Here is a 72089-nt window from a genome sequence, read left to right as displayed (position 1 = left end):
TTGACTGTAGCACTCAAATTCGAGGATCTCACACCCCGACAGCAAAAGCTTGTAAGAGGATCCCTACTGTTCTAAGAATCTCATAGGCGGAGAGGGTCTTTCGACTAAAAATCGCTACATCTTCTTCCAGCAGCGACGTCTTGGAAAGCATGTCTAGTAAGTATTTTTCCAGGGATCCTGAATTGTCGTTTTCATATTCATACTGATTTTGATTTCTTTTTTTCTAGCCAAGCAAGGTTTCATGTTAGAGGATCTCGAAAATGTCAATAAGAAAAGAGAACCGACCACCATTGAAGTTTTGAAGCCACCCGTCCCATCTTCCAAGAGTGAGCCTTCATCACAAAGAATAGAAAAAGTCTTCATTGAAGTTTTGGCATACCTTTGAAACTCTGAACTCCGACAATCTCAGCCTATCATCCACCAGGTAAGGATTTCAACAATATTTTGTCTTATCTTGCATCATATTTTGAAACTAACCCACTCGTATCCCTGCAGGGTCTTAAGCAGATTATTAGGATCCACAACAGCACAATCCAAGAGCTTGAGGAGCATAAAGAGAAAGTGGCCGATCTCAAACTGAAGAATATGACCAGCTGAAGAAGGATCTTGAGGTGATCAAGGCTACTTATGCTAAGGAGCTGATGGATTTCAAGACAAATCTTCAGTTGACTGCTGCTCACTCTATCTGACGTGCCAGGATCATGCTGATGGAAGAGGCGAAGAATCCCAATTTTCATATGGCATCCTGGAATCTCGAGGGCTAGAAGGTCAGGGAGGCGGAGCTAAGGGCCGATTTAGGCTTAGATCCTGAGCAGGATCCTGCTGAGGCAAGCAAGGCTGTTGAAGATAAGGCTGGGAATGCTGAGGTCGAAGTTGCTGACGGTGGAGAGAAGGTGGTGCAGGTTGGGATGGCTGCAGGATTTGCGGAGGGGCAATGAATGATATTAAAGATAAGGCCCCAGCCCTTCCTTGTCTAATGGTTTTCTGGTTATTCGATACGGTTGTAAAACGATTTACTTTCCCGTTATGTGGTAATGTTTTAAACAATTTACCGTCATGCCTTTTAGGAGAATAGGTAATTGAGTGGAGGGATCCTGAGTTTTAGGACAAAGCCTTAGCCATTCCTAGTTTATTAGGAAAAACTTTTGGTATCTCTGTTGGAGGGATCATGGGTTCTAGGAAGAAATCAGGGATATAACTTTTGGTTAATATGACAATAACCTTTTGCTTTACTTATGTCTACATTATTTTATGCCAAAGATATATTGATGAAAACCTTTGTCAAAGTATACTTAGTTAAATAAGTTAAAAAATAACCTTTAATCACGTACTTAGAAAAGCAAATGAATGATCAAACCTGTTCAGAGGAAAGGGCTTAGTGTTAATCAATCGGTATAGACTTCGAACTTTAAAGACGATAATTGCTACTAGTTATCTTTTAGTCGAATCTTGAAATCCTGCAATACATGTTAATATAATATCCTTTGAGGATTTTTGAGATAAATAGGTGCACCTAAGGATCCTAGGGAAAATCCCAATAATATTTTTAAGTGATCATAAAGATCATTATCCTGGGAAAATCCCAAAAATATGTTTGAGTGATCATAAAGTTCCTAGGGAAATTCCCAAAAGTATGTTTGAGTGATCATAAAGATCCTATGGAAAATCCCAAAAATATGTTTTTGTGTTAACACCTAAGTGTTAAATACTTGGAACAAGCCAATCGTGAGTGACATGAAAATGCCAAAACCCTAGATAAATACTTCGGACAAGCCAATCATGAGTGACATGAAAATGCCAAAACCTTAGATAAATACTTGAGGATTCAACATGTAGCCAATAACAATGAAATTGTCGACCACATTTAAATGAAATGGTTCCACCATCTTGAACTACATGTGGATAATGTGCGCCCAGGCAGAGTGTTTAAAATCAATTCTTAGAAAGATAAAAACCTTTAAACCTTAGAAGGGATTAGAACATTAAACGTAGAGAGGTGGCCAAACCCCTAGAAATGCATTCACTTTTTAGTCGGGATCCCATGTCAGGACCGTGAGTCAGGTGAAACCTCAGAAAGGTTGACAAGAACACACAGACTCAATAACTCAAAGGCCTATTGAATATCCCGGCGGAATCAGGATATCTAACGGATGGGAACGAAGGTGTGAAATGATAACCAACGAAACAGCAATAAAAATTCAGTACATGCAAATACAAAGACAAAGATTTACTGTAATAAATGCATCATTCAATGAAACAGTAAATGGAATGTCAAGGGTTTTGTGAATGACGGTGGTGGCTGTACGAGGAAACAAATAAAATATTCGGTAAGAATGTTTCTCGTATTCCGTGTCACGTCTGCCCTAAAATGGAAACCTAGGAACCTATTTGTAGACCCTGACATTCCTTCTAGAATCCCTAATCATTACATAATGAAAGACAAAATAAATACAAGTGTAAGAGTCTTCGAGCAAGGTTTGTCTCTTGCTCGAGCAGACTCAGTATGCAGGGTATGCTCGATGAGTGTTTTAGAGCATACTTTACTTAGAATATCTTCAGTGAAGATATTCTCCTCCAGCAAGCTTCATTCCTCTTGACTAATCCATGCTTTGCTCGAACCAGTCCATCGAGCAAGCTTATTCTTCTTGATGTCTTCAATCTTGTCATAAGACTTATTCAGCAATCTTTAGCATGCTCGGATGTAAATCTTGCTCGAGAGATTGAATCATGCTCGTAGTCTATGCTTGGAGCACATGACATCTTCTTATTGCATCCATGCTCGTCACCCTGTGCTCGGACATCCTGTGCTTGTAACACTTGGTTAAAACTTGAATGATCAAGCCGCTTGCTCGATTGGCAATCCATGCTCGATAAAAGAATACTCTTGCTTGTTGAACTGTAGCTTGCTCGAAGCCTTAACACTTAGAGAAATAAACCATAAATGGTTCTGAAGACCTTGCTCGAAGTAGTAAAACCATGCTCGATAGTCTAGGCTTGCTCAAAGTACATACTTATCCATTTCCTGAGGAGGTTGAGAAGATTCCAATCTTCCTTATAAAAAATCCGACCCAACATCCCGGTTCTGCAAAACACTTAAACCTTTGTGAGGGTGGGTGTTAGCTTGGCTAAAACCCCTCCGATGCTTATGTTTATAATGACATTCAACAAATAATGTAAAAAACAAATAAACAATTGAAATAGTAAGGTTAGGATACATACCATACCAAGTTAGAAATAAAATTCTAACTTACAGGAAGTAGAGTTTAAGATGAACAGCATTCCAGGATCTTAGAAGGATCCTGCCATCCAAAGTGGATAATTGATATGCTCCTATACCTTCTTCCGTGTCTACCAAGTATGGTCCTTCCCACTTAGGTGCTAACTTACCATCTTTAGGCTCCGTGGTATTCTTGAAGGCTTTCCTCCATACCAGATCACCAACGTGAAATCTTTAAACTCTAGCTTTTTTGTTGTATGACTTTGTTATCCTTTGTTGACATGCTGCAATACGAAACTTAGTGGAATCCCTGAGCTCATCAATAGTGTCAAGATCATCGACAAGATCCTGATTATTTATTTTAGGATTTTGTAGGTGTCACACCCTCAATTTTCGACTAACAGAGTTTTACCACGAGGTTGGTGACATACTAGGATCTAGCAACGTGTCATACTGAACAACCATTTATTAAAGTAAATCCCTCGTTAAGTCAAGAAAACATTTTTATAATATGTTGTTGCGTTTGCGGTAGCGTAAAAACTAGTAATAGTTCAAAACTGCGAGATTACAATTTAGACTCCCAAACACTACAATTCATGTAACCAATCAAAGCTTGGTTACAAAATAAAAGCTATACAACCACGATGTAGTCCTAACTCCTGATTGCACCTTAGTGACCTAAGAAAGACATGTTAAAAAGTATCAACACAATGGTTGGTGAGTTCACAGGTATGTATTCAAACAAGTTCGTTAAACAAGTAGATAATGTAAGCTTTGTCTTATCACTCGTTAATTACGCTAGTATTCATGATACAATAGTGTAGTGTCTATTGCGACCGAAGCTGACATGTTCGTTTTTGCCTCAATTGTGTTTAGGTCAATTTTACACCCGTCCGACCTCCAGTCGAGTTTTAGCGCAGGTGGGGTTTGTCAAACCCAATAGTACTAGTTACATTACCCGCCAGGTAACCTTAGTTAACGGTCCAATGTGTGTGAGGACTTTCAGTTTATAAACCACTATCTATACATGCGTTAATGACAATCCAAAAGATCCAAAAATAGTTTGAGCATGCTTTCTCCCCCCAAAGGAGTAGGTAAAAGAGTGGGGCCGTGAAACTCACCTCGAAAGTGTTTAAAAGAAAGTCAACCGGTAAGCGAAAAGTCCTATAAATGTACCCTAAAGTATACAAGTATGTAAGCAATGTGTAGTAGTTCCTAGAATCCCTAGTATCTAAACAATCCCATTGCTTAATGATGTTTAACCAAAGTTTGACCTTTGTTGACTTTGACCAAGGTTTGACGTTTTGTTGACCTTTGATCAAAAGGTATAACTTTGTTGACCTTTGAACACAAGGACTAACTTGGTTGACCTTTGACCATAAGGTCCAACTTTGTTGACCGTTGACCAAAATGTTTGATCGAGTTGACCCGATAAACCATTGGTGACTTATGATCAATTATGTTAACTTATAATTGCTCTGCACATTTCTAGTTACATGTTTAATAATTAAGCACGACATGAACAAATATTCATTTTTCATGTAGCCATTATGATCTAGCCAAGCGTTTACCATAACCTAGTTCAACAAGTAAGACTAAACATTTAGTCAAAGTAGTTTCTAATTGACAAATCAAGTTACAATCATTCTTCATAACAAATAATACATCATTGGTCATTAGAAAAACATAAGGTAGAAGTCTTAGGTACACCACATATTTTTTTTGAAATTTTCCAATGAACCAAAAACGTCACAAAAATTCATACAAGACAGTAACCTATGCTCAGCTATTTTCATGCACAACAAAAAGTAATAATCCATAAAATATTCCATATTAGTCCAATTCATGCGAGAACAATTGGGTTTGATTCTTAACCCAACCCAAGACTTTCCAGAAGTGGAATCGAACAAATTCATTTAGCAAAACCCAAGATATATCATTAACACTTAGTCCAGAATATTAATCATCTAGGCAGCCTGGACACACGAATTTGTAAAATCATAAAAAGTACTAAATCCAAGTCCAAAAATTATGATTCTTGATTTTCTGGGAACTAGATTCAAAGTAGTAATTCATAGAATCAATAATTACTCAAAATCACAAATGAATCATTAATCACAATAAAGAAACATATCTTATCCATTCATTACTGAAATATCTTTAGATCATTTAGGGTTTTTATGTAAATCCACACTCAACACAACAACAATGATCAACATAATCCAATCTTACGTCTTTTAACTTTTAATTGTAGTTTTATAGTTTAGACATCATCTGGATACTAAATCCCATAATCCCAACTTGTAAATATGAGATAACAATAACATAATCACATTCAATTACTTGGATGATCACAAACAAATCACAAGAATATCTACTTCCTTGGTCCAATCAATACCAAAGTTCATTCAAATTGTGAATGTATGCGCTATGCTTGAGAGAACAAAACACAAAAAGTGTGTATGTGTGTGTGAACGGCCAAAGGAGAGAAAGAAGGAAGAAAATGAAATCCAAAAGTCTTAAAACTCATGCTTATCATAATTTGATCATAAACTTCCATCATTACTTTGCATAAATTCTACACTTAATGTTTTCTAATCCTTAATTCAACTTATACTAATTATAGATAATATAAGTGTGACATGTAGCATTTTTTTTCATAATATGAATTCACTAGACATAAGTACATAACATTGTCACACAACCTATTACAACATGCACCACATATAGCAAGTAAGGTTCACCCATTAACATACACTACCTTATACATTTAAATGTATTACGATATTATTAGTTGTAACTTGTTACTCTTATTAGACCACCAACGTTCCGGACAGACTCGTGTGTGTGACCATGTGACACGTGACTTGCATGTGCGTTTTTTAACGGAGTTAACGAAGATATATCAGAGTTTAATTAACACTTAACATAGTTAACTTAGAAATGCCGGGTGTCACATCATCCCCTTGTTGAAAGAATTTTCATCCCGAAAATTGATACATGCTAGTAAGTAAACCAGTAGACTTCCAAATCAAAGTGAATTCAGTAGACTTCCCGTCTATATGTTTGATCCAAGTGAATTCAGTAGACTTACCGTCTATATGTTGGTGCCATAAATGTTTGGGCAGTGTTGCCAGTATTTGAGCAAAATTTTTCGTTTGTCACATCATCCCCTTGTGGAAAGAAATTTCGTCCCCGAAATTTAGATTATGATATAGTGCAACTATAAGCATAGTTTATTAACGAAGAAAGCGTCAGAACGCATGGCTGTACAAAGAAGCTGAAAGTACTTTGCCTCAACGAGTATGAGACTGATGGAAACCAAATGCGGTTTAAGTATCCACTTGATCATAGAGTTCTAAAAGTTAATAAGCCGAGAGGTTTGTTATAAGATTATCTAGTCGAGGTTTGTAAAAGTTGACATATTCAACTATCACTTTTTAGGACTTAGGGAATCCATTACGATATAAGCATGCATGGATGTAAAGAAATGACAAAATTCCAAAAGGCATGAAGGTGTTGAGTCTCGATAGTTTGATCTTTTTCATAGGTTAATTATACTTCATATTATGCCTGGTAGCAGGTACAACCATCATTATTGAACTGATAAATGTTAAGGATTAAGTGAATGGAGCTACTATAGCTCGAGGAAACAATGGTACATCGAAATGAACTCGTATATAAGAGTTTCAATTACTGATCAAGTCAGGCTATCGAGCAGAGAATATTAATATGTTTAATTTTGTATTTGGTCTGAAGCACAATTCACGTTCATGGAAGCTCAATAATGAGGAATCTTGAAACGGGTTGTGATAGCCGTATGTGCTGTTCACAAGAGTTGGAACACCATTATTCCGGTTAGGAGTGGTCGAGTTTCATTTATGGTTCAACATGAGGAAATAATACAATATATATATATATATATATATATATATATATATATATATATATATATGTATGTATGTATGTATGTATATACTAATGTCCAGTTGAACTATGAGCTAGAATTCTTTTGACTTCTGCTTAGACCATGGCAGTCAGTGCTCCCATAATCATGGAGGCATAACTGATGTATATAATATGTCGGAGAGGGTAGTTACACAACAAACAGTTAAGGTAGTAACACTTCTTGAAACAATTGCATTCAACGTGTATTTTGAGGTTACCGGTGTGGCTAAGAAAGACGTATGTCCATAAACGAATGGTTGATGAGATAGATCATACCAAAATTTGTATCAAGATAATTTATTATAGTTGAAACTCTCTAGGATTACGCAAGTTGAAGACATCCAAGGAAATACTTAAAGTTATTGAAGTGGAAAGATCCAAAGCGAGTGTCTAAGACATTCGTTGATAATTGACGTCGTCCAAGAATAGTGATGATATCATTCCCGAAGGGATGAAATTTATTTGAAACAAACAAGTTGGGTAATATAATCCATTAATTGAGGGAAAACCCAAGTAAGGTATTGTGTTGTTTATTCTGGAAATATTAGTGGCTTGTCGTACCCAAAATAGTGGGGCAAGATTAAAGGCTCGGTTCATTTTCTCTTTCTTGTTTGTCCTTGTTATCACAAGAAAGTGCGCGAATTCGGTAAATAAAACTACGATTACCTGGATGGTCTTGCATTCGCTAGGAGTTCGGGATCGCTTGATGATGAAATCAATGTAAGTCTGTTCCCATTTTCGATGGGGTTTTTGTCGGTGAAACAAGCCTAACAGCTTTTAATATTCAAATTATCCTTGTTATGATGTACAACGCACGGTTTTAGTCTAGGAGTTAGTCAATATTACTTAGAGAGTAAGAGGCACGGTTCCATGTTGGGAACTTTCATGAAAAAGGGGATACATATCAAAAAGGATATTTAAAAATAATATTGACCTATCAAGGTCCAAGTACCAAATGAAGGGGAGAGTGTACCTCGTTCCAATAGTTTAATAATTAAGTCAGATAGGTGTCCGGTGTAAGATACAAACAAAAGATTATTCTAGCCCACCGCCCTAGCGAGCATTAAGGTTCTCGCCTAACATGGGACAAGGTCGTCAAAGAGATTTCTTGTATAATCAAGCGGGTCGATTCTGTGTCGCAGGGTAGTTCTCATCGCCATGTCTTTCGTGTGAGTACCACTTATGCAAGTTCAAGGAAAGGGTAAGATAGCTTAAGGTGCTAAGATCGGTTAATGATATAGCTCTAGTCCCCAATGTCAACATACTATTAGTGTTTATATATAGGGTGTACCGCAGCTAACCCACCACACTAATAGTACATCTCAAGTGGTTCTCTCACCAATCATAACCAATCTGTATTTTACCAAAAGTCGATGCGACGGGTAGAGAATAGAAAATTTTCTTTCCTCTGCTTTAGTCCAAAACGGATGAGTTTAAGTATTCTGCCTAGAATATATCGTAATGTATCCATAGAAATAACCGGCTCGTTGGCTAACTCTTCGTTCCTCGCAAGTTACGGATTTAGCAGTTTCGGTTAGTTTGGAAAGGAGTTTTGAAAATGAAAAAAAAAACCTTACTCCAACTGGTAAAGGTTGATCGCGTTAACTATCTAGTCCTCAGATGTGCGGCATATAATACTTCGAGTGTTGAAATGCATTCTTATTTAAAATATGTTTAAGTCATGAGTTCCTACTAGGGAGAAACAGAAAACATAATGAAAACGTGATTATTCGGGTTTCATTCAAATTAAGGTTCGTCACGTACAATGTTAGTACAAGAGTTTGATCGGTTATCCAGAAGTGCGTCCACCACTTTGCCTGTTGTTCACTAGTAATAAAAGTTCAATCATCTGTCTCGTTACGGTCACGTTCTCAACTCCATCGAAGTTTAGGTTTGAGATATACCACTTCATTATACACGTGCAAGTGATTGGTTAGCAATGGCGAGTTTGAGGTTGCCCGGCGACAAGTTGCTTTTGACGGTTATGGATCATTAATCAGAGACCAACAATTTTCCTAGAACAAAAGTATAAGGGATCCTCAATCATTGGGGATGTACCTTTAGCGATAACGATCAAGAGAATTGTTCAATGCGTGTTAAAAGGTTCCATAACTAAATTATCAATTTCCATGAGGGTTGGAGTACAATCATGCTAGTAGCAAATATACGATAGAACTTTTAAGTGAAAACTGCGGGTATAATGTAACTGTCAGGCAACGCAAGGTCAGAGATTTTCCTAGAGAAAATATATATATTATATATATATTTGACAAGAATTAATGATTCTAGCCATGTATGGAGTAAAATAATTTTTTTTAAATCATCGCGTTCGGCTATGGGTTCGCTGGTTTGAATTTCCATTTTTTTAGTGTCCTTGAGACAACGATATTATCTTGTGGGAAGGTACGGTTATAGATGTAATGCCCGTCAATTTTCGATTCTAAGATTTAAAGCTTGTAAAGTATGTATACTTCTCGGGAGTTATCCGGCATGCCTCATTGACCTTATCATTTTCCCAGTATGTTAAATCGCCTAACTTTTCTTTCAAGTTGCCATATCATTCAACTTGGAGGGGCTAAGATGAAAAATTTTATATTATAACACAAATCATAAAACCCTAACCCCCCCCCCCTTTTCTTCTTGGACCGATCGGCAGCAAGGAGCAGCCCCCCACCCCTAATTTTTCTTTTTTGCATCCAAGGTTTGAGCATAAAACTTCAATTGAAGGTTAGTACCATGTCCCTACAAGTCTTTTACACCTTAATTGATCGTATTATCACGCTTATTGATCGTTAAATCGCGTGTTGTAGGCTTACCGAGTGGCTGTCCAATTGAGCGGTTGCGGGACTGTTTTGGTTGAGGTTTTTGCACCAAAACCTTTCTAGGTATGTCTAGTATAACATACTTTAAAATCATGTCCTTTGGTGTTCGTTTGATTGGTCAACTAGTTGTAGCTTGAAAGATTGTTTTCGGTTGGCTAGAATGATAGATTGTTGCGTTTAACGCGAGATATGAAGTAGGTGATGACCAATTCAGTTCGGATAGCCTTGGTTTAGTGTACGGACTATTGGAAAATGATTTTTATAAGTATTGGGGCTGAATTGGTTGTCGGTTACTCAAATGCGTCGGTACAACACGTATTCGCGTTTATTGAATAGTTAGCGTGTTATACTTGTGAATTACCGACCCATTCGACTTGTGTAGTGTCGTGTGGATTCGTTGGCTGTGAATTTATCATAATGGGTCCACACGGAGCTGAGTTGGATGTTAATTTCCTAAACGACTCTTAAACGCGCGTGTTAGTATCACCTAGTGCTTCCGGGGGTAATTTGGGATTTCTTTGTTACCGGGAGTATCTAAGGGTCGTATTAGTGAATGTCAGGCCCCTGGGGCTGTTATGATTGAGTTTGATGAGGTCGAGGCTTTAGGTAACTCGAACCATGGTAGAACGCCTCGTAGGATAAACGAGTCCTCTCAATGTCATTAGTAATGATTGTATATAAACCGACAGGAGTTTGAGTTGTGGGGCTACTTAGGGATTCTCTAGCTCATTGTGAATACGTGTCTTGTGTCAAGTGAGTTCATGATGCCCCTTTTCACTCTTTTTATGTTTTTGGGCTAGCATGCACACCTAAGCGATTTTGCTTGACGAACCGTTTAAATTATTTTTATGGGCTTACTTGTATTGGGTAGGCCTTGGGATGATATTATTGTATGATGTAAGTATGTTTGTATATATATTATTGTATGGCCAATAATTGGCGATGTTTAGTAGTCGTTATCGACTACGGATGTTTACGTATGCCTACTTCGTGTTTGCATATGTTGGATGAGATGTTACGTGTTTGGGTTGTACGTGTGCTCGACCCTGATGTTATTACTTGGATGATATATATGTAGGGATATAATTATAAGGATGTTTATATATATAATGATGGTTTCTTATTGTTGATGATGGCCTAACTGTTATATACCGGTTATTTTAAAACTCTTGGAATGACTATTATGATTATTATTATTATAGATGTTAATTAATAAAACTTGAACTCACTCAGCTCAAGCTGACTTTGTGTGCATGCTAGTGTGAGTTTCAGGTTAGGAGGAGGATGCATTACCGCTTGGACGTGCACGAAGCTACTTGGACGGTGGAGGGCATACTTAGTCGGAAGTTTTAATAATACTAAACACTTTTCTTTTAACGTTTTATTAAATATATTTCAATTTTGGTTTCAGAACATGTTTTATTAATTATGATTTTCTGCTAAATTATACTCTGATTTGTTATTTTAATGGAATGAACTGTCTTTGAGTTTAAGTATTTTGTAAGTATTTTGTATGAATACCAACTGTAGGATTCCCGGGACTCGGGGTCTTACAATAGAGTTGTTATGATTGAAAGAACTTAAGTTCAACTAGGAGTTGACAACCGGTCATGGTAATGGGGTCAAAATAACTTATAGTCGGATCGTACAGGACACAGTTCCGATTTACAGCGAATTCATAAAGTTTCGCATATAGACTATGGTCAGAGGTCTTGCCACAAGACTATAGAGAAGTTTTTAATCCAGATGGTTTTCTTAACAAATTTCGGATGATAGTCTTTAGTCCCTGAAACACTTGTCTGAGTGAAACTAAAATGCTAAATTTTATCAATGATAGCCCAACATGTCTGTTGTAATCTTCAATCGTATAGTAGCTTCTATCAGTTGCCAAACACGTTTAACGATGCTAACTAGTTGTTGAATGGGTTATGAGAGCTTGTATCGAAAGTGGAAACTCGGTCTTGATATTCAAGAACTAATATGTTTTACCCACACACTAGGATTTACCAGGACGCACATGCACCACAAATTATTATTACGTGTGCACCCTTAATGATAATTTGGTTTGAATACTCACCCTAATTCCTCCTATCGTATGTTAAATTGTCCCACATATTGGATTACCAAGAATAAAATGCTACTAACAGTGGAAAGGTCAGCAAAAGATTAATTTTTGATCATTCGTTGATCAGTTGAGAGTTTCACCTGAAACGGTGGTTGGAAAGCAGTTGATCCAAGTATTCACCCAAGTCAAAACACACTAAAAGAGTTCTAACTTACTGATTATAGATGAATACATGTTCGTAAAACAAACATGCACAAGAAGTATGACTTCAAGGGATGAATCATGTTTATTAATATAAGCTACTAGGAATAATGTAAAGTAATCATTCCACCATCTGAGTCAGAATAGAGTTCGAGTATGCAATCAGAAAAGCATTTTCAATGGCGAGGTCAATCTATCCACCCAAAAGTATCGACCATTGATGTAAGCTTGCAGCTCAGGAAAGTGATGACATCTCTATGCCAATGGATTTCTGTAAGAGTGCATTCAAGGATCTGCCACAATGCGGTGTGTCTCACATGAGACCCACAGGATCAATCTGAAATTAGAGTAAGGCTAGAGATTTCAATGTATGTAGAGAAGGGACTCACTTCCGACGAACCCAATCCTCGATGAGATTATGCCCGATTGGTGTTGCCCCCAACAAGGGCCTAAGACGACTCGTCATTCTCAACGATGACGTTGTTATGTGCAAGTCGATATCTTCCTCGGCTCCAATGGTGTTAGAGGGGGTGTAGATACTGATGTGACAACATGATTGATGTGCTCCTCGACCGAGGAAAATGTGATGGGTGATGTCAACATACCCGCAATGTGTTGAAATGTTTTGTTGTTATGTACGTGTGTACCAAAAGTACAAGAAATGTGTATATATATGCTGGATTATCTATGTTAGCCATGTACGAGTGTATGTTTAAGTGCGAAACTAATGCGGTGCAAATACTACGTCTATACATAAGTAGTGCATGCATGAGTGAAATGTACGTCTAGGTTTGCAAGTTGCAAAAACTGACACGAAGCTTTGAAAACAGTTATAGAATGATTTTTGAAAACAAAGCAAGTTCACTATAACCAGTGGTTCTGATACCAATCTGTCACACCCTCAATTTTCGACTAACGGAGTTTTACCGCAAGGTGTGTGACATACTAGGATCTAGCCACATGTCATACTAAACAACCATTTATTAAAGTAAAACCCTCGTTAATTGTTACTCGTTAAGTCAAGAAAACATTTTTATAACATGTTGTTGAGTTTGTGGAAACGTAAAAACTAGTAATAGTTCAAAACCGCAAGATTACAATTTAGACTCCCAAGCACTAGAATTCATGTAACCAATCAAGTTTGGCTGCAAAATAAAAGCCATACAACCACGACGCAGTCCTAACTACTGATGTGCACCTTAGTGACATGAGAAAGCAATGCTAAAAAGTGTCAACACAATGATTGGTGAGTTCATAGGTTTGTATTCAAAACAAGTTCGTTAAGCAAGTAGATAATGTAAGCGTTGTCTTATCACTCGTTAATTACGCTAGTATTCATGATACAATAGTGTAGTGTCCATTGCGACAGAACCTGACATGTTCATTTGTGCCTCAAGTGTGTTTAGGTCAACGTTACACCCGTCCAGCCTCTAGTCGAGTTTTAGCGCATGTGGGGTTTGTCAAACCTAGTAGTACTACTTACATTACCCCACCAGGTAACCTTACTTAACGGTCCAATGTGTGAGAGGACTTACAGTTTACAAACCACTATCTATACATGTGATAATGACAATCCACAAGATCCAAAAATAGTTTGAGCATGCTTTCTCCCCCAAAAGGTGTAAGTAAAAGAGTGGGGCCGTGAAACTCACCTTGAAAGCATTTAAAAGAAAGTCAGCCGGTAAGCAAAAAGTTCCGTACAAGTGCCCTAAAGTGTACAAGTACGTAAGTAATGTGTAGTGGTTCCTAACACCCCTAGTATCCAAACAACCCCATTGTTTAATGATGTTAAACCAACGTTTGACTTTTGTTGACTTTGACCAAGGATTGACTTTTTGTTGACCTTTGACCCAAAGGTCCAACTTTGTTGACCTTTGACCACAAGGTCCAACTTGGTAGACCTTTGACCACAAGGTCCAACTTGGTTGACCTTAAACCACAAGGTCCAACTTTGTTGACCGTTGACCAAAATGTTTGACCGAATTTGGCCGAGTGACCCGATGAACCGTTGGTGACTTATGATCAATTATGTTAACTTATAATTTCTTTGCACATTTCTAAACGTGTTTAATAATTAAGCACAACATGAACACATATTCGTTTTTCAAGTAGCCATTATGATCTATCCAAGCGTTTACCATAACCTAGCTCAACAAGTAAGACTAAACATTTAGTCGAAGTAGTTTATAATTGACAAATCAAGTTACAGTCATTCATCATAACAAATAATACATCATTGGTCATTTGACACAACAAATCTCACATAACACAAAGCTGAACTTTTCAAGGGAGATTCTAAGCTACAAAAACCTATTTTTCTACCTTATAAAAGCATGAAACTAAATTATCAAAATTTTCCAACATAAGGTTACAAGTCTTAGGTACACCACATATTTTTCTTGAAATTTTCCGATGAACCAAAAACGTCACAAAAATTCATACAAGACAGTAACCTATGTTCAGCTAATTTCATGTGCAACAAAAAGTAATAATCCATAAAAAATTCCATATTAGTCCAATTCATGCGACCAATTGGGTTTGATTCTTAACCCAACCCAAGACCTTCCAGAAGTGGAATCGAACAAATTCACTTAGCCAAACTCAAGTTATATTATTAACAACTTAGACCAGAATATTAATCATCTAGGCAGCCTGGACATACGAATTTGTAAAATCATAAAAAGTAGTAAATCCAAGTCCAAAATTATGATTCTTGATTTTCTAGGAACTAGATTCAAAGTAGTAATTCATAGAATCAATAATTACTCAAAATCACCAATGAATCATTAATCATAATAAAGATACATATTTTATCCATTCATTACTGAAATATCTTGAGATCATTTTGGGGTTTTATGTAAATCCATACTCAACACAACAACAATGATCAACATAATCCAATCTTTCATCTTTTAACTTTTAATTGTAGTTTCATAGTTTACATCATCTGGATACTAAATCCCATAATCCCAACATGTAAATACGAGAGAACAATAACATAATCACATTCACTTGGATGATCGCAAACAAATAACAAGAATATCTACTTCCTTGATCCAATCAATACCAAAGTTCATGCAAATTGTGAATGTATGTGTTGTGCGCATAAATGCTACACTTAATGTTTTCTAATTCTTAATTCAACTTATACTAATTATAGATAAGATAAGTGTGACATGTAGCATTTTTTCATAATATGAACTCACTAGACATAAGCACATAACATGGGCACACAACATAGTACAACGTGTACCACATATAGAAAGTAAGGTTCACCCAGTAACGTACACTATCTTATACATTTAAATATATTATGATATTATTAATTGTAACTTGTTATTCTTATTAGACCACTAACGTTCATGGACAGACTCGTGTGTGTGACCACGTGGTACGTGACCTGCATGTGCATTTTCTAACGGAGTTAATGAAGATATATCAGAGTTTAGTTAACACTTAACATAGTAAACTTAGAAATGCCGGGTGTCACAGCAGGCATGGTCTTACTGTGAGGATCACCACTTCCGTTCCAAACACCAGAGAGAAGGAGTTTAACCGGTTTCATTTTTGGAGTGGTTCTATCTGCCCATAACAAAAATGGAAGTTCTTTAGCCCATTTTCTTTTCTTTGTCCCTAGTTTCCTTTTAGATTGTTGATGATGATCTTGTTTGAGGATTTTGCTTGTTTGCTGGCTTAGGGGGTGCACTGGTGTGGAAGTAATCATTTTTGTTCCCTAGGCCGCACAGAAGTCAACTGTTCTCTGGCCTATGAATTGTGAGCCATTATCACAAGTGATCTTCTCCGGGATCCGAAATCTGGTTAGTATATTGCTCTTGATGAAGGATATTACTTCATTTTATTTAACTTGAGCAAACGCTTCTGCTTCAATCCATTTGGAAAACTAATCAGTCATGGCAAACAAGAATACTTTTCCTCCTGGAGCCTTTTGTAGTTTACCTACCTATATCTATTCTCCATTTTATAAATGACCAAGAGGAATTTATCTGGTACATAAGTTCTGCTAGTTGGTGAAGGACGTTGCTATGTCTTTGGTAGGCATCACACTTTTGGGCATATGTCATTGCATTCTTCCTCATGGTTGGCCATAACAACCAATCCTGAGGATTTTGGAAAACAAAGATCGACCTCCAATGTGATTGCCACAATCACCTTCATGGATATCTTTCAAGACTTCTTGGATTTTGGGATCCTCCACAGATATTTAATATGGGCATGCAATAGATTTCCTATAGAAGATATCATGTAAGATAACAAATCGAGATACCTTCATATGAAAAGCTTTGGGACTATCGTCCTTAGGGATCTCATTATGTTGCAAAAACTTTTTGATAGTCTAGATTAAAGATTTCCGAATGGTTTTAGGATCCTGATCAGCATCATCTTCTGTGTTCACCACTTCTTTTCATTATACTTACGCATATCTATGACCGGATTCAGTATACGCATGATCGGAGTTTTTATCTTTGTTGGGATATTGAATGCTGGGCCAAGGTTTGCCAAAGCATCTGCTTCAGCGTTTTCCTCTCTTGGTACCTATTTAATGACAAAAGAATCAAATTTCTATGCCAGATTTTTAACTATATGGAGATATTAAGTTAGTTTCACACTTTTGACGGCATAGGAACTGCTGAAGTGATTAGCAAGCAACAAGGAATCCACAAATACATGAATACTTCTAATTTACAAATCTTTAGATAGTTGAAGGCCAATAATTAAAGCTTCATACTCAGCTTCATTGTTGGTGGCTTGGAAATTACATTTGATTGCCTGGGTTATTAAGTTCCCGTGTGGTAATTTTAGGATGATTCCCAGGCCTATCATTCTAGCATTTGAGGCCCCATCAATATATAATATCAATTTATCCTTATCTTGATCTAGTTTTTGAACCTCATGGTCAACCTCTAGTTGGATATAACTACTGAAATCAACCACAAAGTAAGCTAGAGCTTGGGGTTTAATTGCAGTTCTAGGCTCATAGACAAGATCATAAGCACTCAACTTAATAGACCACTTGGCCATCCTACCAGACATCTCGGGTTTTGTTAAAACATTTTTAATAGGATAATTAGTTTTAACATGAATAGTACGTGTATCAAAATAATGTCAACTTTGGTAGAGGCCATTATTAAAGCTAAAATTATTTTTTCTAAATGTGAATACCTAGTTTCAGCATCAAGTAGTCTTTTAATTACATAGTAGATAGAATGTTGTTGCCCTTCGTGATCCTTAATTAGCACGACGATCATGATTTCTCAGGATACTGAAAGATATAGGAGTAGTGGTTCACCATCTTTAGGCTTCATGAGTAGAGGTGTTGATGACATATATTTCTTCAAGTCTTTAAGCACTTTTTCATGCTTCTGTCCCCACTCAAACTTCTTGTTATTTTTCAGGATATCTAGCACTCTTTACATCTCTCTTAAGATCTTGAGATGAACCTATTGAGTGCTATTGTCCTTCCAGTTAATCTCTGGACATCCTTGACATTAACTGGTGCCTTTAGGTTAAGTGTGGTTTTAATATGTTCTGCACTTGCTTCTATTCCTCCTTTTGTGACTATGTATCCTAAGAACTTCCATGCCCCCACTCCAAAATGGCACTTGGATAGGTTCAACTTCATGTTATACTTGTCAAGGATATCGAAGGCTTATTGACGATCCCGGAGATGATCCCCAGTTTTCTTTGTTTTCACCACTATGTCATTAATGTAGACTTCCATGGTGTCCCCCAGCTTTTCTTTGAACATCATATTGACTAGCCTTTGATATGTTGCACCTGCATTTTTTAAACCAAAAGACATAGCAGTATAACAATCGATGCCTGTCAGGGTCATGAATGATGCATTTTCTTGATTCGATGGCTCCATTTGAATTTGTTGGAATCCTAAAGAAGCATCCACGAATGTCAGCATTTCATGCCCTGCAGTTGCATCCACTATTAAATCTATATACGGTAGAGGGAAAGGATCATTAGGACAAGCCTTGTTGAGGTATATGTAGTCAACACAAACTCTCCTCTTGCTTTTCGTCTTTTGTACCACCACCACATGAGCTATCCATCTTGGTAATTTTACTTCCCAGATCATCCCTGCCTTCAATAGTCTTTCAAATTCTTCTTGGATGATAGTGTTCCTCTCTGGTGCAAACTGATGTTCGGTTTATTTGTATATAGTTTGGTTTGTTAATTTCGTTGTTTCCTTAAAACCCATGTTTTTCTCTTCTCCTCTCTTCATTTCTCTCCATGAAAAAATCTCGGGCACACAAATTTTTTTCTTTTCATTCCAAATCATTTCTCTTCTCTCCTTAACTACAACTCTGGAACAAAGTGTTAGTGATGTTGGACAAGTTTTCTTTTCTTTTTATATCCATATGGGATGATTCCAGTTTCTTCTCCCACCAATGTGAGACAAACCCATCTTCTTATTTCTTCAAGGTGGAATACAACTACTTTCTTATTTTCCTTTCTTTGTCACATATTTTGGAATTATTTTCGGGTCCCTCATCTTTTCTAAGTTGTCAAATTTGGACCAAAATTTTGGGGATGTTACCATGTATCGGCCGATATTACCGTGTCCGAGTTAATGTCCAAGCCCAAATGACACAAGCACCCATTTAACACCCCGGCTAAAGTGGAAACGCCTGAGTGTGAAGTACAGATTGCTTAAACACATGTGACACTATTAGGTGACCATAATAACATTATTTCATTTAAATCTTCATGTAACACAAGTTTATCAAATAATACAAGTTTTAGCAAATAAATAAACAAAGGATAAGTTGTTTCTTTGAATATCCTATAGGCATGTTATGTGTTTTCTAACTTTCATCATTGTATCTTTACACCTGTAACATATGTATAAAATAAAGTCAGCTACGAGCATAGCTGGTGAGATTCTCACAGTTTGATATAATACGTAAAAATCATACAATTCATGGACAAGTGATAAACGAGCAAGTAAAGTCCTTTCCAGTTCGTATCAACCAACGTACTCGGGTAATCACGCAAGTAAGGTCCTTTCCAGTTAGCAACAACCAATGTACTCGGATAATGAGGCCCTTTTCCACTCGATACAAATGGACCTAAGTGCAAAGGGGGGCGTATGATCATACTTATTAAGGCTACCACGTGGAAGTAAATTCGAGCAAGTAATCAAGTAACACACAAGTCCATATAGTGAATTGCAGTTTGTAAGCAAAATCGTAATACTTTGAATTTGTAATAAGATACATATGTTACCCCAAAATATGAAAACGTTTAAAAAGGGGTTGCGAGAAACTCACCTTGAAATTGAAGATCAACTTGAAATGAAAAGCGAAAGCGCGCTAACGAAACCAAAGCAAATGAACTTCAAGAATTATAATTAAAACAAAAACAAAATCCAACTAACGGGATTATAAAAGTTAAACAATTTGGTTTTAGGAATTTTGCATTATTTTAATATATATTTTATTATGTTATTAATATTAGTTTTTAACACTAATATACGAGTTACAATATTACGAAGTACGGATCTTAAATGGAAGATTTTATCTCGAACAACTATTTATATTAACGAATTAAAGCTAGCAAATTATAATTCTAACGGATTAAAGTTTAACGAATTATAAAACTAACTTAACGGATTACGGTTTACGAAAATAAGTTAATGAATGAAGTTATATTAACGGGTTAACAATTTATCAATATTTTAATATTATCTTAATTACAAGATTAATACTAAGTTTGAATATTACAACGTTTAAGGAATTTTGGTGTTAACGGTATATTTTATTTTTAACAAAAAGAAGTGTTAATGAATTATAAAGTTTACGAATGATAACTAAATATATAAATGCTAAACGAGTTTAAAACAAACTTGATGGGTTTTGAAAGTATGGTTCTTAAGTAAAATTGATAAGTATAAATGTATGATTGATTTCAAGTGATTAAAATAATTTTATTTGATTTTAAATGATTTATAAAAATATATATAGTTTATAATAATTACTAAAATGGTTTAGAAAAAATATATAAACTGTTGCAATGACCCGGGTTCTAACCCGGGTCCTCATGGTCACACCCATATAAATTAACCCACTGGACTAGCATGATTGTTGTTTAAAAGAATGAAAAATAATTTATTTAAACTATCCTTAATGTTCATCTTCCTCCTATAAACCCAAGAATTTATTCTCACAACTGGTTCCATGTTTGATCAATTAAGGTTAGGGCTTTTGTTTATCGGCTCAAAACTAAACCAAAGCATATAAAAATTACCTTCAAGTGTTACGGATTGGTGACGAACCGAGGTTTGGCCGGAGACGGGTTTTAACGAGAGCTTTCAAGATCAGTGTGTGCATTTCAGATGGATTTGATGTTTGGGACGAGTTTAGATAATGATTTAGGGTCTATTTATACTTGTAATTGGAGCGTGTATCAATTAATGCTCGTTATTTTGTTTTATAATTTTTCCGGCCATTACGACGGTGACTACGGCGTGAATATCGGACATTTTGACACAATTAAACTGTTAATTAAGATTTGATATCGAAGTCTAAACAAGTTATAGTTAACTAATTGGTCAAAAAGCGAGTTTAGATGGTATTTTATGTCCTCGCCCGGCACCGGAATTCCGGTCGCCGGTTTTCTCATCGGAAAAACGTGGCTATAGGATCCTTTCTTTATTAATATGTTATATTTAATCCAATTTACACTATTAGTCTTTCAAGTTTCAGAATTCTTTCAAGTTATATTATAATAAACTAAATTAATATATAATTACAAATTAAACCTTTAACTTTGAGAAAAGTTGGAAATGTAATAAACGTTAGAAAAGTTATAAAGTCTTGATATTATCATATTATACCTGAATAGCTCGCAAGTCCATTAGATTTAATAAAACTCTAAACTCGAGGTTTCGATAATCGATCAAATGAAAATAAAGCGAACGAACAATAACTTAAATCCTTGTAAATATTATCTTAACAATGAACGTCAACACAAATAAAATGAAACGATGAAACGTGTCGGTTTAACAAATACAAATCCAAATACAAATGAAATTGATGAATGACACATAAAATACATGCAATGAAACTTGATATATATATATATATATATATATATATATATATATTAATAAATAAAACCGAAAATTTAAAACGGGTTGGGCTTTCGGATTTGAAAATTAACGGATGTTACAGGATTCACAACTTTTAGAAATTTCGTCCCGAAATTAATTTAAAAAAATAAAATTTTAAAAGAAAGCAACTCGTACAAAGAATTGTTAAAATGTTTTAAAAAAAAATTTTACAAATACATAATTAAATAAAAACAATAACGTCGATCTTTGAATGGCCCGAAAGACGCCACAAATGGTAATATGGTAATGACACTTATATATAGGATGTACAAGCGGCGTATCTCATGCCCTTATCATACTGCATTTGTCCCGTCTTTCAAAATCATTCCAAGTTTCTAGTTGTTACACACAACGTACTTATTATGTCTTTCATGCGAGGACTTGGATAATTACGTGTCGACCCATAATTACCTTTATCGTCGGATGGTCCACATGATCCATCCCATTGTATGGGTTTTGAGATATAAATAAATTTTTATATAAAAACTTGGAATTCAAGAACGATGAACTAATCAAAATTAGCAAAATGCATAAACAAATTCTCGAGATCAAGGATAAAGAAAAACATTAGGTCCAACTAAATGAAATTGTTAAAGTTTTAAACGATACAAATGATGTTATCAAACTTATAACGAAATGAGTGAAACCCTCGAGTAGTACGAAATAAATAGAATAACGAATGGAACAATGGGAGTCATGAACATCTCAATAAATGAAATAATGGTGTTGAGAATAACAGGGTAATTAAACGTGGCATTAAGACAACAACATACAAACACGAAAGTCGGTAAAGCATTGGGTTTATGAATAGATAACGAAATTTTAATAATAGAATCGAGTAAGTTCTTGGAGTCAATAATGACTTGTTAAAAAAGTCAAAATTTTTAATAAAGAAAGTGTCAACGTGAATAAGGGCAACATTGGAATTAAGAATAAATAAATAAGTGTATCTTCGAGATCAAAGTACAACTTTGGTCTCAAATTGATAAAACATCGATAATAAAATAACTAAAACTTCAAAATCACAGTAGAACCTTGGTCAAAGTTGATGAAACATTGAAATCAAGAATGTAAAGTGATTCGAATAAAACATTGAGCAGATCTGCTAATCAAGCAATCAAAACAATTTGTGTAATAATAACAAACTCAAAATGTACAATAACATGCTCATAGTCGCAACTTTCACTAAACGATTATGTTTATGGGAAATCAATTATAGACCACGAGATTGAAATAACAAAGTAAACCGATTCGAAATGCAACTGTGAATGGAATTAGTTCACTAATTAACGTATAACCAAACTCTATATTAACTTAGTAAACAATCTTTGAAAGAAATCAACACATAAAATTATTTCGATAATGTCTAAACAGACTAATAACAATATATATACATATACATATGAATATGTAATAAAGAAAAACAAAATGTATTTTGCGATGCTTGTCTTCCTGAAGACTGGTCGTGGTATGAAAGTTGTTATGGGCACGGTGGTATGGTTTATTAACCCGAAGCTTATTGGCGTTGACAAAGGAGGGAAAAGAAATGATTCATGATATTGTTTGTGAAAATCGTTTGTAATAAAACTGAAAAGAAATTTATGATAATAATTTTGCATATATACTTAGCTAATTAGAAAACTTTGGAAAACTTTCGATGTAAAGGATTTCCCGGTTGAGTGACGTTTTAGGAAAATAGAGGTCGCTAGATAAAGTAACTCGTTGATGGTAATATATTAGCCTCACGGCTTAATAATTGTTTAAAGCGAAATAATTTATTTTATTTTAATGGTTTTATTGGACTAGTAGCAGTAGCAGTAGCAGTAGCAGTAGTAGTAATGGCATTAATAATATTAGGGTAATAATAATAATAAGGTATTGATAGTAATAATAATAATAGTGATAAAAATGAATCATTGAATTTTTGTAAAGTTCTTTTGATGCAAAAGCTACTTGAATATATTTTGTATAACATAATATATACTTATTAATGATAATAAAGATTTGAAATTTCACGAAAAAGAATGTTTGTAAAAGGACTAAATGTGGAAAAGAGTGCAAGATTAATAACAGGTTTGAAAATGCGAAGTATTGAAGTCAAAATCAACTAAACCCTTGAGAGGTCAAGGAACGCGGGGTAAGGTTTTGTGTGACGGAAAAAAGTTAAGCCTTATAACGGGTGTGCTCGGGTTATTATCATGGTAGCAGGCTTGAAGCATTAGTCTAAGGCAGAGCAAAAGGTTGGGTAATAGGTCGTGAGAATAAATGTGTAGTGTTGAGCTTGTATAGTTATGAGGCAGAAGTTGATGAGTTGTCCGAAATTATCACAGCTTAGAGTATTTCGACATTGCGGTAGCGGAGTGGGGGAATCGTCTGTGCTATACAAAGAGTGGGTTCTCGAGTAAATATCTTGGTTGGGTTGGGTTTGAGTATCCAAGGATTAGGTTGGAATTTACTTAGGTATAGCCTTGAGGAGGTTTGAATGTATTTTTTGTGGTTGGTAAGGGTATCTTTGTTTGTCATGGTCGGGATTGCGATGGTCAAATGCTTAATAATTTGGGTTGTCATTTTGTGTGTTGAGTTTCGAGAGAAGTGTCGAGGAGAACGAGAAGGCATGAAGTGTAAACAATTCACATGACATTGGACGTAAATATGAAATTCATAGCAAAATCAAAAGAAACGTTATATAAAAGATTCCTAAAATAGGAATCCATCTATAAATATGTAAATAAATAAATAAGTACAATCGAATGAAACGAGATTTGAAATCAAAATCGAAGTGCTAATGAGTCAGTAGTGATCTCGTAAGTAAAAATATATCAAATTTTGAAATAAAAACACGGAATTAATACAAACCTAATATGAGCAATGAAATCGAATTGAAAATCGAGTGTTTATATACCACCATAACTTTTCGAATTTTCAATTAAAACTATAATAAAAATTATATAAAGAAAACGAATTGAAAATCAACAATTCATGTATCACCATGACTTTTCGAAATCACAATTTAAAACACACGAGAAAACGAGTATTGAAAAATCGACTATTCATGTATCAACATGACTTTTTGAATTCTCAATTTAAAACACACGAGAAAATGAGTATTGAAAAATCTACTATTCATGTATCACCATGATCTTTCGAATTTTTCAAATTATAATAATAACTAGATTTATAAATTAAGAAAACGGGTTGAAATTCAACAATTTATTTACTAGCATGACTTTTAGAAATTTCAATGAATATAAACACAGAAAACGAATTGAAACTCGAGTATTCACATCTCCCAATGACTTGTCAAAACCACAATATAAACGATTTAGTATTCGGAATCACACGTTGTATGAATCATCATATTTTGTATGTTTCAAAAAAAAATAAAAAAAATGTGTAATCAAATCGAACTGAAAGTTGGGTATTCATGTATCACCACGACTTGACAGACTTTCAGTTAAAACGCATAAATCAAAATTCGTAATCAAATCAAACCAAAATCTGGTTATTCGTGTATCACCACGACGTGTCAGACTTTTAGTTAAAACACATTGTAAAACATTGAGGGTCGGATTCACACGTCGCATGAACCACCATGGCTTGTGTGACATCCTATGGAGTGCAACCATATCCTTATCACAAAGGGGACATGGTCTTTAAGAATATGAACTATCGGAACACCGAATTTGAAAATTGCTTGAAATTGCTTTTGAGAAAACTTGTTTTAGGCCTAAGCCTTGGACTTTTGTGTGTGCACTTGTGTTCATGAGGCGTTAACGAAATCAGCAGTACAGTAATATAGTAATAGTAAGTGTGTTTAAACAATCAAGTAGAGGCTCACATAATTCTATCATGCAACCTAGACATTTAACAAATAAGCTATAGCTACCTAGAAAACTACGTCTAATGTCCTATCTTATAGCCACGGCTCTGATACCAATCTGTAACACCCCGGCTAAAGCGGAAACGCCTAAGTGTGACGTACAGATTGCTCAAACACACGTGACACTATTAGGTGACCATAATAACATTATTTCAATTAAATCTTCATTTAACACAAGTTTATCAAATAATACAAGTTGTAACAAATAAATAAACAAAGGATAAGTTGTTTCTTTGAATATCCTATCGACATGCTATGTGTCTTCTAACTTTCATCCAAGTATCTTTACACCTGCAACATATGTATAAAATAAAGTCAGCTACGAGCATAGCTGGTGAGATTCCCACAGTTTGATATAATACGTAAAAATCATACAATTCATGGACAAGTGATAAACGAGCAAGTAAAGTCCTTTCCAGTTGGTATCAACCAACGTACTCGGGTAATCGCGCAAGTAAGGTCCTTTCCAGTTGGTAACAACCAACGTACTCGGATAATGAGGCCATTTTCCACTCGATACAAATGGACCTGATTACAAAGGGGGGCGTATGATCATACTTATTGAGGCTACCATGTGCAATTAAATTCGAGCAAGTAATCAAGTAACACACAAGTCCATATAGTGAATTGCAGTTTGTAATCGAAATCGTAATACTTTGAATTTGTAATAAGATACATATGCTACCCCAAAATATGAAAAATTTTAAAAAGGGGTTGTGAGAAACTCACCTTGAAATTGAAGATCAACTTGAAATGAAAAGCGAAAGCGCGTTAACGAAGCCGAAGCAAATTGTAATGTCCGTTAATTTCCATAACAGGGTTTTGACTTGTAGAGTTGTGTGTATCTTCCGGGCTTGAGCCGGCATGCGTCGAGGACCTTCTCGTCATCCCTGTAAGTTAAATATATTAATTTCCATTCCAAGTTGTTGCACCTTTCATAGTTGAGGGTCTAGAGCATAACTTGTATTATATCATAACAAAACCCTAATTCCCCCTATTCCCTTACAGCCGATCGAACCTAGCAGCTCCCAAACTCCATTTTTTTCTTTTTCCAGCCAATTCCAAGGTGTCAAACTCTAATTCAAGGTCATTTCTATCTTAGTTTAACTCTTTTTCATCATTAAACCCTTTGTTGAACACGTTAGGGTTGAGTTTTGATTATAACAATTCATGACAGATTCGTACTCGTCTAATGCTCGGTCTATAACTCGATGAAAATTTATTGTTTTTGATCGATTCGTGATTCTATAATGTTATACTTTGAGTCTAGTTTCCAGAAAGGTATAATATGTAATTTTTGAACGAGATTTGAATGGTTTTTATGATTTTATAAGATCGAGTGTCAAAGCTGATGCGGGATGACGGATTCTAGTCTGTCTTTCCGACATCATAACTCTTTTTCGACAAGTCCAAATTGGTTGGTTATACTTCTGGAAGTTAATATTTTTAGTTAGGAACCAAACCCAATTGGAATCATTTAATTTGGTTGGGTAATGACTTTTATAAAAATAAAACCATTTTATTGCGCACTGAAATAGCTGAATGTACCTTTCTGTGTTGGAGGAATTTGTATGATTTTTATGTGCACTAGAAATATAAAATAAAAATATCTTTATAAGCCTAAGACATTTATTAAACTCCGGTTAAAATTTCATAATTTATTTCTATGGTTTTCCTATGTAATAAAATACATCTTTGCATACTAAAATCTGCATGTTATACTCGTTATTGATCGATACGTTTGTTTTAGGCTTAACCAGTGGCTGCCCCTTTTGAGCATCTATCGGGGCTGTTTTAATTGAAGTTCTTGATCCATCATCTACCTAGGTATGTCTTGTACATCATACTTTTGTATTAAAAGCTTTGGCATTCGTTAGAATGATCTATTGTTGATAATGTGAAAACTAGGTTTTGGTTGTCTAGTTTGCTAATTGTTGTATCTAGCGCGTTGTTTGAGAGGATTAACAACCAATTCAAATTGTGTAGCCTTGGTATGTTATACGGGCTGTGAAAAACTAAATTTTTATGTTAATGGGCCTGAATTGGTTGTCGGTTACTCAAACGGGTCGGTACAATGCAAATTCGTGTTTATTGGTAGTTTGTGCGTTGTGCTTGCGAATTACCGACCCATCCAACTCGTGTAGTGTCGTGTGGACTTGTTGGCTGTGATTTTATTAAATTTGGTCCACACATGGCTGATTTGGATGTTAAGTGCCAAAACAACTCTTAAACGCGCATATTCGCCTCACCTAGCACTTCTGGGGGTAAGGTGGAAATTCTCTACTCTCGGGTTTTTCCTAAGGGTGGCTTTGGTTAATACAAGGCCCTGGGGGTTGTTTTAAATGAATTTGGCGAGGTTGAGGCGTTAGGTAGATCAAAACTTATTAGAACGCCTCGTAGGATAAACAAGTCGATTCGGTACCGTTAGTAATTATTGTTCGTAATCCTACAGGCTTTTGAGTTGTGGGAGTATTTAAGGGTCCTCTAGCCCGTTGTGATTGTGTGCCTCATGTCAGGTGATTTCATGATGCCCCTTTTTCACTCTTTTCAAGTTTTGGGCTGGCATACACACCCTATTAAAATTTTACCCGATTTTACTCGTTTAAACTAATTGGATGGTATTACAAGGCCTTACTTGTGTTTGCAGGTTCATGAAAATATGTGTGAATTATATTCTATACCTTAGGATATTTGAGACTCGTTTATGGTCATATATTCCTTAAGGTTTATATATTACTTATGGCCTAGGCTCATGGATATAGGCTTACTTGTATCATAGCATGTCTTAAGATGATATTTGTGTATGTATACGCATGTGTTACTTTATTGTAACGCCCGTTAATTTCCGGCAAAAGGTTTAATCTTGTAGTGTTATGTACACCTTTCGGGCTTGACCCGGCATTCTCTCGGGAGCTCCTTGCAAACCTCGTAAATGTTCTCACTTAACTTTCCACCCAAGTTGCTACATACTTCAATTTGGAGGGACTTGGATGTAACTATTTTATATCATAAAACAAAAGAAAACTCAAACCCTAAACCTATTTGCAGCCGTCGGACCTGGATCCCCCCCCCCCCCGCTCGTTTTTCTTCTGCCCGGACAAGTTTCAGCCGTGAAAACTTCAATTCAAGGTCGGTTTTATGATTCCCCATGTCTTTTACACCTTAATTGATCATATTAACGCGCTTATTGGTCGTTAAGATTGAGTTTTGATGATAACAGTTTGCTGACAGATTCGTATAGGTTTATTGTAGGGTCTGTAAAGCGATGTTAATCCACTGTTTTTGATCGATTCTTGATTCCATGATGTTCTACTTTGAGTATAGTTTCCAGAAAGGTATAATACGTAATTTTTGGACGAGATTTGAATAGTTTTTATGAATTTATAAAATCGAGTGTCAAAGCTGATGCGGGATGACGGATTCTGGTCTGTCTTCCCGACATCATAACCTTTTTTCGACAAGTCCAAATTGGTTGGTTCCACTTCTGAGAGTTAGTGTTTTGAGTTAGGAACCAAACCCAATTGGAATCGTTTAATTTGGTTCGGTAATGAATTTTATAAAAATAAAACCATTTTGTTGCGCGCTGAAATAGCTGCACATACCTTTCTGTATTGGAAGAATTTTTATGATTTTTGGGTCTAATAGAAAAATATAATAAAAATATTATTATAAACCTAAAATATTTATTAAAGTCTGGTAAAAATTTAATAATTTAATTCAAAGGTTATCCTATTTAATTAAATGCATCTTCGCATGCTAAAATCTGCACGTTTTACTCGTTATTAATCAACAAGTTCGTTTTAGGCTTAATCGGTGGTTTTGGTTAGTTGAAAGGTTTTAGGGGCCTCGGGCCAAGTGTTGGACCTCGGGCCAAGTGTTGGGCCTTGGGCCAAGTGGTTGGGCCTTGGGCCAAGTTTTAGGCCTAAGGCCAAGTGGTTGGGCCTCAGGCCAAGTGTTGGGCCATGCGCCAAGTGGTTGGGCATCGGGCCAAGTTGTTGGGCCTTGGGCCAAAGTTTTGGGCCTTGGGCCAATTTTTTGTGGCCTTGGGCCTAAGTGTTGGGCTTGGGCGGCCCATTAGGCAAGTGTGTCCTTGCGGTCTAGATTAGTAACGCGTTGTGTATAATTTACAGGCCCTTACTTGTGAGTGTGCACTTAGGGATTTTCTAGCTCGTTACAGGTGTTCGATCGATTCCAGGTGAGTTCATGATGCCCTTTTTACTCTTTTACGTTTTGGGCTAGCATACACACCGAAATACAATTTTAAACGATTTTACTCGTTACAGTGAATTGAATAGTTTTACATGGTCTCACTCGTGATGGTGCATTTTGAAAGCTATATTTGATTTATTTTATATGCCTTAGGATATTTTAGACTCATTCATGGTCTTGTGTCCTTAAGGTTACATACATTATTGATGGTCTAGACTCGAGGATATTAGTAGACTTGGCAGTAATTGAATATGAGTAAACCTATTTGTGTTTGCATGCACTGATGTTACGTGTTGGGTTGTACGTGTGCTCGACCCTGATGTTATTACTTGGATGAGATGTTACGTGTTTGGGTTGTACGTGTGCTCGACCCTGATGTTATTATTTGGACGGTATTTATAGGGATATAAATATATGGATGTATATAGATGTCTAAGTACGAATACTTAGTGTTGATGATGGCCTAACTGTTCGTATCCCGTATTATATTTTGAACTCTTGGAATGTTTTATAATCTAGTTTTTATATTTAAACTCTTGGAATGTTTTAAAATCTCGTTTTTATATTTAAACTCTTGGAATGTTTTATAATCTAGTTTTTATATTTAAACTCTTGGAATGTTTTATAATCCAGATTTTATATTTAAACTCTTGGAATGTTTTAAAATCTCGTTTTTATATTTAAACTCTTGGAATGTTTTATAATCTAGTTTTTATATTTAAACTCTTGGAATGTTTTATAATCCAGTATTTATATTTAAACTCTTGGAATGTTTCATAATCTCGTTTTTATATTTAAACTCTTGGAATGTTTTATAATCCAGTTTTTATATTTAAACTCTTGGAATGTTTTATAATCTCGTTTTTATATTTAAACTCTTGGAATGTTTTATAATCCAGTTTTTATATTTAAACTCTTGGAATGTTTTATAATCTCGTTTCTATATTTAAACTCTTTGAATGTTTTATAATCCCGTTTTGATATTTAAACTCTTGAAATGTTTTTAAACGAATTTATGTAGGCTTGCTAGCATAAGGTAGCCCTTGGGATGTTAAATATATATATATATATATATATATATATATATACACATTATTGCTTGGCCTATATTTGGCGATGTTGTAGTCGTTTCGACTACTGAATGTTGCATATGCCTACCTTATGTTGCATGCGCCGAATGTTACGTGTTTGGGTTGTACGTTTGCTCGACCCTGAATGTTTGTAGTTGTCTCGACTACTGAATGTTGCGTATGCCTACCTTGTGTTGCATGCGCCGAATGTTACGTGTTTGGGTTGTACGTTTGCTCGACCCTGAATGTTTGTAGTCGTCTCGACTACTGAATGTTGCGTATGCCTACCTTGTGTTGCATGCGCCGAATGTTACGTGTTTGGGTTGTACGTTTGCTCGACCCTGAATGTTTGTAGTCGTCTCGACTACTGAATGTTGCGTATGCCTACCTTGTGTTGCATGCGCCGAATGTTACGTGTTTGGGTTGTACGTTTGCTCGACCCTGATGTTTGTAGTCGTCTCGACTACTGAATGTTGCGTATGCCTACCTTGTGTTGCATGCGCCGAATGTTACGTGTTTGGGTTGTACGTTTGCTCGACCCTGATGTTGAGCCGTGATCGGGTCAAATATATTACTTGGGGAAGACCCGGGGTGAGGAGGCCCGTATCACGTGCTTGGATGTATGAACCGTGGTCGGGTTAAATATATTACTTGGGGAAGACCCGGGGTGAGGAGGCCCGTATCACGTGTTTGGATGTTAAACCGCGACTGAGTCAAATATATTACTTGGGGATGACCCAGGGTAAGGAGGCTCGTGTTGCGTGATTTTGTTTTATTAAACTGTGACCGAGTCAAATATATTACTTGGGGATGACCCGGGGTGAGGAGGCTCGTGTTGCATGATTTTAACGGTTTTGTTAAACCGCGGCCGGGTCAAATATATTACTCGGGGAAGATCCGGGGTGAGGAGGCCCATGCTGTGTGAAAAGATGTTTAATGTTTTATTCACTTATGATTTGGTTAAGAAAGGTTATTTATGATTTTATGGTCTCATGATTTTCCACTACATTTCATACTTATGGAATTTAAATTTTAATGAATGTCATTTATGAAAACTTGAACTCACTCAGCTCAAGCTGACTTTGTGTGTATGTTAGATTGACTTTCAGGTTGAGGATTAGAGATTTCCGTTGGACGTGCTAGAGACTACTCGGACGGTTGAAGGCACATCTAGTCGAAGAATTAATAACGCAAACTGTTTCTTTTAAATTATTACCATAGGTAGTTAAATTTTGATTTTGGTCACCTTCCCGGGTTTTGGGAATTTTGATGTTATCTATTCCGCTGTTTACTACTCTGAAACGATTTTAATGAGATGGAGATTTCAAATAAAACAAATATTTTATTTACAATTGATTTTGGATACCTGTACCCGTGTTTTGGGATTTTTAATACTTAAACTTTTCCGCTGTTATTTACTCTGAACTTGTTTTAAATACAAAGAATCGTTTGGTTTTAAATTTTTGTAAATTTGTGGATGTGATTACCAACTGTAGGATTCCCGGGATTCGGGGTCTTACATTTATAACCATAGGCTTACTTTCATTATGATATATTTTGGAGTGATATATATATATATATGTATATATATATATAGGGTAAGGTTAAAATGAAACCCACTTGAGTTGTAAAAACCCACGAAAATCCTATGTAACATCGTTTTTTTTTTTTTTTTGTTACATGTAATAATGTTGTAACATTTAATACAAGACATCGAAACATCAAAAAAAATGTTTTGCTACTTTTTAACATTTTTGTTACTAGTTTTTATATATGTTTTCAGGAGAGAGAAAAAGTTATATTTATATTTATATTTTTTATTCCCTTTAATTGTGGACCATAAGCTTTAAACATTAATTAAAAACATGTGGTTGAGAATATGTTTCTAGAGTTTTCACAACTGAAGTGGGTTTTCATTTTATACTTAGCCTATATATATATATATGTATATATATATATACACGCATGTTTATACATGCGTTACTTTATGGCCAATAATTGGCGATGTTAATTAGTCGTTATCGACTAACGATTTTTGCGTATGCCTACTTTATGTTTGCATACGGATGGATGGTGATCTTGGCCTGGCCAAACTATACTACTCAGGTTCTAAAATCCTGTGGCGGGCCCTGGAAAGCTCGTAAGAGGGGAGGCTCGTGTGGCATGATCACCATCGAATGGAATGTTACGTGTTTGGGTTGTACGTGTGCTCGACCCTGATGTTATTACTTGGATATTACGTGTTTGGGTTGTACGTGTGCTCGACCCTGATGTTATTACTTGGATGTTAAGCATGGGGATATAACTATATAGATATATAAATATGACTACTTATTGTTTATTATGGCCTAACTATCCAGATCCCGTTTTTATATTTAAACTCTTGGAATGGTTTATTTAAATGTCAATTATTAAAACTTGAACTCACTCAGCTCAAGCTGGCTTTATATGTATGTTAGTGTGAGTTTCAGGTTTAGAGGAGTATGCTTACCGCTTGGACGTGCTCGAGACTACTTGGACGGTTGAAGGCATATCAAGTCGGGGATTTCAATAATGAACACTGTTTCTTTTTAATTATTACTAGATATAACAAAAGTTTGTTTTGGGCATCATTCCCGGCTTTGGGGAAATTGTTTTAGTATTTGTGATTTTTCGCTAATTATATACTCTGAACATGTTTTAAAATAAATTTAATTTCTTTGGGTTTAAAATCACATTTTCACGGTATTGGAAATTTAGATATTCCTTATTCCGCTGTTTATTACTCTGAAACGATTTTAATAAGATGAAATTGTTTGGCTTTAAATTTTTGAGAATTTTTGGACATGATGACCAACTGTAGGATTCCCGGGATTCGGGGTCTTAAAATTGGTATCAGAGCCATGGTTCGAGGGATCCGAGCATTCTTGAATGCTTGGACTCGAACTGAAAAAGAAGGGACTAGAAATGCCAGCCGCGAGTAGCAGCACGCCAAGAGGTAAACTTTATAATTGTTTATTCATTTTATAAGCATTAGGGTACCATTATGTGCATACTTGTTTAAGTGTTAGATAGGATGCTAATATGGTTAGGGGCAGGGGGTGCTTAGGATGGGCGGGTAAAGTAAACGATTAATAACACTTGATCAACGTTATTAGCAGTTCACCATTGCCTTCCATGTTCTAAATGTTACCTGTGCTTGACTATGTTAGGGTTCTGTCTTTGTAGGGATAGGATATGGCTAATGCTCGTGTCGAGAGTGTTAAAGTTTCTCTCATTCGTTAAATTCTCCCGTTTATTTCTCTTCCTCTCAAAAGCCTTTGTGTGAAATAGTTTAGCTAGTCCCGTGTTTGATTTGACGATTGGGGTTGCCTAAATCTACACACGTTCCTGTGTAGCGGGATTCGGGGACGAATCCCATTTTTAGGAGGGTAGACTTGTGACGTGTGAAAAAAGTGTATATAATATTAATAACCAAGTTTTACCGAATTCACCTAAAACCCACACAATCGGCAAGTGTACCGGTCGTTATGTAGCTAGCAAGTAAGAATGGATATCGAACCTAGGACACTACGGGTAAACTCTAATTATTAAACCTAATTAATTACTTATCTAGACTCTCTTTTGATTTTTAGATTTTTTTTAAATACTGATTAAACAAATATTACTTAACTAATTAAAAACTAAACTAAAAATGAAACTTTATAAAAATTGGGTTTTAACCAAATGCGAGAAACGACTACCTAGGTAATGGAATCATACTAGTTAAATTAATAGTTAACGAACTTGACTTGGTTGAAAAACAATATCTAAAAAATATGACACTAAAGACAACTAAAGTACGCTAGATCGCCTCCCGGCCTCACCAACGACACCCTAGAACTCTAATGACATGTGAAGCTCAATTGTTAAAGGTTTGGATCACCTCCCGGTCTCACCTTACCTAATAATACTATGGTACCCCAAAACCCAAATCACCTCCCGGTCTCTTTGAATACAATATATATTAATATAAAGGAGGTATTTTTAATTAATTTGAACACAACTTGTATCACAATAATCTAAAGGGACCTAGGCTAACTCACTCCCGTGCAATTAGTACCCAAACCCGCAAAAGACAAAGATGACACAACACTAAATTGCCTCCCGGCCTCTCTAGAGATAGAATAATAAATTCTAATCCGCTCTCTATAATTACTCCTACGATTTTTTTGACCATAAATCGCAAACAAGTTGAAAACACAAAGTAGACAACCTAATCATGCATCTAACAATCACCAATGACTATCAAACACAAGTGGAATAATTATTAAAGCGAAAATCGGATTCAATTACGCATATATATCGTGAACAAACCAATTAAAAACTTTACCATAACACTAAATCAACCAACGTCAAATAAAAATTCGTAAAACCATCAATATAACATAGTGCTCAACCAAAACCTAGGTAGTTCAAAGTATTTAGCTACTCATAAAAAAATATGAAACAAGAACAAAACTAACGGACAGAAAAACTAAATTCATAATGATCATAAGAAATTCAAACCGAAAAAAATTATGGTTTGGCGGAGCCTTTTGATGACCAATTCTTCTTCCAATAAAAAAATTCTTAACAACTCCAAAAATAATTCTTTTGGTGAATAGGGGCCCGCACCAACAATATCAAGGCTTTTGTCTCGTTCCTTCTTTTCTTTCTTTTTTTATTGCTGTGAGATTTCAATCAAAGCCAACAACCCAGAAGCTGTTGACTCTGTTCTTCCTTTTGGCGGCTCTGCTTCCTCCGTATGATGTCTCTCATTTTCTTTATTTACTTTCTTTTTATAATAATAATAATAATATTAATCTTCTAGGTTTTCTTCTTCTAGCCCACAATAAAGCCTACGGCCCACGAACTAGTTAACAGCCCAAGAGTAATTCATGTTAGCTCCATCCATCTACAAGTCCAACCAGATAAGAAAATAAGTAAACCGTATTGATTCAAATAACTTAAGTTTAGGTTTCTTTCTTTTCTTTCTTTCTTTGTTTATACTTTATTTTAAATTACTTGAAAGCATGAATTATTGGCATTACGTAATGATGTGTTGTAAAACACTCGTATTTTCCGCACGTTTTATCTACGTATATTATTATATTTTATATGTTTTAATTCGTTTTAGATAGGTTTTACATACATTTATTAATCTTGTAGGTTTTGGGTAAAAGAAAGGAAGAAACCGAGACTTTTCGAGCATTCTACGAGCATTTTACGCATACGTTTTCAAGTAAACAACTCAAGGCCCGACCCGTATGCATCATGGAGGCCCAAGACCATATTATATTATATTATATAAAAAAAATAAAAACCCTAAGCTGCTACAGGGGTTCCGATCGCAGCAGGAGGAAGAAGAAAAAAAGAGAAAAAGTTTTTTGGAGCTAGGGTTTGATCGTGTAGCGGCTAGGGAAGGAAGAAGACACAAGAACCAAGCCTCGGGAAGGTTTTTCATCAGTTGTAGCAGCCAAGAACAGCCCGGAATTCATTCATATCCTTACATCTTTTTCATTGTTCATATACTTTGATTTACTTGTTCAATTGATTAGTAGTTTTGCAATTACTTGAGAGATTGACTTGTTATTGATTAGTATTGGTTATTGAATGTTTGAATTGATGTTTAAGATGAGTTTAATGATGCTTTTATTTAATGTTCATGGCTGTCTAAATAATATGAGAGGCTAAACTTGTTAGTTCTACCTAGGAATGATGATTCTTGTTAGTGTTTGATGAGCTTTATCGATTATTTGATTGATAGACTTGAATTGCTATTGTAAAGTTTGATTTAGACATGAAATAGGTTGTGTTTAAGGGCTGGAAATTCTAGTGATTCATTGCATAAACCCGTGTGTTGATTGATTAGTTTTGTGTTGATTGATCGGTGCATTGTTTGATTCTAGACTTCGTGTTTAGGGTTTGTTTGCGGTAGGAACAACCGTAGGGTTTTGTTGCGTGATTATTTGGATTAAGTACAGCGGTTAAACACCTTCTGTGAGACCGAGAGGTGATAGGAAGTTAGGGTTGTCTCATTGCCTTTGCATGCTAGAATAAGGATTGCGCGAGAGCGAGTTCGTTTCTTGTCAGGTTTAGGAAGTTTGAGGGACTAGTTGATCTATTTTGGTTTAAGTTGAATTGTTCCTCTATCTTGGTTGTGTAGTATTCATTACCATTAGGGTCGAGTGTTGGTGAGACCGAGAGGTGATCCTTCATTAAAACACGTTAGCAATTGTTTCCCGGTTTGGTCGTTTTAGTCGATTTTGAGTAGTTTAGGCTTGTTGTGTGAGACCGAGAGGTAATCCAGTGAGCCCGAGCGATCCTTAGTCGTGTCATCTTTAGGGACCGGTGTCTATATATCATTCAATCCATTAGCTTGTTAGACCTACAATTTGATTCAGACCTATGTAGACGTTTTCTCCATCCTAAGTTAACACAGTTAGTTTTCTGTTAAATTTTCTATTTTTGGTAAGTTTTGTTAGTTAATCCAGTTAGTTCAGTTAAGTTAAAAGAAATCAAAAATCAATATATTATTATTTTAAGGTAGGTCTTGTCTAGGGTTAGTGATCTTTAGCGTTCTAACGTGTCCACGTGTTCGATACTCGGACTTCCTAAGTCTATACTACTTGCGATCGGTACACTTGCCGGTTGTGTGTGGTTTTAGGATTTTCGTTTTAATATTAAAGCTTAGTTGTGAGGGTCATTATTATAGGGTTATTAGACATACATCACGTAAACTTGGGTTTATTTTTATTAAAATTACTATTTAAATAATCAGTTTCAAGTTTAGTAAAAATTGCTCTAATTTAGCTCATTATCTCTTAGAACCTTAAAAACCCACATATGAACCAATTATGAGTGTATACAATAAAAATCTGGCTCAAAATACTTGAAAGTATAGGAATATTTATATAATATTATATATATTTTTAGACCAAATCAAATATCCCATACTTAAACCTTTTTCGTCTCTGAAAAAGTAGTCTGCACAGGATCATAACCGAGATATACAATAAAAACCCACAACTCTTGAATTTTTATTTTTTTTTATATTTAAAACTGTCAAACACATTAATCACGATTTCTGATATACTTATCCGCTTTAAACCTTGACAACTACACAGCTGTCCACTTATCGGAATTCACCTAACAAGATAAATCTGGTCGATTGCCAGTATTGTTGTCCATTTAAACCCATGCCCTTTAATACTTACCGAGACAAGTAAGATGTGACAAGTTTATTATTTTATATGATTTAGTGGGACCCACAATTAAGAACAATTTCACACGGTTTTACCGGACCCAAGCCACCCCAACTTGACTTAAACCTTATATCCAGTTTATCAAAACATGTTATGCCAATATAAGAACAGCTAAAGACGATCAAGGATATTGTTTATCCACCTAAGCTTAAGCATTAAGGTCTACCTGGCAGCCATTAGATACGATTAAGGTATGTATTAAGTAACTAACTAGTAAGTGTTCCCCACTACATGACATACCCCCATTATCAAGCAACACCCCAAAGTCCATCTCCATGGGTGAGTATGCACGAATTCATCTGTAGGGCTTACATATGGCGTGTCCCTTGTGGTCCGTTTCTTAATGGTATTAGGATGCGAGCAAGGGGACCCCATATGACTAACAGCGTGGATGATCAAGTCAGTAGTGTATTTGTACTTTGAAGTACGGGATGATCATGTTTAATGACTTATATATGGCAGAAAAACTGCGGGTTTGCTCTTTGAGCTCTTTTAATATTCATAAATCCACTTAGGAGATATGAATACCCAGATGATATACCGCATAAAGACCCATGGTGTCCGAACCCCGGAGCATCCCATCAATACAGGATTTAAGGTTATAAAACCATACGCCTATGAAGTGTTAACCACTAAAACTAGAAGTATGAAATTTATGTTTATATCACAGGCTACTTAGGCATACCCTAACGTTAAACCTCTCCAAGCATCGTATGATTAGTCTATTCAGATTTCTATAAAATTTTTAATTTTTACGACCAAACTAAACATAAGGCTTGAGTATGGCCCGAACTTTCATCCCATTTTCTATAGTCTAATATGTATCCCACTAAAAATCAAGCAATTTTATGTTCAATTAAGTCTACAAGCATACTGTCCTTTCATTCTTAAGGGGCTGAGCCTACTGACACATCAAACACAGAGTCTACCTGTTCAGTTACATCCCAGTATATGTGTTGATTAAAAACTTCTTTTTTTTATAAAAATTTTCAAGAAAGTTGTCAAAATTCATCAGTAAATTAATATCATCTCCTGTTTAATGCAGAAAAACAATTTCAAGGACAAATTTTATTTTTTTTAACATTTTTTTATTATTTTTTATGCTTTTTTTTATTTTTTTTTTATTTATTTTTTTCTTTTAAGAAAAACGTCAGTTTCCCATCCCCACACTTAAAATCTACATTGTCCACAATGTAGGAATAGAAAATGACAAAAAAATAAAGTAGAATTAAAATCTAAAACAAGTAAAGTGGAACAGACTCCCCTGGTAATGATGCAATTCTCTTCACAAGTCTTGTTCCTAAGCGATTGTATAGCATTTCATTCGCGGTCGTAGCTTCTGGGTGTCCTCTACAATATGATAGGCTCAGAAAAATCCTCATCCGAATGAAGATTGAGTACGAACGAGAAAATCCAATCCTGCAAAATAAAACTCAAAACAACCCAAAGCCGACATCAAACAGACTCTAAGGACTAAAACAGACTCAAAGAAAAATAAAATAAAATAAAATAAATAAGAATAAAAATAAAAGTAAAAAATGCAACTAAGTTTTATACAAACTCTACAACTCGGGCAAAGTCCCGAGTGTACTCTCATCCTCTACTCTCCAGGCAGATCAAGGTAGATCGCCTCCTCCTCGCGATCTCCAAGTGGACCTCCAACATAATCCTTTAGTCTATGCCCATTCACTTTCCAAGAATGTCCATCGTCAGCCTCTATCTCAACCGCTCCATACGGAAATACCTCCTTCACAACGAACGGACCAGCCCATCAGGATTTCAATTTACCCGAAAACAACTTCAACCGGGAATTATATAGAAGAACCTTATCCCCACACTTAAACTCTTTGGGCCCCTTAATATGCTTATCATGAAGTTCCTTTGTCCGCTCCTTATACCCCCAACTTCTTTCATATGCTTCGTTCCGTAGCTCCTCTACCTCATGAATTTGAAGATAACGACTCTTTCTCACCGCAGATAAATCAAGATTTACGGCTCTTAAAGCCCAATACGCACGATGCTCTAACTCAACAGGAAGACGACACGCCTTTCCATAAACTAGCCAAAAGGGAGTGGTCCCGATAGGCGTTTTAAATGCAGTATGAAAAGCCCAGAGTGCATCATCTAACTTTTCAGCCTAGTCCGCTCGACTATTCCCCACTGTTTTCTCTAAATCCTTTTAATGCCATGATTTGTGTTTTCCACTTGACCGCTAGTCTGAGGATGGTAGGCTGTAGAAAGTCGATGGGTGACCCCATAACGTTTCAGAACCTTATCCATCTGAGCGTTACAAAAGTGGGTACCCCGATCACTGATCAGGGCCTTAGGAGTACCGAATCGAGCAAAGAGTTTCCGAAGGAATCCCACTACAACCCATGCGTCATTTCTGGGTACGGCCAGAGCCTCCACTCATTTCAACACGTAGTCAACAGTAACGAGGATATATCTGCTCCCTCTAGACATAGGGAACGGACCCATAAAATCAATACCCCATATATCGAAGATCTCAACCACCTGGATGGGGTTTTGGGGCATCTCATTTTGGGATGAGATGTTATCGGCTCTCTGACACGCGTCACATGAATGAAAAAACTCATGCGCATCTCAAAAAATAGTCGGCCAATAGAATCCCGCATCAAACACGCGTTTGGCGGTATAAGTCGCACCGAAATGGCCACCAGTCGGGCCCTCATGACAATATCGAAGAATGCTTCGAGCCTCATCACCAAAAACACATCGACGAATCACCTGATCTGCACCAATACGGAATAAGTACGGATCCTCCCAAATGTAGAACTTGATATCTGCAAAGAACTTCTTCTTTTGCCGATATGTCAGTCCGGGCACTAACTCACCAGAGAATAGATAATTAGCAAGATCAGCAAACCATGGAAACCCCTCTTCACTCGCTTTTAAATACGGCAGAGTCTCACCCGGGAAATCATTACCGATCCCTTATTCCCGGGTCTCATCCATGTCGGGATTTTCTAGCCGCGATAAGTGGTCAGCGGCGACATTTTCAGCCCTTCTTTTATCTTTAATTTCTATATCGAACTCCTGAAGCAAAAGGATCCAACGAAGGAGTCGGGGATTCGCATCTTTCTTAGCGAACAGGTAACGCAGAGCTGCATGATCAGAGAATATGATAGTCTTAGAAAGCACGAGATAGGAACGAAATTTATCGCACGCAAAAACAACCACAAGAAGTTCCTTCTCTATCGTGGTGTAATTCTCCTGAGCATCGTTAAGGGTCTTGCTAGCGTAATAGATGGGATGGAAATGTTTCTCTCGACGCTGCCCTAACACGGCTCAAACAGCAAAATCACTTGCATCGCACATGATCTCAAACGGAAGAGCCCAATTAGGAGCAACAAGAATAGGAGCACTCACTAACCTCTCCTTAATCAACTCAAAGGCCCTCAAACACTCCTCATTAAAATTAAACGGCCTATCTTTCTCTAGAAGCTGGGTCATCGGACGGGAAATCTTCGAAAAGTGTTTAATAAATCGGCGATAGAACCCTGCATGACCTAAGAAACTACGAATAGACTTCACAGAAGTGGGCGGTGGAAGTTTGGAAATGGTGTCTACCTTAGCTCTATCGACCTCAATCCCCGCACTAGAAATATTATGACCTAAAACAATACCCTCACGAACCATAAAATGACATTTCTCCCAATTAAGCATAAGGTTCGTCTCTTCACACCTAGCGAGCACTCGATCTAAGTTACGCAGACAATCATCGAAGGAATTCCCAAAGACAGAAAAATCATCCATAAATACCTCCATGGAATCCTCGATCAACTCATGGAAAATGGCCACCATGCACCGCTGAAATGTAGCAGGAGCGTTACACATTCCAAATGGCATGCGTCGGTACGCGAATGTACTAAAGGGACATGTAAATGTGGTCTTCTCCTGATCCCCTGGGGCGATGGGGATCTAGAAATAACCGGAAAAGCCATCAAGGAAACAATAGAACTGCTTCCCTGACAAACGCTCAAGCATCTGATCGATGAATGGAAGCGGGAAATGGTCCTTTCGTGTGGCCTCATTAAGTCTACGGTAGTCGATGCAAACTCGCCACCCTGTCACAGTCCGTGTCGGTATAAGTTCATTCTTTTCATTCGTGATAACTGTCATACCGCCCTTTTTAGGGACCACCTGGACTGGGCTAACCCATGTGGAGTCAGAGATCGGAAAAATCAAACCAGCATCGAGCAACTTAATAACCTCCTTTTTAACAACCTCCAGCATGTTCGGGTTAAGCCTCCTCTACGGCTGCACCACAGGTTTAAACTCGTCCTCCATAAAGATTTTATGCGTGCAGAACGACAGGTTTATACCTTTGATATCCATAAGCTTCCATGCGATGGCATGCTTATGAGATTTCAGAACACCCATCAACTTCTCCTTCTCCTTCGTCTCCAAACTCGAAGAGATGATGACGGGAAGTTGAGACCCCTCCCCTAAAAACGCATACTCGAGATAAGATGGTAATTCTTTCAGCTCTAAAGATGGAGGGTTCTCAACAAATGGTTTCTCGATCGGAAACTCTCGCTCTTCAACCGCTAGGACATCAGAAAAAATATAGGAACTCACGATCGGCTTGTGTCCTCCTAACTCAGGAAACTGCCGCTCCTCCTGCTGCTCCATATCAAAATCGAATACTGTCATCTCGACTAACTGATTCTCTACATCGATGATCTGAGTGTCGGATGCGTCTTTCTCGCAGAACTTCGTAAGATAATCGCCTACATGCGTCATGAAAGTATCGATGAAGTAGAGAGTGTCATCCTGCTGCTGAGTATGTCTCATGGATTTCTGCACGTCGAATGTAACCGTGTCATCATGAACTCGAAGAGTCAATTTTCCATCGCCAACATCAATGAGAGCACGTGCGGTGGCTAAGAATGGAAGGCCGATGATGAGCGGGACGTTCGAGTCCTCATCCATATCGAGAATGACAAAATCGACCGAGTAGATGAATTTGTCCACCTGCACCAACATGTTCTCCACAATGCCCCTTGGGAACTTCACAGATCGGTTTCCCAGCTGGATGCTCATTCGGGTAGGAAGCAACTCTCCCACGTTAAGTTTGGCAAACACAGAGTAGGGCATGAGGTTAATGTTTACACCGAGGTCGGCCAAAAAATTGCTAACATTAATATTACCAATCAAACAAGGAATGGTAAAGCTGCCCGGATCTGTCATCTTCCTAGGAAGCTTGTTCTGTATAGCAGCAGAACACTCCTCACTAAGAGTAACAGTCGAAAGCTCCTCAAGTTTCTTCTTATTAGTGAGCAAATCTTTAAGAAACTTGGCATGTTTTGGCGTGTTCGCAAGAGCTTCGATAAACGGAATGTTCACATGGAGCTTCTTAAGCATGTTGAGAAATCTAGAGTACCAGACGACCAGGGTATGGCGGTTTTGGCTTATAGACGCGCATCGGTTCTTGCTCAACCTTCTTCTCCTTCTCAACTGACGCACCACCTGACTGTGAGGTACTTGCTGGGTCTCACCTTCGGTTCACCTTGTCAGGTGGCGTCTCTAACTCCAACTCCTCATCGACTTCCTCCTCATCTCTTGGTGTGCTGCTAACAACTCCTCTCCCACTTCGGGTGGTCACTACCTTGGCATGAGCATTTGGAAATGGTTTAGAATAGGTAGGACGGGATTAGGGACGGTGTCACTAGGAAGACTCCCCGAGGGTCGTTGATCAATCTTTGCGGACAACTCACCAAACTTGGGCTCAAGATTCTGAAATGCAACCTGTTGCCCCTTCATAAACGTCTCATGCTGCAAAAGAGTGGATTTTGTGTTGGCCTGATTCTGTAAGAGCTAATTTAACAATTGAGATTGGTTAGCCAATAGTTCCTCGATCTTGGAAGTATTATGTGGCACAGGAGCAGGTTCTGGGGCGGGTTCTTGGAACAGATTTTGGCGTTACTGATAACTGGAGTTACCTGCTCGCCAATTAGAGTTATTGTTTCGCTACCCGGAATTGACGGAACGGTTTTGATTAGTAATAAAATCTACCTCCTCCTGAGAATCAACGGGGCAATCGGCTGTCTCGTGATTTTTGTGACAAATCTCGCACTTTCGTTGCTGCTTTAAATCTCTAACCTCCTTCGTCAACTCCTCCAACTGTGCCGACAGTCTCGCATTCTGATTAACATGATGCACTCCACGGGATGATGCGATGGCAGCAGCCGAAACGGACCTTCTACTCGGTGTATGCTGGTCTGCTAACGCTATGCTCTCGAACATTTCTTCAGCCTCCTCTATGGTGAGCTTATCGAGCATGTTTCCTCCAGTGGCGGTATTAAACCGCTGGTAAGGCCATTATAGAATTTTTCAACCACAGCCCAATCGGATAGGCCATGCTGAGGACAACGGTTATGAAGAGTTTGGAAACGCTCCCAGGCAAAAAAATAGGACTCATCGGGGTCCATGTGGAACAAATGGATATACTCGCGGAGACGTCCGGCCTTCGACGGAGGGAAATATTTTCTTAGGAACTTGGATCGATGGTCGGCCCATGTGGCGATTGAGGCGTTTGGCAACGATTCAAACCATGAAGCAGCACGACCGGAAAGTGAGAATGGAAACAACTTAAGATGAATGACGTCAGATGAGATATTATTAATATTAAAAGTTTCGCAGATCCGAACGAATCGGGACAGGTGTCCCGGAGCATCTTCGTCATCCAAGCCGTGGAACCGAGCAGAATTGGTGATGGAATTCATGACGTGAGAGGGAATTTGCCAGTTTTGGTTATTAGTCGCAGCTGGTCGGACGATTGCAGATCGGGCTCCCACGATGCCATCGTTGGCTTTAGCATGAACGGTCTGTCTCGGTGGTGGTGGAACGGCGTCACCCATATCTATTCTAGGAACAGGGACGCGTACCTGGATGTCGGGTATAGAACTCACGCTTCCTCTAAGCTCTTTAAGCCTCTTTCTAAGATCTCTCTCGGGTTCTTCTGATGCGGAATACGGAGGTGGTCCTTGTGAACGAGTATGGTGCATAAACTACTCTTGGCCAGCCGCGAGTAGCAGCACACCAAGAGGTAAACTTTATAATTGTTTATTCATTTTATAAGCATTAGGGTACCATTATGTGCATACTTGTTTAAGTGTTATATAGGATGCCAATATGGTTAGGGGAAGGGGGTGCTTAGGATGGGTGGGTAAAGTAAACGATTAATAACACTTGATCAACGTTATTAGCAGTTCACCATTGCCTTCCATGTTCTAAACGTTACCTGTGCTTGACTATGTTAGGGTTCTGTCTTTGTAGGGATAGGATATGGCTAATGCTCGTGTCGAGAGTGTTAAAGTTTCTCTCATTCGTTAAATTCTCCCGTTTATTTCTCTTCCTCTCAAAAGCCTTTGTGTGAAATAGTTTAGCTAGTCCCGTGTTTGATTTGACGATTGGGGTTGCCTAAATCTACACACGTTCCTGTGTAGCGGGATTCGGGGACGAATCCCATTTTTAGGAGGGTAGACTTGTGACGTGTGAAAAAAGTGTATATAATATTAATAACCAAGTTTTACCGAATTCACCTAAAAACCACACAATCGGCAAGTGTACCGGTCGTTATGTAGCTAGCAAGTAAGAACGGATATCGAACCTAGGACACTACGGGTAAACTCTAATTATTAAACCTAATTAATTACTTATCTAGACTCTCTTTTGATTTTTAGATTTTTTTTAAATACTGATTAAACAAATATTACTTAACTAATTAAAAACTAAACTAAAAATGAAACTTTATAAAAATTGGGTTTTAACCAAATGCGAGAAACGACTACCTAGGTAATGGAATCATACTAGTTAAATTAATAGTTAACGAACTTGACTTGGTTGAAAAACAATATCTAAAAAATATGACACTAAAGACAACTAAAGTACGCTAGATCGCCTCCCGGCCTCACCAACGACACCCTAGAACTCTAATGACATGTGAAGCTCAATTGTTAAAGGTTTGGATCACCTCCCGGTCTCACCTTACCTAATAATACTATGGTACCCCAAAACCCAAATCACCTCCCGGTCTCTTTGAATACAATATATATTAATATAAAGGAGGTATTTTTAATTAATTTGAACACAACTTGTATCACAATAATCTAAAGGGACCTAGGCTAACTCACTCCCGTGCAATTAGTACCCAAACCCGCAAAAGACAAAGATGACACAACACTAAATTGCCTCCCGGCCTCTCTAGAGATAGAATAATAAAATCTAATCCGCTCTCTATAATTACTCCTATGATTTTTTCGACCATAAATCGCAAACAAGTTGAAAACACAAAGTAGACAACCTAATCATGCATCTAACAATCACCAATGACTATCAAACACAAGTGGAATAATTATTAAAGCAAAAATCGGATTCAATTACGCATATACATCGTGAACAAACCAATTAAAAACTTTACCATAACACTAAATCAACCAACGTCAAATAAAAATTCGTCAAACCATCAATATAACATAGTGCTCAACCAAAACCTAGGTAGTTCAAAGTATTTAGCTACTCATAAAAAAATATGAAACAAGAACAAAACTAACAGACAGAAAAACTAAATTCATAATGAGCATAAGAAATTCAAACCGAAAAAAATTATGGTTTGGCGGAGCCTTTTGATGACCAATTCTTCTTCCAATAAAAAAATTCTTAACAACTCCAAAAATAATTCTTTTGGTGAACAGGGACCCGCACCAACAAAACCAAGGCTTCTGTCTCGTTCCTTCTTTTCTTTCTTTTTTTATTGCCATGAGATTTCAATCAAAGCCAACAACCCAGAAGCTGTTGACTTTGTTCTTCCTTTTGGCGGCTCTGCTTCCTCCGTATGATGTCTCTCATTTTCTTTATTTACTTTCTTTTTATAATAATAATATTAATCTTCTAGGTTTTTCTTCTTCTAGCCCACAATAAAGCCTACGGCCCACGAACTAGTTAACAGCCCAATAGTAATTCATATTAGCTCCATCCATCTACAAGTCCAACCAGATAAGAAAATAAGTAAACCGTATTGATTCAAATAACTTAAGTTTAGGTTTCTTTCTTTTCTTTCTTTCTTTGTTTATACTTTTTTTTAAATTACTTGAAAACATGAACTATTGGCATTATGTAAACTTAGGTTTATTATTATTAAAATTACTGTTTAAATAATCACTTTCAAGTTTAGTAAAAATTGCTCTAATTTAGCTTATTATCTCTTAGAACCTTAAAAACCCACATATAAACCAATTATGAGTGTATATAATAAAATCTGGCTCAAAATACTTGAAAGTATAGGAATATTTATATAATATTATATATATTTTTAGACCAAATCAACTTGTAATGTCCGTTAATTTCTATAAAAGGGTTTTGAACTTGTAGAGTTGTGTGTATCTTCTGGGCTTGAGCCGGCATGCATCGAGGACCTTCTCATCATCCCAGTAAGTAAAATATATTAATTTCCATTCCAAGTTGTTTCACCTATCATAGTTGAGGGTCTAGAGCGTAACTTGTATTATATCATAACAAAACCCTAATTCCCCCCATTCCCTTCCAGCCGATCGGACCTAGCAGCAGCTCCCAAGCTCCATTTTTTTCTTTTTCCAGCCAATTCCAAGGTGCCAAACTATAATTCAAGGTCGGTTCTATCTTAGTATAACTCTTTTTCACCATTAAACCCTTTGTTGAACACGTTAGGGTTGAGTTTTGATTATAACAATTCCAGACAGATTCATACTCGTTTATTGCTTGGTCTGTAACTCGATGAAATTTATTGTTTTTGATCTATTCTTGTTTCTATAATGTTATACTTTGAGTCTATTTTTCATAAAGGTATAATATGTAATTTTTGGACGAGATTTGAATGGGTTTTATGATTTTATAAGATCGAGTGTCAAAGCTGATGCGGGATGACAGATTCTGGTCTGGCTTTCCGACATCATAACTCTTTTTCGACAAGTCCAAATTGGTTGGTTACACTTCTGGAAGTTAATATTTTTAGTTAGGAACCAAACCTTAATTTGGTTGGGTAATGACTTTTATAAAAATAAAACCATTTTGTTGCGCACTGAAATAGCTGCATGTACCTTTCTGTGTTGGAGGAATTTTTATGATTTTTATGTGCACTAGAAAAATAAAATAAATATATCTTTATAAGCCTAAGACATTTATTCAACTCTGGTAAAAGTTTCATAATTTATTTCTATGATTCTCCTATGTAATAAAATACTTCTTTGCATGCTAAAATCTACATGTTATACTCGTTATTGATCGATACGTTCGTTTTAGGCTTAATCATTGGCTGCCCCTTTTGAGCATCTTCCGGGCCTGTTTTAATTGATGTTCTTGATCCATCATCTGCCTAGGTATGTCTTGTACATCATACTTTAGTATTAGGAGCTTTGGCATTCGTTAGAATGATCTATTGTTGATAATGTGAAAACTAGGTTTTGGTTGTCTAGTTTGCTAATTGTTATGTCTAGCGCGTTGTTTCAGAGGATTAAGGGTTTTGGTTGTCTAGCGCGTTGTTTGAGAGGATTAATGGTCGGGATTGCGATGGTCAATTGGTTGATGATTTAGGGGGTTGTCGTTTTGTGGGTTGCGTTTCGAGGACAACGTTGAGGAAAACGATAAGACATGCTACGAAGCATGAAGAATTCACGTGACACGGAACGTAAATATGAAATTCGTATTAACAATCAACAAAAACTTTACATAAAAGATTCCTAAAATCAGAATTAATCTTTATAAATCATAAGAAATGAAATCGCATAAAGCAGAATTTGAAATCAAAATTGAAATGCTCATGAGTTTTCGCATTTCAATAATAATCTAATAAATAAACATATGAAAAATATATCAAATTTTGAAATAAAATGTGAATTTAATGTAAACTTAATATAAGTAGTGAAATCGTATTGAAAATCGAGTGTTCATAACTTTTCGAACTTTCAATTAAAACCGGGATAATAAACGAATTATATAAAGAAAATAAATTGAAAATAGACTATTCATGTGTCACCATGACTTTTTGTATTTTCAATTTAAAACCCAAATAGTAATTGAATATAGAAATAAAGAAAACAAATTTGAAACTCGACGATTCATGTATCACCATGACCTTTCAAAATTTCAAATTATAATAATAGAATTTATAAATAAAGAAAACGGGTTGAAACTTGAAAATTTGTGTAATAGCACAAATTTTAGAAATTTCTATGAGTATATAAATACAGAAAACGAATTAAAACTCGACTATTCACATAATCCAAAGACTTTTCAAAACCGCAATATAAACAATTGATTCTTCGAAATCACGCGTTGTATGAATTATCATATCCTGTATGTTCCAATAAAAAAAATGCATAATCAAATCGAACCAAAAGCTGGTTATTCGTGTATCACCACGACGTGTCAGACTTTTAGTTAACACACATAAATCAAAATGCAAAATCAAATCAACCAAAAGCTGGGTATTAGTGTATCACCACAACTTGACAGACTTTCGTTTAAAACATATTGTAAAACATTAAGGGTTGGAGTCACACGTCGCATGAACCACCATGACTTGTATGACATCCTAAGGAGTGTAACCATATCCTTATCACAAAGAGGACATGATCACGTTTGAAAACATTAAGTTGCGATTCGTATGGCGTTTGTGTGGTACGCTTTGGCTTAGGGTTTCATGCCCTTTTCCGAATTCTCCAGGTAAGCAACTAGGTCCCACGGCTGATTGGGACTTATGCGCATTGCTTATCCTTAGGTTTCATGAACCTTGGTGTCAAGAGTTCGGAAAACAAGCACGTCCCCCCTACAGTTACTACATACCCGCCACGTAAAACCGTCTTTATGAAGAAAAATATCGGAAAACCAAAATAAAATTGATTGAAAAATATTTTGAAAATATTTGTATTAGGCCTAAGCCTTGGAGTTTGTGTATGAATATGTGTACAGGCGATGCTATAAAATATTATAAATATAATTTCAAGCGTACGAATGAACTTTTAATATAAGTGCGGGCACATAGCACATAGAGTATACATGCAGTTTGGGCCCTAAAGAAACTATAACTATACTAGGCCGATACGTCTAACAACCTATCTTATAGTTACGGCTCTGATAGCAATCTGTAACACCACGGCTTTAAGCGGAATACGCCCAGGTGCAACGTACAGATAACTCATAAGCTCGTAACGCTATTAAAGCGACAATTATTATATTTATTTCATTTCATATCATCAAAAGTACACACATTGTTCATAAATAAAAGAAAACAATAACACTTCATCGAAGAGTAAATAAGTTCTTTATTCCAAATATCCTAGGGTATACTAATGATCTTCTTCCTTAGCACACCATCGATTCAACCTGTAGCACGTTGAAAATAATATATTTTGTCAACATTTAAGTTGGTGAGTTTTCATAAGTTTTTGCGTATACAGATATATAAAAACTTGCGATTCAACGATCGTCATTCAATGAATATTCAAGAGTAAAGTAAATGAAATCAAATAGTGTCGTCCTCCCATTCATTTAGCCGAAGCCGACAAAGTAAGCTTGCTCGAAGTAGTAAAACCATGCTCGATCGCCTAAGCTTGCTGTTGGTACATGTGTGTCAGTAGTTCATAGTCTAACGTTTGTAATCGAGTCTGTAATGTAATTATGTTTTTGATTATGTTTATGTTTTTGTAACAAGCGAAGTTGTCAACAAGTTCGCTCAGGCGAACTTGTTGAACAAGCGAAGTTAAAGACAACTTCGCCTGAGGCGAAGTTGTCGTGTCTATTTAAACTGTTCGCTGTAACAGTTTAAGTGGTTGGTTAGGGTTTCGTTTCAGCGGTTCAGTTCGAGTGTTACGTGTTTACAAGTCAGTCTGTAATAGTGACCTAGTGTCACGTGTTCGAGTTATCAATATAACGTGTTCGTTCATTGCTCGTGTGTTTGATTTATAAGTATTCTACACTCGTATCTAACTACGCAGGGATTCCGCACCTGCGCAGATAGCGACATCCCGTGTACGATCCGTCCAGGAGCCTACAATTGGTATCAGAGCCATCGGCTCGATTGTGAGGTTCGGGATTTCACGCGGGTGTAGAAAACGTCTCGTTTGACCTATTCGCGGGACGTGTTTTTATTGGGATTGTGTTATACTCGTGTTTGACAGTCATTTTCAAGCCATTACATCGATCGGAAACTGCTAGATTGACGAAATCAGATCTGAACAGTTTCCTTGTTCATCGGGCGAAGTTACCGTTCTTCAGGCGAAGTTGCCGTCACTGGAAGTAGGGTTTCGGCGAAGATATAAGGATTAAGCGAAGTTAACCACAACTTCGCCTACCTCATAAGTTCGCCTTAGCGAAGTTATCCTCAACTTCGCTTACCTCCCAAGTTCGCTTACCTCCTAAGTTCGCTCATTCTAAGCGAAATAACTTCGCCCAGTCAAGCGAATTTAAGACCCAGCGAAGTTACACTTTTCAGCGAAGTTAACTTTCAGCGAAGTTATTCTTAACTTCGCCTACTGTGCTGTTTGGAAGATTTTTTTTTAAATTTTCGGGTTTTCGTGTTTTCGCAAAGATGTCGTCAATTAACATCTCCGATTTGGTCAAGATGGAAGTAGAAGCGGGGTCAGCCACTAAGGCCCCGAGGTTGATGAAAGGAACTGACTTCGTGGCATGGAAGGACAGATTCATCCAATACATTAAATATCAGGATGCAAAAATGTGGGTGTGCATCCAGGATGGATAATCCCTCCAACTATGCAATACGAAGGTCGTGATGTGGTTAAGAAGTATAGCAAAATGGAGGACGAAGAAAAGAAAATGTATGAGGCCGAGAGCAAGGCCCATGCTGCTATAACAATGGCACTTCCTCAAGAGGTTCTCCATACGTTCCGAAAGTACACTTCTGCGAGAGAGCTTTGGGATGCTCTTGAAAATAGATTCGAGGGGAACGTGGGTATCCGTGCATCAAAGATTAAACTTTTGAAGACTCAGTTCTCCGTCTTCAAATTTTTGAAGAACGAATCACTGGATGATATTATCACCAGATACTATCATCTAATGACAGAGCTTAGCAATTATTCGATTGCTTACCGAGAAGAAGAGATCGTTGAAAAGCTTCTCGATGCTCTCCCACCGAAGTGGGAAATGTACACCGTTCTTATGAGGGAAGACAGAGACTTTCCTAATTATGATCTGGAAACGGCAGTAAACAAGCTCAGAACTTATGAGCTTAATATGGTTCGAAAAAAAACACCAACAGATCAGATACAAGACCCTGGTATGTATGGTGCAAAGGTTAACTCAGGCTCAAGTTCGAGGCCTGAATCTGCTGCTTTTTACTCAAAAGGGGAGTCAGGTCCTGACTCTTCTCATGAAGGAAACGTTTCTATGAACTTGAACGGTGATGTCTGTTTCGTTGCTGGAGGATCAAGTACTTCAAAGCCTCAAGCATCCACAAGTGGTTTCTCTGCAAATGCCTCAAGCAATAATTATTCCAAGATGCCTATGAGTGTAAAATCTGCTGAAGAGCAGTTTGCAGTCTATGCATCATTTATTGCTTCCTACGAAAACTACATCCAGGGGAAGATTGTGGACCCTGCTGCTCTGGATGAGGATTACGACCAGATCGATGCTGATGATCTGGAGGAGATGGATTTGCAATGGCAAATGGCAATGATTGTGAGGCGAGTTAAACGGTTTATGAAGAAAACTGGGAGAAAGTTTGTTGGTGGTAGGCCTGGATTCGACAAATCTAAGGTAAGGTGCTATAATTGTCAACAATACGGGCACTTTGCCAAAGAATGTAGAAATGAGAGGGTTGAACGAGGACAAGGTCGGCCTACACAACACTTTGGAGTTAACAGAGAGATTAATGCCATGTTGACCAGAGAAGCAGGTGAGTACAACTGGAACCTGCATTCAAATGAATCTGGTGAGCAAGCGAACATGGCTGAGGCTGAAATTGAAGAATGTGAGAAGGTTGATGGAAATGAGAAAGCTACTGAAGAAGAAACAGCTTTCATGGCAGATGACAAGGACAATCGCTCCGAGGTAAGTAATAAGAATATTTGTACTAATTGTGAGAATTTGTCTGAGCAACTAACAACAATAACTGATCAGTACGTCCATTTAGATGCTGATTTTAAAACTATTAAAGAAGATCACCATTTTACGAAAGCAAGAGAAAACAGTTATAAGATTAAAATAAAAGCATGTGAAAAAGACATTCAAAGCTTAAAAACTAAACTTGCTGAGAAAATTGAAATAATTGATCTTAGTTATGAAGTTTTAGAAGAAAAAACTAAATTGATTGCTGATCGGGATAAACAGATTGCTGACCACCAGGTGAATGTGGTGGAACTGAACCGCAAACTTGAGCAGTTCAGGAATTCCTCGGCCATCCTTGATCACCTCGTGAGTGATCAAGGTACCTCTGCAAAGAGGGGAGGAATCGGTTATCACGAGGTTCCACCACCCTTTAACCACAACTATACTTATAATCCGAGTGTTCAGAAATCTGTTGATTTCGAGGTTACTCAGACAACTCCCATCAAGGTTACAAATTTAGAACCAAGTGTTAACTGTGGCGAAACGAGTTCGCCTGTTTCAAATGTGAAAATTTCTGTCTCGAGTCCAGTCTCATCGGAATCGGATAAGTTGTCTGAATCTGGTCAGACAAAAGAGAAGGTTGGGTTACCCACCGGTGGAGATAAAAATGAAATTTCTAAAAAGAGTTCTCCACTCAATCCGTACGTCCCACCTTATGTGAGACGAACGGCTGGTAACACTGCCTCTACATCCAAACCAACATTTGACAAGAAAAAGGAGAGTCGGTGTTGCTTTAGATGTAACAAATTAGGACATCTAGTTGCAGATTGCCCTATGAAGCCGAGATTCAGATGTGTGAGGCCAAATAAAACTGAGGATAAGCGTCATTTTGTTACTGCTAAAAATGAAAACTTTTCAAAGTGCCAAAATGTAACTAATTCAAGTTTTTATAAAAACAAACCTCAGTTTTTCAACCAAACCACAAGATATAACACTTTCAATTCATATAGGTTTGGTAGGCATTACACTCAATCTGCAAGGAGATTTCCTAACAGGACTTACAGAAATTATCCTGATGCTAACTTGAGAAAGCCAGGGTACGGGACGTATCGATCCAAGACCAATTGGTCTTGGGTCCCAAGATTCTAACTCTTTGTTTTATTGTGCAGGAACAGTTGAACAGGGCTGCCAACAATCTTTGGATTGTAGATAGCGGCTGTTCCCGGCACATGACGGGCAACAAACACTTGTTGCACGACTTAAAACCTGTTCAGGGAGCGAGAGTTAGTTTTGCTGGTGAGAGCGGAGGAAGAATTACTGGTAGAGGTACAGTGTCAAATGGAAGGATGACACTTGAGAATGTGAATTTTGTGGAGGAGTTAAAGCACAATCTGCTGAGTGTGTCGCAGATTTGTGATAAAGATTACACTGTCCATTTCACGAAGAATGAAGCGATCGTATTGAAGCCTGGTTTTCAAATACCAGACGAATGGATAGTTATGAAAGCTCCACGTGAAACGAATACATATGTGATGGACATGAGGTCTACTGAAATGACCACCGGAGAATCTTGTTTAATGACAAAAGCAAGCGAATCAGAATCAGAATTGTGGCACAGGAGAATGGGACATATTCATCTTCGGAAGATGAACTTCATTGTCAAGAATGGGCTTGTGATGGGCGTTCCCTTAAAAAGTTTTAATTTTGAAGACAAATGTATAGCATGCAAGAAGGGAAAGCAACACAAGAAATCCCATCTCACCAAGAAGAATAACTCTATTGCCGGTACTCTAGAACTACTTCATATGGATCTCTTCGGTCCAGTGAATGTAAAAAGTCTAGGTGGTACTTCTTACTGCTTGGTGATAACTGATGACTACTCGCGATACTCGTGGGTATATTTTCTGAAAACAAAAGATGAGACGGCTCAGATGGTGAAGAATCTAATTACAAAAGTTGAGAACGTCATGAGTAAATCAGTTAAATACATCAGAAGTGACAATGGGACAGAGTTCAAGAACTTTGAAATGGAAATCTTCTGTCTTCAGAAAGGAATTGAACATCAATACAGCGCTCCGTATACTCCGCAACAGAATGGAGTGGCTGAAAGGAAGAACCGAACGTTAATTGAAGGAGCCAGAACTATGCTGGCAGACTCGAAGCTTCCTGTGATGTTTTGGGCTGAAGCAGTTGCTACAGCCTGCTATGTTCTGAATAGGGTGTTAACCGTTAAGAGACTTGGAAAAACTTGTTACGAGCTTATGCATGGAAGGAAGCCCAACTTGTGCGGTCTTGAACCATTTGGGTCTCCTTGTTCGATTTTGAAGACTAATTCGAAATTTGGTGAAGTAGCCGATGAAGGAATCTTAGTCGGTTATGTAGTTGGGACTCCCAACAGACGGGTCTTCAATACTTCGACTTGCAAGGTGGAGGTGGTGTGTAACACCGACATTACTAGTTACCAATCGCCAAAACCAAGCAATGGACCTGCTGAGCTTTTCGACTATGTTAAGCTTTTTAAGTCGTTTAACGTACCTGATTTGGAAATTTCTGAAGAAGACGAAAGAGCTGTGACGAAGATGATACTTGATGAGGAAGAGAATCTATTGCAACGACAGCTTATTGAGAAAAGTCAACCTTCCACATCAAACACTTTTGATACCCCTGCTGCCTTACCTGAAGATGAGTTTATCAATCCATTTCACTCTCAGCCAGAAACAACCATTGATGAGATCTCTTCAAATTTGGAAGATAATTTGCATGTCGGTGCTATTCCGACCACGAGAATTCACAAAGATCACCCATTGGAGAATATTATAGGTGATGTGTCCTCCAGTGTACAAACCAGAAGTAGCTTGAATGAGCACACCTGTGTTTATACAAGCATTAAAGAAACGGGTATAATGAACGAATGTTTGTACTCCTGCTTTATTAGCCAGATTGAACCGAAAAATTACCAAATGGCTCTTAAGGACAGCTCGTGGGTCGAGGCCATGCAAGAAGAGTTGGCTCAATTCGAGAAGATGGAAGTCTGGACTTTGGTTGAAAAACCAAGGAATGTGCATGCTATAGGCACAAAATGGGTGTTTAAGTGCAAGAGGGATGAAAAGGGGATTATCATTAGAAACAAGGCAAGGCTGGTTGTTAAAGGTTTTAATCAGCAAGAGGGTATTGATTACAATGAGGTGTTCGCTCCTGTAGCCCGGTTGGAGGCGATTAGATTGTTTTTGGCGTTTGCTGCATTTAAAAAGATGAAGGTATTTCAGTTGGATGTGAAGAGCGCGTTCCTAAATGGGAAAGTTGATGAGGTTGTGTATGTTGAGCAACCTCCGGGTTTTCCTGACCCAGACTTTCCTGATCATGTATACAAGTTGAGCAAGGCACTATATGGATTACATCAGGCACCTCGTGCCTGGTATTCAACGTTATCAGACTACTTGCTGGAAAACGGTTTTGAAAGGGGATTGATCGACTGTACGTTGTTTGTGAAGAGAGAAGGATGTGACTTCCTGCTGGTTCAAGTCTACGTGGATGATATCATTTTTGCTGCATCAAGAGCATCCATGTGTCAGGATTTTGAGGCTGTCATGAAGAAACGATTCGAGATGAGTGCTATGGGTGAACTAACTTTCTTTCTAGGATTGCAGGTTGATCAGAAGAAGGACGGGATGTTCATTCATCAGACGAAGTACGTTCATGATGTGCTCAAGAGATTCAAGATGGAGGACAGTTCTCCATATGACACTCCAATCTGCGTCAATCACAAATTGGGCGCTGAATCAGATGGTGACGCAGATGTGGACCCAACTCTGTATCGGGCGATAATAGGTTCATTAATGTATTTAACTGCTTCTAGGCCTGATATAATGTTTGCTGTTTGTCTTTGTGCACGTTTTCAGGCAAATCCGAAAGAATCTCATTTGAAAGGTGCAAAGAGGATACTACGGTATCTCAAGGGCAAGCCGAAGCTGGGGTTGTGGTACCCGAAGGGAGGAGACGTTGAACTGGTGGCATATACAGATTCTGATTATGGAGGATGCAATCAGAGTCGGAAGTCAACCACAGGAGGCTGTCAGTTTCTTGGAGGAAGATTAGTTTCCTGGCAGTGCAAGAAACAGACATCAGTTGCAATTTCAACATGCGAAGCTGAATATATGGCAGCATCCAACTGCTGCTCTCAGGTTTTGTGGATTCAGCAACAATTACGCGACTATGGTCTGAATTTCTTACTCACTCCTATTTTAATTGATAACACTGCCGCCATCTTAGTAATTAACAATCCCGTGAAGCACAGTAAAACTAAGCATATTGACATTCGTCATCACTTCATACGGGATTGTGCTGAGAAGAAACTGATCAAGATCGAAAAGGTTGATACACTGGAAAATTTTGCTGATTTGTTTACAAAAGCGTTTGATAAATCCAGATTTCTAAACCTAATTGAGCTGAACGGGATGATCAATCCCGAGTAATCATGTCTTTGTGTTTATTTAAAAAAAAAAAAAAAAAAATGTCATTTTTGCTTAAAATTAGTCGGTTACCTCAGTTTGATGGACATATCCTCGGATATGTTTTGGTCCTCGTTTCGACTTAGAGAATGAGGATCGCCATTAACCAGAAGACTGAAAGTGACCGGGGCAGTTATGACGTGTGTTGTTTCAGTTGCTGAAAATTAGTCGGTCATTCTTAGTGAGAAGGACACATACTTGTATGTGGTCGGTCCAGTTGATCCATTGGATCTTCAGGATTGCCGTTTACCTGAAGACTTTGAAGTGATCGGGGCGATTGAAATCAAATTTTTTTTGAGGGAAATGAAATTACTTTTCAAGTCTAATACTTCGTAAGAAGTTCTTTGCTTGTTTAACAGAAAATTGATCCAACCTTGGAAGATGATATATATACTGATTGTGTGTGCTTAACTAGTGAAGTTATTAAGCTTAAAAGGCTTTAGAACAGTCATTGTATGTCATGGTAATTTTTATGGTGCGTAAAAGTGTATGTGATACTAACTTAAACTACTCGATTTTCCGTGGAAACTCCTTAAGAGTTTTGAATGTCTTCATACATATCTTTCCGAATGATAGGCAGAAAAGCGACTACCCAGTCATACACGAGCCCGTGAGTGTTCTGATTCCCGTAATGAAAGCATTTCAAGACACTGCAGTGATCCAGATTCGGGACTTGCAGTGGTTTAGTACTCCGAAGTCTATAAGTATGTATAGTAAAAAAAAAAAAAAAAATACATGTATATTTTTCAGTACTTATGAGTCATTGTAACAATCAAGACTTCTCAATTCTGGAGTAAGAAGAGAACGGGAGGCAGACAACGTGTATCTACAAGTTAATCAGACACTATGGGTCGAAGTCAATTCGGGATGACTTGGGTATAGCCAAATACGCTTTGAGAATAGATAGAAGGCATCATTATCTCTGAGTTGTTGCCCACTTAAATTTTGAGTTTAACTGAACCTTAATCCGTATCACAGAAATGATGAAAACCATTTAAGTTATTTACATGCCTATAACCTGTTTCTCTATGTCATAATACAGCTAAACACGGATCCAAGTGATAGTCACGTAGTTAGTATGATTCCTGTTAGGATCTTTTCTAAAACGTAGTGGTCCCTGACTAGACTGAAATTTGATCCCTTATTTCGTTAAATTTTTATAAGTTTTTCTATTTTTGTAGTTGTATTATTTTATAACTGGTTACTTGGACATGATCATTTTTGTTTAACTCTTTTTGGAAGCTTCTAATGTTGAGTGCAAGATTCTTCAAACTTAAAGGGTTGATTTTGAAATTACGGGCGAAGTTGTTGAATTCGGCGAAGTTGTGCTTAACTTCGCCTAGGCGAAGTTAAGCGTAACGTTGCGAAATCATCAAAAGCATTAATATGTTGTGTTATTCTCTCCTGGATCGTCAAAACGTTGCGAAATCATCGGATCTTGGCCGATTGAATCTGAACAGTCGCCGTTTCAGATTCAGGCGAAGTTAGGGTTTAGGCGAAGTTATCCGCAACTTCGCCTGTGGCTTAATTTCGCCTAAGGCGAAGTTATCCACAACTTCACCTGAAGCTTAATTTCGCCTGAGGCGAAGTTATCTTTAACTTCGCCTTGAACTCAAATTCGCCTGAGGCGATGTGGTGATAAGGCGAAGTTATCATCAACTTCGCCTATACCAATTCACTTAACAGTTTTTAGACGAACTTACAGATGAAGCGAAGTTGTTTCCCAACTTCGCCTCACCTTTAAGTTCACCTGTACAAGTTTAATCACAACTTCGCTCGTGGTACAAAGCGAACTTGTGAGTTGCTTAAACGTTGTCTAACTTGTTTCGTTTTGTGCAGATATGGCTGCTGTTGGCGGTGCTGGTGGTGACGACGGTGATGATCAACGACAGTTCTTTCCGGCCCATAACCAGTACATCACGCTAGATCCAGATGCAAGGGGCGTGGAAGACTACAGGGAGATAATCACATTTCTCCAGCGCTCAAGGATCTTTCATGCGATCACAAATACCCTGCCCATTTCACTGCCTAACATAGAAGACTTTTGGCAGACGGTATATTATGATTGCAGGCCTGAGCCCCCGGTGATGCGAGCAACCGTAAATGGTCATGCTATACAGTTTTCTTCTGAAGATATACGGTTGGCTTTGCAGTTTGGAGAAGAGACAAGGGATGACCCAACGGAGTTTGTAGCTCCTTTTCGTGATGGGGCGTATCTGAGGATGGGTTATTCAGGTCCGTTAGGGGATACACAGAGGAGGAAAGGTTTTTTACTGGATCAGTGGCGCTTCCTAATGCATGTATTGATTGTATGCATGTCTGGGAGGAAGGCAGGAACGGATGGGATGGGCGCGACAATGCAGTCAGCCATGATTGCCCTGACTTACAACCGACGATATTCATTTATTTAGCTGATATTTTACGAGATTGATCGTCAGAGGAGGGCTGTGGCGCGCGAGCGATTTACTATGTATCCTCGGTTCTTACAGATGATCCTCAATCATGTCGCTCCGTCGCTACCGCAGAGACGCCCTATAAGATACGTCGAATGTGTGACGAAACGTATCTTCGCTCAGTGTCGGACTTCGAGCACACGTAGCAAGCCTGAGCTACGTCCCTGGCATACTCCACTGTTTGGGTATCTTATCAACCCGGGGTATGTTCCTGCAGGAGGGGACGAGTTCAGAGACCCACAGCCACATCAGGCGGCAGCACCCCATGCTGTACCAGCTGCTCCTGTTATATCTACGTTTGTTTCTGCTGCTGTGCCAGCTGCTGTGCCTACTACTGAAGAAGTAGATCTTGATGCTGCTTTTAGCGGCCATGGACTGTTTGATATGGATGTCTCAGGTTCTCAGGTCATGGAGGTTACTAGAGCAGTTACTTCGGTAGCTGACTCCGATCTTGATGAAACATTTGCTGAAGCGAGACGACTGATGGTGTCTCGGGAGAGAACGACTGGAAAGAGGCCGAGAACTGTTGACGAGGATGATGAGGAAGTTGATGAAGAGGAAGCAGTTCAACTTGTGCTCAGACGTTCGAGAAGAGAACGGACAGGTATGGGTTCGGGAGCTGGAGAATCTTCAAGGCTGGTACGTTTTGCTCCACCTGCCTTGTCTGGTATGTCTCTTATTCCTTCTACAGCACAGGTTACTGCCGTCGAGACGTCGGCCCCAGCAGTTGTGTCTCTACCACCCCAATCGCTTACTCCACCGGTGGTAGTTGCACGATTTGTTGAGTCGACCGTCACTACTACTGCAGGGTTACCAAGTGTACCACCTGCGGTCACTTCTGCTGCTGATGTCCCGCCAACTCCAACGCCTACTTCAGATTCCGAAAGGATTACATCGCTAGAGAGGATGGTTGATGTACAGTCAAAGACCATTGAACGCCTAGTGGAATCCAATCGACTACAAGCAGCCCTCCTGGTTGAACACGGGAAAGTAATAGATGCCTTCAAGGCATTCTTGGCATCTCAGGGGGAGAAGACTTGTAGGGGAGATAAGTTGAGGACAAAACGGAGAGAAGATCAAGACGATGATCCCAATGCACCGGAAGGTGCAGGTGGTGAGCTGCCAAGAACCTCTCAGGCTCTTGGGGCTTCCACAGCTGAGGGGGAGTCTGCAAGCGCAGCCGGTGACGACGTGGTAGATGTTGATGATGATGCTGATGTTGAAGATGTGATCGACGCGTTAAAAGAGCTAGATGAGGATGATGATGATTTTATGCTGGAAGAAGATGTGCTGCCGGTTGATGAGATTGATAAGATCGGTGAGCAAATTACTATTGAAAACGTGATAGAGGAGGGGGAGATTGTAGATGACTCCGTGGAACACGAGATTCCGGAGGTTGAGAGACCAGAGATGGGTGATAAGACTGTTGAGGAAGATACTGAATGGGAGGAACAACCGAATTGGAAGGAAGGTTGTGCTCGCTGGTTCATAAAGACGAAGAAGCCGGCGATCCCTAAAATGTTCAAAAAGAGTTACAATATTAAGGGATACGCAGAAGCAAAGAAATGTATTATCTGCTGGATATATGATGAGCAGCTGCGGCTCTTCGTGATCAAAAGATACGATGGAATTCAGTACTTCAGGAGAACGTTGAGATCCTTAAACACACTGCCTGAATGTGAAGTAAAAGATTTAGCTAGATTGGGATTGATAAACCGAAGTGAAGACAACATGGCTAGAATCATCGGGAAGATAGTGTGGAAGGAGTGTATTAAGGAGAAGAAGTTTGAGCTGATGAGACCACAAAAGGGGAAACTTGTCGAAGACAAGGATAGGGGTCTGAGAGTTGATGGAAAACCTTGGATGGTTATGAAATATAAACCGATCCGGTGCCTTAAAGAAGTACCGATGAAGCTCATGTCCAAGGACGTGCTCAAAGACCTAAAATGGTGGTTTGTGGACTGTGAGACAGCTGAAGCGGTTATGGAAGATGAGGATGAACAAGAAGTGCTTAGGGTTTAAGACCCGATGCATCTTGTTAATCTATCGCAGGCTGATCTGAAGGTGCTCAACGAGAAGAAGATCTTCTACATTCCTGCTTGGAAGGACCAAGCTAGGAAATATCAACGGGTGGTGTCGGTGTGTGTTAGAGAGGGAGCACACGCGTAGAGATGCAAGATTACAAGACTTAAGATTTGAAGATCAAGATATGAAGCTACTGCCAAGGGGGAGTCTGTTGGTACATGTGTGTCAGTAGTTCATAGTCTAACGTTTGTAATCGAGTCTGTAATGTAATTATGTTTTTGATTATGTTTATGTTTTTGTAACAAGCGAAGTTGTCAACAAGTTCGCTCAGGCGAACTTGTTGAACAAGCGAAGTTAAAGACAACTTCGCCTGAGGCGAAGTTGTCGTGTCTATTTAAACTGTTCGATGTAACAGTTTAAGTGGTTGGTTAGGGTTTCGTTTCAGCGGTTCAGTTCGAGTGTTACATGTTTACAAGTCAGTCTGTAATAGTGACCTAGTGTCACGTGTTCGAGTTATCAATATAACGTGTTCGTTCATTGCTCGTGTGTTTGATTTATAAGTATTCTGCACTCGTATCTAACTACGCAGGGATTCCGCACCTGTGCAGATAGCGACATCCCGTGTACGATCCGTCCAGGAGCCTACACTTGCTCGAAGTCCATACTTAGCCATTTTCTGAGGAGGTTGAGAAGATTCCAATCTTCCTTATCAAAAATCCCAACAATCTCCCCCTAGATTGGAACAAGCTCAGATGCACCAATACATACCTGCATAGAGTTACACATGTATCAGACATATAACATATATCATTCAAGAACACGTCATTTCATTACATAATCAGGAATTCTTCCTCTTGGGCATTACAAATTAAAGTTTTCATTCATCAAACACAAAAATAAAAAATTTACAAAGATAAACAGAAACTAAAAATAATCATCAATTTGCTCTAGTCTTTTATCTTCTTCCTCTGCTCCTAGCATCAGATCTTTCTTTTAGTCTCTTGACATAGGCAGCCCTTTGTTTTATCATATCGAGCTCTGCGGAATCAGAGGCATCTCTAGGAAATCTTGCATCAATTAGATCTTGTAAGTCTTGTGGATGCATGAATTTGAGATCTTCATCATGTCTTATCACCGCAAAAGGTATTCCAGACTCATTTCTCAAGGTAGTTGAATCATCATGTTGATTGTATGTTATGTATGTGATTCTTCCGAATTGTTGTACCTTTGAGTTTGGTTCTTGCGTAACCTCTCTCATAGCCAAGCACTCTTTCAAGGTCTTCCTTTTGTGGTGAGAGCTGCTCGCTTGAGTTCTTTGTTTCTTCAAGTCAAAGAGGGAAAGCTCAGATGTGTGTACTTCATTTATCCTTTTATTCCTCTTTCCCCTCTCTGTCTGGCTTCTAATCTCTCTCTTCTTCTGTAGCAAAAATGGGAATCCCTTTTCTGCCTGTTCCTTTAAAAATTTAGAGAGATCATTCCTTTGTTGACCAGATGGCTGACTTCTTATTTGATTGCCATACAAGGTCAGTTCAGCCATCTTGGTCAGTTGTTCCTTTGTAAAATTTCTCAAATCATCCCTAAAGATGATGAGATGTTCTTCCTTATCCTCAGTTATTGCCCTTAAGGTCTTTGATCTTCTGTCTAAGTAGAGATGTGTGGGCAAGTTTAAGTTCCTTGGTGGCACAAGCCTCACACTCTCGGACCTTTGAGTTCTGCTCATGCTCCCTGACTGTAGTAGTCTTTGTTTTCTTGAGCCCCTCTTCAACATACCATCTTCTTATTGTTTCGTTTGTTTGCACCAGTAGCCTTGACATTTTCACTCCCTTTTTGTGCAGAGCACTCATCATTTCAGCTCTCACTTCTTCTTCGGCTCTCATCCTGTCCTCCCGCAGTTTTCTTTGTGTTTCAATGTACAGTTTCTGCTCTCTATTATATATTTCCATTAATTGTTCAAGAGGCATGTTTTGAAATTGTTCTTCTGTCATTCCTTTCTCCATCACAATTGTCTTTAACATTTCTACCCTCTGAGGGTCCTCAAACCACTTCTTCACTTCTTGATTTTCCTTTCTGCTTCCTCTCTTTCCCTCTGTAACCTCATCTTTAGCTCCTGTTCTCTCTCATATCTTTCTCAACTTGCTTGATCTTTGTGAGAGTCCTTTATCTGTTGTATTTTTCTTTTCAATTATTCAGGAGAAAGATTTATCAAATGATTATACTTGTAGCCATACAGTTAGAGAAATTTGATATCTTTATGTTTAGACTTCAATGATTCATATTCTTCTTCATCCCTTGCTTTCTTCTCAGCCCTCTTTTTACTACTGTCAGATTCTTTCAAAACCTTTTCACCTTCTTCTTTCTTCTTTGATACTTTCTTCACATAACCAGATACATCATCTAAAATGGCTCTCTTGTACATTCGTTCAATTTTATAAAATGGTTGAAGGTTAAGGAATGCAGGCTTGTGACCAGCCTTCATTAATAATTCTCTTTTAGCTTTCCTTGTTCTCCACCCCTTAGCTTCTGCTGTTATATCTTCTTTTGATAGTCTTTGGAGATATAGTGAATCATATCCCAGGCTAATCAGATAGTCTTTATCTTCAATTTCTTTCTCGGTTTCCTTCAACCCTTCCTCGTCTTCATTTTCATCAATTACATCAATCACATCTTCAAGGTTATGGAGAGCCTCAATCATTGGTTCATCATTTTGTGTGGATTAAGCTCTTGTCCTTTCTTCAAGCTTGTTCATCCTTATGTTATACACCATTTTCTTAACAGATTTTTGTCTTTTGGGCTTTGGTGTCTCAATTTCAGTTGTGTATTTTCTTTTCAAACTTGATTGAGTTGGAGTGGATGTATCAGGTTGCTCTACTTCTGTTTCTGGTTCTTCAATGATTATTTCCTCATCCACTGACTCAGACTTTTCAGTAACAGGTTCATCTATGTGAGTGTCTATAGATTCTTCAGTCACTTCTTCAATAATGAGCTCATTTGGTTCAGCATGCTTTTCAACTCTTTGTTCTTTTTCTCTACACAGATTGATAAAGTCTTGTTGAGCCTTTCTTGCTGCTGTCACTAACTCTCGATGATGTATCTTTGGGTTGTTCAGAATCAGTGTAAGATCCTTCATAATGATCAATTTAACCATAGTACTTGCAGAGACTTCAATGGTTTCATCTTTTTCTTGAATAACTGGTCCCAAGCTAAGTTCTGGCTCATTCATTTCAGGCTCTTCAGGCTCAGTGATCAATGGCTCTTCAGCTTTGTCCTGTTCTTGTTCTTGTTGATCAAAATTCATATTTTCTCTCAGGGCATCAAGTGTAGCCTTGATTGCTTCATCAGCATCTTTTAATCTCCTCTCATCTGCCTCCTCTTTTTCTTTCATTTTAATTAAAGCTTCAATGACTTCTTGAGGAATTTCCCCCTCCTCTTCATTTAGCTCTTCTCTTTCTAGGGCTTCCAACTCTTCATTCATTAAATTGATTGCATTTTCACAGATTCGGCTTCTGCTTCATCTGGATCAACTACATTTTCTTTGAACAGTATGTCATCAGATTGAAAGGTATGTTGGGGCAGGGGGTGTAAATCATCATTTGTAAGTGCAACCCCCTTTCCCTTTTGTCTTCTCTTCAATTTCTCTTCTTCTGTTTCTTCCTTTTCTTTATCCTCCCCCTCAACATCAGAATCTTCCTCATCATATGCTTGATTTAACATGTGTAAAGCATTTGATGGACCAACCTCCACATTCTCCTCCACATTCTCTTCATCAGCACTTTCATATATTTCCCCGATTACTCTTAAGCTCTCTATGTCTTCAGGTTTCTCCCCCTGTTTTGGTGCATACGAGGTCTTCTCAACCTCAGACTTCCCCTCAAGGGTTCGAATCTTCATCAACGCTTCATTCAGAGCAGCTTCCAGAGCCAAGTTCCGTGTAGCCAAAATGGCATTTTGTTCTCTTAACATAATGTTTTCGAACTCAAGTCTGGCATTTTCACAAACAACGTCATAAAGGTTAGGACTTGATGGTGGGGTTTCAAGAGTAGGCTTTGGAGAGGGTTCAGAAAAAGGTTCAGATTCAACAGTTTCAGGAGATGAGACTTTATATGGTTCAGAGGATGGGGTTGGTTTAGGTAGGGAAGAAATGTTTTCTATTGGCTCAGTGTCAGAAAAAGGTTCAATGATGGCTGGGGAAACAGGAATATCATTATTAACATCACCTAGCTCCACAGAATCTGTATCATAATGATAGACTGTTGGTTGTGGTGAGGCTGGTGGAGTAGTCTTGGTAACTGTTTGTGCAACATCTTGTGCAACTGCCTCTTCCTACACCTCAACTTCTGCATCAACTGCCTCATAGACAGCCTGCTCAATTAAAGGCACATCTACCTCAATTACCTTATATGCAACATCATCATTACCAATCAACATGCCATTTCCACCCTCAGCACCATCATCATCATCATTACCATTTCCATCATCATTTGCACCATCACTGTCTTCAACATCACTATTCCCTGGAGTCCCTGGTACATCAATAGCTACAAAAGATGGAACGAGCAACCATGGTAGTAAATCACATTCATCATTTTCAACAAACTTGCTCTGTGCATCCTTCATTCTCTTGCAAATGTTAGGATCCTGAAGCCTCAACACTTCACCAGAGTTCTGAAGATTAGGCAAGACCCTGTCTATTAAAATCTTTAAAAATCTTGGATACATGAGGAATCTGTGGCCTTCTGCCTTCTCTGCATTCGAAACCAATCCTTGAAAGATAAGTCTTGAAACATTAAAAGGTTGCCTGTACAGTATCGCCACAGTGAGAGTGCCAAGCTCTCTGCTCAATAAGGTCCATGTCCCTCTCCGAGGAGATAAGGACTATATGACGTGGTGGATCAGGAACCTGTAGACTAAGGGAAAACTTCCCTTATGAAATTGCCCTTCCTTAACTCCTCCTTGATAGCCCATAGTCTCCTGAAAGACTCGTAGCAGCCGTGGGACTGAGTAAGATGGCTGAATCTCAAAATTATCATTCAAGTGTAGTGCAGCCCGGATTGAAGCCTCTGTTATCTCAATATCGTGGTTTAGAACCGACGCCTCAATCCTTTCTCCATTGACGTCGTTGACATATGTTGCGGAACCCCAAAAATATGAAATATGATTTCTGTATATCGTGGGGTTTTCTGTCAATGCCACTCGCAGATTAGAGTTGTTCAAGAAATTTATCATTGGCTCCAACTCGCGATTTTCATCATCTATCTCCAGTTAAGCACACATATTGTGCCGTTTTTCGAATTTAAACGCCATCAGTTCTGCAAAAATAAGAGAATGTCAGTACACAAAGTTGCAAAAAAGATATATGAGGAAGGATAGATGAGTAATGGCGTCTTCGATTAACCTGTTCCGTAGTAATATGCGTACCTGTCAGAACAAGTAAACAGTTAGTCAATTAGTTCAATTAGAAACCCTAATTTCAAAATCGGTGTGACGATTATCGAATAACGATGTCTTACCGAAGTCGAAACAAAGCTAATGGCTGTAATCGAAGTAAAGTGAATCAAGGATTAGAGCAACGAGCAAGAGGGAGATAGCACGAGCAAAAGGGTTTTCGTTTAGGTTTAATTGAGAAATGTGAGAAAAACTTTCTAAGTCCCCCTTTTATACCTAACGTTTGGGTGGTACAGTACCTCTTTTGTCGTCTAGCGCATGACAGTTGTCATTTAATTTCAAAATTAATGTACCTCCCTTGCTCGAGCATACAGCCAAAAGAAAAGCCGGCTCCCCCTGTACACGAGTACATGGTACAACTCTTTGTAAGACCCCGAATCCCGGGAACCCCACAGTTGGTATTCATTCTAAATACTTAATGAAATAGTTGAACTTGGAAACCGTTTCTTCCATTAAAACGAACATATCAGAGTGTCAATTTAGCGGAAAACATGAAAAATGAAACAAGTTCCCGAAACCTGGGAATTTTGCCCAAAACCAAATTAAGTATAACTTTTATAAGTCCTTTGAAATAAAATGTTCATAAACCATTCTTCATTCCAGTATGCCCATCACCGTCCAAGTAACTCCGTGCACGTCCAAGCGATAAGGCATCCTTTTCCTAACCTGAAACTCACACTAACATGCACACAAAGTCAGCTTATGCTGAGTGAGTTCAAGTTCTAAGTAAATATTATCAGTAATGGAAATTATGATAATCATACCAAAAGTTTTTAAAGTAAAAATAAAAGAGTACATTCATTAAGTCATCATTACCGAAGACTAGACATTCTCATACATATGTAAACAACCTTTAAATACATCCATATATGTATAACAACATATATATATAACATTCACGTATAACATTCAGGGTCGAGCAAACGTACAACCCAAACACGTAACATTCAGCGCATGCAAACACAAAGTAGGCATGCACAACATTCAGTAGTCGAAACGACTACAACATTCGCCAAATAGAGGCCAAACAATAATTTATATATACGTATATATGTTAACATTCCAAGGCCTGCCCTATTCTAGCAAGCCTATATAAAATCGTTTAAAACATTTCATCTCGTAAGAAAACACTTAGGTGTGCATGCTAGCCCAAAAGTTAAAAGAGTAAAAAACGGCGCATCATGAATTCACCTGAAATCAATCGAACACCTGCAACGAGCTAGGAAATCCCTAAGTGCACAATCACAAGCAAGGGCCTGTAAATTATACACAACGCGTTACTAAACTAGACCGTAAGAAACTCTTGCCTAATGGGCCGTTCAAGCCCAACACTTTGGCCCAAGGCCCAACAACTTGGCCCAAGGCCCAACAATTGGCCCAAGGCCCAACAACTTGGCCCAAGGCCCAACACTTGGCCCAAGGCCCAACAACTTTGCCCAAGGGTAATCAAATCGAGTCGAATACGCGCGAAGTAAACCTTAAAACCATTTGTTAAACGAATCAGCCCCAAATGGACCAAATTCCCGTTTTAATCTTTTCATTCATCATGATTATGTCACTCGAGTTGATAAGGTTGACGGTTCCTTTTTACAACTCTCAATTTAACATTTAAACAAAAATTCGCGCACCGCCGACTCGATTGACGAAGCACTAACCAAAAAAGCCCCGAGCATCAAAAAAATTTATTTTTCCACAGCCCTTAAACCCCCCTAGGGCTGTACAAACTAATTCGGTCGGTCATCCGATCGATTAACGCATCAAACTCAACAATTGTCAACCCTACACCTGGTAAACCCTAGTTTTCGAACTAAAATCGATTGACCGACCTAAACACCTCCATTGGCCATGAAATTATAATATGATGTACATGTCATACCTAGTGGGATTTTGATGCGAAAACCTCACTCGAAACAGTCCCGAAAAAGCTCAATTGGACAGCCACCCAATTAGCCTACAACAAGACGTTTTTCGATCAATACGCGCAATATAAGGATCAATTAACGTGTAAAAGGCATGGGGAATCATAAAACCGACCCGGAATTGGAGTTTTCATGGCTGAAACTTGGTTGAGCAGAAGAAAAACGAGCAGGGGGTACAGGTTGCGATCGGCGCCGCTAGGAAGAATAGAGTTAGGGTTTTCATTTTTTTTTTAATTTTTATGATATAAACAATATTACGCATTGACCCTCGAAGTTCAAGGGATGTGGTAACTTGGGAAAAAGGTTAGACAAATTAACGTACCCGGAAGATGGTCGGGTCAACGAAAGATGCAGGACAATTCCCAAGAAAACATACATACTCTACAAGCAGGAAATCTTTAAACCGATAACTTAACGGCGTTACACTCTTGCTCGATGTACTTGGAATATTCTTTGTCCTTGCTTGAGTACATGGAACAACCAGCGAGACAAAGCAATATTCCTCTAGACTTGTGCTCGATTACCTTAAATTAATTTATAGAATAGCATTGAGTCATACTCGAGGTGTAGTGTGCTCGAATGTACTTGTTAAAATTCATTCAAAATTCAATCCTGAGTCACACTGGTAATCTTACCTTACTCGACTATCCATCATGCTCGAGTGAAATCAGTAAAACGTCTCATGTCATACTCGAAACAGATAGTCAATTCACACATCTCAAAGTATACTCGAAGAAGCAATGCATAAGCAAGCACAGTTTCCTTGCTCGAAACACTTAACTAAATTTCATTTCAGTTTGAGAACCACAACTTTTATGCCACTGATTCAAGACATGAGTAATCATGTCTTGTGCTCAAAAGTTTAACTTTTACCAAAGAATAATCATTTCATAACAGTAAATCAAATGAGCAATCTGTTTAAGGTGACATAAGAGATCAAAATCCAGTTCAAAAATAAAATTCATTTTAAGTCAAATGGAAAGACCTTAACATGGGATCAAATTCTCTAATAACTATCACACCATTTCTTTTCCAGTCTTATTATGACTTATGCCAGGTTGACACTAGGTGGAGGCACTTAAAATGATTCTTATAACTTCAGTGATATACTTAAGATTCAATTTGGAGCTGGAGTTAGAATGGTTACACTTTGGACTTCAGGTTGTTCCTAATCTCTTCTCAAAGTTTATTCAGCTTTCCCCAATCACTCTAATTTGACTTCAACCCCCTGATGCCTTGGTCAAAATATTTAGCTATTTGAGCAGTTATATTTATATATACTTATATATATATATATCCTACTTCAAGGTTGAACATTGGACTTCCAAGCCATCCGGACTTACATGCCTTACATTCAGAGTATTTAGGACTTATTTGAATGCCCCACTCCTGTAGTTCTCTTGGTGCCCCTTAAATTCAGGATATTTTTATTTATACTTAATAAATTTTGAAGCATTAATTGATTTTTCTTTTCAGAATTTTTCTTTATGCTTCTTTTGGCAGATATTTTCTTTTAACTGCTTAATATTCTTTTGATGCTCATATATTTTTATAAATTTTAATTTGAGAGACCAAGACAGCAACAATCTCGTGTATGATCGGGTAATTGTCTTTCTGCCTATCATTCGGAGAGATGTGTAAGGAAACATACCTTAATCTTCTGATGAATCACAACATCAAACTTACCAAAGATTTTAGGTTTGTATCACATCAGTCACTACACTCATGAGAAGATACCACACGAATTGTCAATTTGTTGAACAGAAATCTTTTAAGCCTTCAATCTATGGGTTAGGAAATTAGACAATATACTATCATTTCCCATTGTAGGTTGGATTCAATTTCCCTAAAAACAGTTTCTTGCTTCCTTGAAGCTGGGAATTTGGATAATATTATCATTTCTCTTATTCAATGTCACCGAAAACAGTGTTGCTTAGAAAAGGAAACTTTTACCATTTAAAAACCATTTTTCTTTGTGAGTTCACTTGAAGAACAGCGATTTTAAACATGGTGTTGTCATTTAAGCATTTGTAACTAAGCACACACTATCACAGTATCAAAGCACAAACTTTCAGATAGCATAGAAATAACAAATTCACACATAAGCCTGTCGAGCATGCTCAGAACTTTATCGAGCATGCTCGAAAGTCTATCAAGCAACCTTAGAAGTGAATCATTTCAATGATTGTGCTCGAGAAACTTAGTGTTGTGCTTGAGCAGTAATTAGTAGGAATAAGCAAGTTATCCTGAACACATGTACATGCTCGACCACTGGTAACAACATTCATGCTCGAGTTACTTGAGAAAAACCCAAGTATGGATTGTTTGTGCTCGAAGAGCATTAAACACCCTACCACAAAAGCATGCTCGAAACACTTAAAAAAGTTTTCAAGACTGCATTCTATGCTCGAGCAGTTGAGCAATGACATCTGTGCTCGAATGACTTAGAATAGTCTTTCAGAAGCCTATGCTTATGATCGAAGAGCAATAAGCACATCATCAAGCACAGATTCATGCTCGAAGTACTTAGAATCATAAAATTCATCATGCAAGCACAGATCAAAGTACTAACAGCTGTAATTATCAATGCTAACAGAAATTTCACACAAGAACAGTCACAACATGATTCATGCAATTGAGTAATCATTCAAGCATAGCAATTTTATCATGCAAACATTCAAAGTGAGTAACATAGATCATCAGTAAGCACCTCACTTAAGCACACATCCTAAATTAAACCTCATCAACATTTATCATTCCTAAGCATTTTAACAGAAAATGAAATCTGGTCTTATCTAAAGATTTGGTGAACAAATCAGCCAAATTATCAGATGTATCTACCCTTTTCATTTCTATAATC

The sequence above is a fragment of the Bidens hawaiensis genome, unplaced genomic scaffold (assembly GCF_021521415.1).
Source record: "Bidens hawaiensis isolate Kalapana, Puna unplaced genomic scaffold, B.hawaiensis_p1.1 tig00014906_1, whole genome shotgun sequence".
Lineage (NCBI taxonomy): Eukaryota > Viridiplantae > Streptophyta > Magnoliopsida > Asterales > Asteraceae > Bidens > Bidens hawaiensis.
Note: the sequence above shows the minus strand (reverse complement) of the source record.